The 72,089-nt window shown below is 44.5% G+C and overlaps 1 protein-coding gene across 2 annotated transcripts; it reads left to right on the forward strand.

Moving 5' to 3' along the window:
- Positions 1–2,254: 2,254 nt before the first annotated feature.
- On the forward strand, positions 2,255–15,245 carry dync2i2 (dynein 2 intermediate chain 2). Of its 2 annotated transcripts, XR_014570530.1 has the most exons (12): positions 2,255–2,378; positions 3,737–3,850; positions 4,300–4,452; positions 5,525–5,606; positions 5,832–5,859; positions 6,482–6,639; positions 6,847–6,956; positions 8,606–8,776; positions 11,845–12,098; positions 12,486–12,646; positions 14,731–15,053; positions 15,106–15,188. XR_014570530.1 is itself a non-coding variant. In XM_083786656.1 (11 exons), exons 1-11 carry the CDS (start codon positions 2,301–2,303, stop codon positions 14,967–14,969), a joined length of 1,548 nt encoding a protein of 515 aa, XP_083642782.1. In that variant the 5' UTR covers positions 2,255–2,300; the 3' UTR covers positions 14,970–15,245. The 2 variants fall into 2 exon arrangements, 1 of the variants encoding a protein (XP_083642782.1); XM_083786656.1 differs by having other exon boundaries at positions 14,731–15,245.
- Positions 15,246–72,089: the final 56,844 nt, after the last annotated feature.

Below are 72,089 nucleotides of genomic sequence, written 5' to 3' on the forward strand. Positions count from 1 at the left end.
TGGAGAGGTCAGGCGTTCAGGAACAGGCCCTGGTAACTCGCCGTGATCGTATAGTGGTTAGTACTCTGCGTTGTGGCCGCAGCAACCCCGGTTCGAATCCGGGTCACGGCATTGCGAATACAATGTCACGGCACAAGGGCTGTGTTTTGGCTTTGTGGGGAGGCCATAGCTGCATGGTGACAACTCAGCAAAGTATATTTAAACAATGAAAAAAGTTAAAAACAAAAGCACGTATATTCTGGAGAGGTCAGGCGTTCAGGAACAGGCCCTGGTAACTCGCCGTGATCGTATAGTGGTTAGTACTCTGCGTTGTGGCCGCAGCAACCCCGGTTCGAATCCGGGTCACGGCATTGCGAATACAATGTCACGGCACAAGGGCTGTGTTTTGGCTTTGTGGGGAGGCCATAGCTGCATGGTGACAACTCAGCAAAGTATATTTAAACAATGAACAAAGTTAAAAACAAAAGCACGTATATTCTGGAGAGGTCAGGCGTTCAGGAACAGGCCCTGGTAACTCGCCGTGATCGTATAGTGGTTAGTACTCTGCGTTGTGGCCGCAGCAACCCCGGTTCGAATCCGGGTCACGGCATTGCGAATACAATGTCACGGCACAAGGGCTGTGTTTTGGCTTTGTGGGGAGGCCATAGCTGCATGGTGACAACTCAGCAAAGTATATTTAAACAATGAAAAAAGTTAAAAACAAAAGCACGTATATTCTGGAGAGGTCAGGCGTTCAGGAACAGGCCCTGGTAACTCGCCGTGATCGTATAGTGGTTAGTACTCTGCGTTGTGGCCGCAGCAACCCTGGTTCGAATCCGGGTCACGGCATTGCTAATACAATGTCACGGCACAAGGGCTGTGTTTTGGCTTTGTGGGGAGGCCATAGCTGCATGGTGACAACTCAGCAAAGTATATTTAAACAATGAAAAAAGTTAAAAACAAAAGCACGTATATTCTGGAGAGGTCAGGCGTTCAGGAACAGGCCCTGGTAACTCGCTGTGATCGTATAGTGGTTAGTACTCTGCGTTGTGGCCGCAGCAACCCCGGTTTGAATCCGGGTCACGGCATTGCGAATACAATGTCACGGCACAAGGGCTGTGTTTTGGCTTTGTGGGGAGGCCATAGCTGCATGGTGACAACTCAGCAAAGTATATTTAAACAATGAAAAAAGTATATTGAACTTATTGGACATTCTGCATATTGAGTACTTTTACTTTTTGTTAGAGTTATTTTGCTTCCACAGATAAATAATTATGAAAATGGCAGATCTACAAATGCAAGGTGTTGTGAGCTTGAAGATTTTCACAATTTAGGTAACATTTGCGGGGTTTGCAAGCCCTATAAGGCAAAAATAAATAAATAAATGCATTTTAAATATTTGAATGAATTCCACTTATGGCTCTGGTTCCCATTTGATTTGGTTCCAAGTTCCCCCTGGTGGACCAGAGGTGTACAGGCAGGGTAAGGACTTTTAAGAACTTTACATTCGTCTACCAGACTGACTTCAATCAATCAATCTGCAAGCTCTATAAAACGCCCTGTGATTGGTCAGTGGGTTAAATCCCATATTGTTGTCGGCACTCGGCAGTTTCCCGTTTCAGCTGGAGCCTCTCGAGCGCTTGTCTGGCCTGAATATTACATCCTATAATTAAGTTTTCATCGGAATACTGCAGGTTCTACCTAACAAGGTAACGTGTTTTAATTCACTTCACACTTAACACAACGTGGCTATACTGTCACGCAAGACTACCATGCACTTAATTATTAGAGTCTAACTTTCGTATCATGCAAAATTCCGTAAGTGTTTAATACATGTTACTTTGATTGCTTTTAATGGTCAGATTGTTGGCGACGTCAATGGTATATCCAGGGCAGAGGTTAGTTATTGGCACGACTCGAGGAAACATATAATTTGATATTGAATATGAATAAACCTCACCTACCCCAAAATGTAGACTCTCGTAGATGTATTTATCGATTCTGACAGATGCATCTACGAGAGTAACATTTGGGCTAAAATCTAGTAGTATCTAGTAGTAGCAGAAAAGTAGCAGCAATTTATTCAAAATATAATTGCGCTTAATGGCTCGTTTTGAAATTCCGCACCGGAGCTGCACTTGCACAGTGGGCTCAGTGCTGTAGTGTACTAGGGGCGTCGTTGTCATGGCAACAACAACAAGACAAAGGGAAGTGACGTCATGCTAGGATCCTTAGCCTAGCAGACCACTAGCAGCAGCTCCTCCACACAGAGCCAGTAGATTCATGTATGATCATTCAAATAAATACATAAATAATTCATAATGTTTACAGATGAAGTCCTGGACGGCGTGGAGATCCAATCAGTGTGGAGGAAACGTAATCAACTAGCCACGGAAACGGTGCGTCTAGCCGTCTACTAACATTTATTTACATTTCATACAGCCTTGTAGCCCCATATGTGCTCTCTCCCTACGCTCATTCTGTAGCTCCGGGGCTACAGAATGAGCGTAGGGCACATATGGGGTAACGACCAGGGCTTGAGGGCTTACAGCGAGTCGCTGTAAACTCTGGACCAGGGCTACATATGGGGCTAACAGCCTTGCAGGAAAAAAGCACGGGCAAGTACAGTTCAAAAAATAAGTTCCCAAGAAAGCCGGTGGCTTGTTTCCATTGGGGTCCTTCATATTGAATTCATCAGATCAGAACATGTTTTATTATAGGGTCCATAACATCAGGTGGATCGAGTTCTAACTATGGACCATGCAATTTGCATTTATTTACTAGATTTTATTTTTAATATGTTTGAATCTATATTCTAGAGTTACAACACTGCATTGACAGCCCAATGAACCCATATACATCCAAACAGAAAAGTCCTACTCCTATCTGATTGTATGACATTAAACTCACGTATTTCATACAAATATTTCTTTATGAAACACTTTGCAGATAGATAGATAAATGTAATTAATGTTATTATGAACTGCATTAGATTGATTATTCATAGGCCTGTCACAATTGTTACATCATTGACTGATTATTTGAGATAATCACAATTATTGTCCAAAATCATCATAATAGTTTCTAGACCTAGAATGCCTGTGATCATTTAATTATACTTCGTAAATTTTCATGTATCTCAGGCATAGATCCCTTCTGGTAATGCTGGTAGAATTGGAATATGCGCGGCGTAAATGTGATAAATGCTCCGTCTGTACTCGCCCATTAAATAATTCCAAAGACGTGGAGAGAAAAATGGTCCTATAGTTTTATATCCATGTGAAAGTTCTGGCACAAAACGTGTATTTAGTCAATTATCTCCACTTTTTCAAGAGATGCACACGGACATCTTTCTCTCCGGGCGAGGGGACGTATTTGTAAACATGACTTATTTGTCAAATCAGTTCATCGATTTTTCCGGTCCCCCTCGCGAAGAGTGGTACATTGTACAGTTAAACTACTCTATGTTCCAGAGTGGTACATTGTACAGTTAAACTACTCCTCTATGTTCCAGAATGGTACATTGTACGATTAAACTACTCCTCTATGTTCCAGAGTGGTACATTCACTGTACAGTTAAACTACTTCTATGTTCCAGAGTGGTACATTGTACAATTAAACTACTCCCATGTTCCAGAGAGGTACATTGTACAATTAAACTACTCCTCTATGTTCCAGAGTGGTACATTGTACAGTTAAACTACTCCTCGTTCCAGAGTGGTACATTGTACAGTTAAACTATTCCTCTATGTTCCAGAGGGACAGCCAGACCAGAGCGGTACATTATGAGGAGTCGGGGGTTCAGACCAGAGGCTCCACCACATCACAGTCCAGCCAGACAGAAGAAGCAGCACACCATCCACATCAGCAGGCACGTGCACACATAGACGTCAAAGTAGACCTGTGCCCCTGCCCTTTACCCGTCTGTAAAACAACTGCCCTCTCCAGACCATGAATGTAGCATTTACTGCTATGGTGGAAGGAAAAAAATGCAAATGCCTCCTTTCCATGCCATTACCCAAAGGCAGCATTCAGGAGAATTGCTTCTTTTCGGAACTCTCCTGAACTTGAACGTAGCATTTTACGTTGAAATAATTTGTTTCGAAATCCATGTTGTACACCGCATCTCCGGTAGATAAAGAGTGTGGGATAGCGCCCCGAAAATAGCGTATCTACAAGCTCTCAACGCATCACAGTGCAGCGCGTTGTGAGCTTGTAGATCTGCTACTTTAGCTTATTTTTGTCCAAAAGTGTGCTTTTTAGGGAATTTCAGCCGCTGCCTCTCTAACACTCTCTCTGCACGTCCCTGCTGTGCATCAGGAGGATTTCCTAGGAGGCCACCAAGAGGTGCTGCAGGGGCTGAAGGACTTCCTGCATGGCGTGGAGGACATGGTCCTCAGAGCGCTGGCCGCCAACGCCAAGAGCCACGCCTTCGACGGCTTCCACGTCAACTGGGAGGAGCACAGTCAAATGGTGAGAGGGCCGACCAATCAACCGGGCCAATAGACCTTTAGCTAAGCCCCTCCCAAAACTGCTATGGTAGTTTTCCTATATGATAAAACATTGTTTAAAAAAAGAAATGTCACGCACATATTTTTCCAGTGCATATATGGCAGGTCTTGTTGACGGATTTGGAATAGATTTTGAAGGTCTGTTTCAAACCAGTATTTAATCTGTAAAGTCCATGATATTTACATTGGAATGAATGAGCCCGGCCCGGCCCTCTCTTTAGCTAAAGGTCTATTCACCTACAAAAACAATTAGATATTATTTATTTTCTATCAAATACTTGGTTAGTTCAATGATGTAATGATGAAGCCTTGACTTTATATATATATATAATTATATATATATTTATTATTATTATTTATTTCTTTATTACGGTTATTATTATTTATTTTTTTGTCACATTCCTGAGCCAGTAATTCGATGACCGTGTGGCTGGTCAGAAGGAGATCCTACGCAGGGCCAAATACATATTTTTTACACTCATTTACAATCTTTTTGTTCTTTTTTTTTGGCAAACTGTTAATCAATCAAAACAAAGAAATCTCCATCAATTCAAGGCTTCATGGGGTGTGTAATTGATAGAAAATGAGTTGTTTCTTGGGTGAACTACTGTAACTCCTTTCTGTTGTTTGTGGCAGTTCACCTGCCAGCCTTTTTTTCATTATCTGAGCAACATGAAATGTTACGTCCGCAGTTTAAAATGGAACTGCTCAGAAGGCAGTAATAGCAACTCTTTCACTCCAAAGTGTTGTAGTCGGGCAGAAACCCTGCATCTCCATATTTGTACTTTTTACGTTTTAATATAAATGAATGCGATAGTACTGTAGTTCATCATACGAGAGTATTGAAAGTAGTATTGAGAGTAGTGAAACGAGCAGATCTACAAGCTCGCGACATGTTGTGAGCTTGTAGATGGGCTATTTTCACTATTTCAAAATGTTAAAAAAAATAATGGAAAAAAGGAACTGCGGTATCAATCAAGCTCTGATCTGGTCTGATCGTATTTATGAATCTTCTCTGAATGTGATGTGTGCAGGTGTCATGTGTCCATCGCATGCGTCATCCCAGCGCTCAGGAGAAAGCTCTCCACGTAACCTGTGTATCCTGGAACAGCACAGGTGTGTGTGTGTGTGTTTCAAAACCACCCCTTTAGAGCGGTTTCAAAGCATTTTTTGTATGACTGTTGGTACGGCATTCCACATTTTGGTGGCATAGCAGGAGAACAAATTTAAACCCTTGTTTGAGACAAATCTGGGCTGAACGTGATTTGTGGAGATCCCTCTGGTGTTGTTTGCGTGCGCCAAATGAGGTTCTAATCCATTTGTTTTGTTCTTTCTCTTCAGGTTCTGTTATTGCTTGTGCTTACGGACGGTATGTTTGACTTGTACTTTCAATACTTTAAATGTTTTCATTTTTTTTTTTTGCTGCGTGGCTCTGTAGTAAGCTAGCCGTCTATAAGAGTCTGTATGTCAGACTATGTCTGTGTCCAGAGCTAATCTCACAAACCACGTCTGTAGACCACATCGGTGCACTGACAGTAGACAGTGTATGTATGTGTATATGTTATAATATTAACTCTAGTTTATATATGATAATGTTTGAAATACAATTTGTATCAGGCCCATTTTGTCATACAGTACATCATCGTCGTCATACGTCTTACTGGAAAGGAAAGGTACTATGTTTACCCAGGGTAACTGGACTAAGCTCAAGAACTTGTTTACAGCCAGGCCCTGCTCATAGAACATTTCATGGTAGGGGTTCAATGCCTTGTCCAAGGGCACTTCAGCAGTGGTCATTTTAACGTGCCCGTCCGGGGATACGAACTAGCGACCTTCCGATATCAAGACCGCTCCACAAACCGTTCGGCCACCGCTGCCCCCACTGTACCTTAGGCTGGCTCGGAGCACATTACATTATTGTTCACGCGTCTTACTTGTATAAAATATTATGCTCATGTGCGTGCATGTGCGCATCCTGTCCTGTCCTGCAGTATGGATGATGGTGACTGGACCAGTGAAAAGTCATACGTTTGCACATGGAATCTGGACCGTGGAGGCGTGAACGCGGAGCGAGCAGACCTGGTGATAGACGTTCACTCTGCAGTGACTGCTCTGTGCTTCCACCCTACATTACCCAACGTTATCACAGGTTATTATTATTATTATTATTAATATGAACTTGACTGTTGGCTCTGTACTTGGCCTGCTCTTTCCCCCACCAACTCTCCCGAAAACACATTCTTCTACTAATGTTCAGCATCACACAAAGATTTGGCGGACCCCCTTGTAGTTACTCTGAGGAGGCCCGGCACTGCTGCCCTTTGATTGCATGTGTTTGTCTCGCCTTGCCCTGTAGGTGGTCTGTACAGTGGCGAGGTGGTGGTCTGGGACACTAGTAGGACACAGGACCCCCTGGTGGCCCAAACTGGAATGTCAGCGCAAAGCCACCGGGAACCCGTCTATCAGGTCAGTTTGTTCATCATCTGTTGCTATAGCAGGTACATAGAACATGTTTACATTTAAAGGTATTTCTGTGTAAAATATCTCACTATTCTGATAGAAATCTACAGACTGGTCTGCTACAGACCAGGGGTGCCCAAAAGGTAGATTGCGACACATGACATGGCCCTAAGAATAAATAAATCAAATACTAAACAAGAATTGATGACATCAATTAATTACCAGCTGCTGCCTTATATCCCATGGCTGAGAGGTCGGCTAAAGGCAAATGGTGTGTGGTTGCCGAGAGACGAGGCAGCCAATGAGGACGATAGGTTGTCAGTACAGCCAATGAGAACAATAGGTCTCTTCTACAGCAAGTGGGCGTGAATCTATTTCCCATTCCTTAAATATGTAACCCAAGTGCCGCTATTCCAAAGCCCGTTAAGGTACATTTCTTTTAAAATATTTTCAGCAATGGGAAGATATATACCGTGTAATATATTTTTTGGTTGGTACAGTAGATCTAGTTGAGCTGATCATTTTTAAAAGTAATCAAAGTCAAAACAGTGTGGGCACCGCTGCTATAGACTATAGAGCAGAGCTGCCCACACCTTTTTTTATTTTTTACTTTCAGCTACTTTCAAAATGACCAGCTCAGCAAGATCTATACCCCCCAAAAATATCCCATTTCTGAAAATAGCTGAGGGGGCTTTGGAATAGCGGCCCTGGCGTTACATATAAGACAAACACACTTGAAATGGGAAATTAATTGGTAGGGTATTATTGCATTGTGGGTTTGAGCTGTCAGGCCCCTTTTGATGTCAATCAATCAAGTCACCTTAATTCAAGTGGGAGAGGCCAAAATCTAAACTATATATTTTTAGTTGCATGTGCATGTACCTGCACAGCCTTTGTGATATACCTTTTGGACACCCCTGCGTATAGTGTTTGTTCAGTAACCGTGTTAAATATTTCTATATTGTGATTGCGGATTATAGAGCTATATTAAAATAAAATCAAGTACCACATACGAAAACAATCTATTAAATAAGAGAAATCAACAGGAATACAGCATATTTAAAATTGAATCTGGTATTTTCTTTATTATTTTCAGAATGTACAGTATAGTATGGAAAGTTTAAGTTACCTTTTATAACAATAGTTTCATAACTAGAAGACAATGCAATAGGCTATCTGCACATACGCCATTTTGGACATAACTCTTCCTACCTCCAGACCTCTTCCGGCTTCCTTCATAGGTGTTACTGATGATACTAATTATTTTAAGTGTACAGTGGTTCTCAAACGTTTTAATTTCAAGTACCCCCCATAACTGAGAGTGTACAAATGGATTTCCATTTGGTTCCATTTGTATTTTGTACACTCTGAGTTACATCCCCGTACGGGGCCATTTGGAACCCACTCAAGGACACTTTGAGACCCACTGGTGTAGCAGAGTGTTTCCAGTGAGCCAACATGCACAATAGCAGCACCCTGACTCTCTTTGACCAGAATGGAACAGAGCCATAAATTATTATCACCGGTAACACCTGTGAAGGAAGTTAGAAGAGGCCCATAGAGCCTATTGATCTGTGGAATACAGCCCTCTTCATTGAACTGGACTTAGGTAGCTTAGATTGAGTGAGCACTGTCGGCTGCCACCTTGTGTCCAGGTTGTGTGGGTGCCATGTCAGGGCAGCAGGGACCTAGGGGTGCTCAGTGGAAGCTCTGGGGGCCGAGTGTTGCTGTGGACACTGGAGTCAGACCAGAGGAGGCTGCTTCTCTCTGAAGGATACGCATTCGTCAGGGAACAGGTTCCTCACAGCAGCTATGCACACACCAAGGTGAGTCGTTAGTTATGATGAAACAAATGCGTCACCATTGTCCAGAATGCACCCTGGACAACGCTACACATGTCCTAGACCTAGACTATTCTCCCTTACCTAAAACACCCTGGATCAACACTCTGCATGTCCCAGACTCTTCTCCCTTACCTAAATCACCCTGGACAATTTACAATTTACAATTTAGGCATTTAGCAGACGCTCTTAATCCAGAGCGGAGTGGTTAGTGAGTGGGCAAAGGCAGAGAGGAGTGAGTGAAAGTGTGAAAGGTCATCTGGTAGCTTTGTCTTGTGCCACTTTCTTTCGGCTGCCCTTAGAGGTGTTCGTTCAGATCTGAGAGTTTCAGATAGCCAGGGAGCCGGTGGACATGAGCGAGCTGGCCTGGATGAGAGCGGGTAAAGTTCTCAACGGGCCCAAAAATTATGGCCCGGCCCGACCCTACCCTAACTGGGTGGGCCCGAGGCCTACCCTAAAAATTGCCATAATGTTTAGCCCGAAGCCCGACAAAAGCCCGACAGGAAAAAAAGAGAGAGAAAAAAAAGCAGCACTAAATACCAGCGCATGCAGCGGCGCCATGTTTCAGTGTGAAAGTGAGAACGGAGATCAACGGATTTATCGAAATAAAGGATGTATGTAACTCACGTTAGAATAGGCTATTAATGTTCCATAACTTCCATTTCCAATCATTCTAATGGATTCCATACAGTGGTGGTGACTGGTGAGTAAACACGAATAGCAGCTGCAGCTCCCTCCCTTAGTTTCCTCTGAAGTGAAGTTGCTTTACGCGTAGCTAAGTTATATATCACTGGATCGTTTGGTGACGTTGATTAATAATTAGGTTTTATTCATCGCAGCCAGCTGGGTTAACGAGACTCGGTGCAACATGACGACCTGACGCTTCTTCAGCTGTGATAATCCGATTGATTTTATAAAATATTTAAGCATATGGCAACTTGGCAAGTTAACTGGTGGTTAGTAGCTCGTTTGGTGCGCAAACCAGAGGGAAACCGGTGCCGTGTCATTAGTCAGAAGGTTCATTGTTCCGAAATTACTATCCCTATCTCTAACCCTAACCTAAACCTAACCGCAAGCACGGGAGCAAACCTAAACCTAACCGCAAGCACGGGAGCAGTGCATGTTCGGACTAACGGGACTTCGGATCTATGGGCAGTTGCCGGGAAACCAGCGGTAGCAAGCAAGTCTCTCACCGTCCACTGTTCTCTACTGCCTGCGCGCGGGGCAGGCTGCAATGCTGCTCTGGCCTCGTACACACATGCTGGACTGACATGATCTGTTCTGTCTGTGTTTCATGGCCGCCTCATTCTCAATGCTTTTCCAATGGAAGTCACATGGTTTGACATGTGTGTACGAGGCCTCCGAGTCTGAAATGCCAGTGCGATGCGACCCCCGTCTCCAGTCCTCCTGTCACAAGTGAATCCCCTAGCGCAGCCCTCTTCATAATAAATACATACACGTATACACAATCACATTACACAAATAACAGAATTGCTATTTTTATTATAATAACACTTAAAAAAAAATAAAAAAAAAAAGAATAAAATTGCGGAAAATCACAGAGCCCGAGGCTCGGCCCGGCCCGACTAATTAGCATATTTTTTGGGCCCGGCCCGGCCCTAAAACGTCGGGTCGGGTCGGGATTGGTCGGGCCTGGTCGGGTTCGGGCAGAGTTTGAGAACTTTAAGAGCGGGCAGTGTTGGTCGAATGCAGATGAGATAGAGGAGAGGAAGGATGAGGTTGCAGTGTCAGGTGAGAGGGAGAGGAATGACTCCAGGGAGGGTAGAGGGTAGAGGGTAGAGAGGAGAGAATAGAGGATGAGAGGGAGGAGGGGTTTAGGGATTTGAGATTGCGTCGGGAGGTGACGTTCGGGGGGTTAGTAGGTTTAGGCGGGAGGGTGGAGAGAGAGAGGGAGAAGGTTATGAAGTGGTGGTCAGACCTAGACAACGCTCTGCATGTCCCAGACTCTTCTCCCTTACCTAAATCACCCTGGACAACGCTCCGCATGTCCCAGACTCTTCTCCCTTTCCTAAAACACCCTGGTCGATGCCTCAGAGTCCACACGTCCCAGACTCTTCTCCCTTCCCTAAAACAGGTACAGGCTTTAGTTCCGAGTCCGACATACTATCAGTCCAACTGTCATTAGACCAACAAGCTAACCCTAACCACAAGCATGGAGCATTGGAGCAACGCATGTCGGACCAACGCATGTCGGGAGTGACGGGTGATTTAGCTTCGTGCCACGTCGTGATTGGCTAATGTTTTCTAATTTATGGAATTTCTTAGATTTTTCTTTGATTTCTTAATGAAATTACTAGGGTGAATTTTTTTCTTTAGTTTTTTTTCATGAAAATGTTTGCTTTTTCGGTATCGCCCGAGTGTTACCCACGGTTTAGGAACCAGTGCCCTAAAACAGTGGTTCCCAAACCTTTCGTGTCAAGAACCCCAAAATTGACACTAATTACACCAACATTTGAAGAGATATGCCAGGGCGTTCTAGTGATTTTTACTAGTTGCCTAGTTTACTAGTCGACTAGTTGTTTAACTAGGCCTACCTACTATGTAAAAATAATAAATAATAATAACATTTCAAAACTGTGTACATTGGTGACTATAACTACAATCTACCTGATCTTGAGGACTACAAAAACGGGAGGAATTATTATAATTACTTTCCTTATCAACTAGTCAACTAGTACCAACCAGGTCAACTAGTGGATAAACCAGTCTACTAGTTGCTTAAAGCCCTAGAAGAAAGAAGATTAAAAAATTAAACCAGTTTAATTTCAATGACCCTCAGTTTGACATGCATTAGGGCAGCTACTGACCCCGCATTAAATGGCATTTCTATCTCTGGGACCCCAATTTATATTGTAAAATCAATGTTAATTTAACTCAGAGTTACAGATCTATGGGTCCATTTGGTTACTAACTAGCCATCATAGCTGGGGACCCCCTGGAAATCCCTCAATGACCCCTGGGGGTCCCCGGACCCCACTTTGGGAAGCAGTGCCCTAAAACACCTGTGTTTCTGCTGTCCTTGTCCTGTGCAGGCCCATGGCAGTGCCATGGTGGGGGTGACGTCGCTCGCCGTGTCCCCATGGCACTCTGACACCTTCGTGGTGGGATCCGAGGGCGGCCTGCTCCTCAAGTGCAGCTTCTCCTCTCAGACGCCCGCCGCAGTGCCCCGCTGCGACCACCAGCAGGACGTCGCCGGCTCCGTGACACTCAGAGCCCCCGCGGTGTTCTGCTTCAAAGCCACAAACCACAGCCCCGTCCACTCCATACACTGGTCTCCTTTCCACAGGTACAGCTAACTGGTCTCCTTTCCACAGGTACAGCTAACTGGTCTCCTTACCACAGGTACAACGAACCGGTCTCCTTTCCACAGGTACAACTAAATTGTCTACTTGTCACACAAATAATTGTGATTTTATTGTGTTTTTGCCATTGAACATGTGAATAAAAAATACATTTATGTTTGCCTGGTAATCAAATAAATGCACACGGCAGATATGACAAATAACTGACATTCATTATTTTTATACTTTAGAAAAGTAAAAAATAAGTGCGTGCCAAGCAACATCTCCAGGTGCTCCCCTGAGTTCATCTACTGTGTTCTGTTGTCTAGGAACTTGTTTCTAAGCACTGGGACAGACGGCCTGGTTCATCTCCACTGTGTTCTGTTGTCTAGGAACTTGTTTCTAAGCACTGGGACAGACGGCCTGGTTCATCTCCACTCCGTGCTCCAGGCCAACCCTCTGCTGTCGGTGAGGGTGTCCGACGACTCCTACGTGTTCCAGGTCCGCTGGTCCCCCACCAGGCCACTGGTCTTTGCTGCGGCGACTGGACAAGGTACAGTATATATATATACAGTGGAGGAAATAATCATTTGACCCCCTGCTGATTTTGTAAATTTGCCCTAATACAAAGAAATGAGCGGCCTATAATCTTTATGGTACTTTTATGTTAACAGATAGAGACAGATTATCAACAAAAAAGTCCAGATTTTTTTTTTATATAAAGGTTATAAATTAAATTCCATTTGATCAGGTGAAATAAGTATTTGATCCCCAAGCACATCATGACTTAGTACTTGGTGAGAAACCCTTGTTGGCAAGCACAGAAGTCAGACGTTTCTTGTAGTTGGTCACCAGGTTTGCACACCTCAGGAGGGATTTTCGTCCACTCCTTTTTACAGATCCTCTCCAAATCCTGAAGGTTTCGAGGCTGTCGCTTGGCAACTCGAAGCTTCAGCTCCCTCCACAGATTTTCTATGGGATTAAGGTCTGGAGACTGGCTAGGCCACTCCATGACCTTAATGTGCTTCTTCTTGAGCCACTCCTTTGTTGCCTTGGCCGTATGTTTTGGGTCGTTGTCATGCTGGAAGACCCATCCACGACCCATCTTCAGTGCTCTGGTTGAGGGAAGGAGGTTCTTGTCCAAAATCTTACCGTACATGGCCCCGTCCATCAACCCCACAATGCGGTGAAGTTGTCCTGTACCCATGGCAGAGAAACACCCCCAAAGCATAATATTCCCACCTCCATGCTTGACGGTGGGGATGAAAACCATTGGAAACACATTACGCCGTAATGGATTGAAATCCTGAAGTGCCCGCAAGGTCCCCCTGCTCAAGAAGACACATGTACAGGCCCGTCTGAAGTTTGCCAATGAACACCTAAATGATTCTGAGAAGGCTTGGGAGAAGGTGATGTGGTCAGGTGAGACCAAAATTGAACTCTTTGGCATCAACTCGACTCGTCGTGTTTGGAGGGAGAGGAATGCTGAATACAAACCCCAGAACACCATCCCCACCGTCAAGCATGGAGGTGGGAATATTATGCTTTGGGGGTGTTTCTCTGCTAAGGGTACAGGACAACTTCACCGCGTTGTGGTGTTGATGGACGGGGCCATGTACGGTAAGATTATGGACAAGAACGTCCTTCCCTCAACCAGAGCACTGAAGATGGGTCATGGATGGGTCTTCCAGAATGACAACGACCCAAAACATACGGCCAAGGCAACAAAGGAGTGGCTCAAGAAGAAGCACATTAAGGTCATGGAGTGGCCTAGCCAGTCTCCAGACCTTAATCCCATAGAAAATCTGTGGAGGAAGCTGAAGCTTCGAGTTGCCAAGCGACAGCCTCGAAACCTTCAGGATTAGGAGAGGATCTGTAAAAAGGAGTGGACGAAAATCCCTCCTGAGGTGTGTGCAAACCTGGTGACCAACTACAAGAAACGTCTGACTTCTGTGCTTGCCAACAAGGGTTTCTCACCAAGTACTAAGTCATGATGTGCTTGGGGATCAAATACTTATTTCACCTGATCAAATGGAATTTAATTTATAACCTTTATATAATGTTTTTTTCTGGACTTTTTTGTTGATATTCTGTCTCTATCTGTTAACATAAAAGTACCATAAAAATTATAGGCCTCTCATTTCTTTGTATTAGGGCAAATTTACAAAATCAGCAGGGGGTCAAATAATTATCTCCTCCACTGTATATATATATGACATCATGTCACATGTCTTGGTTGATTGATTGAATACTTTAGTAGGCAGAAATGCAAATGTCAACCACAGGGTACAGTCAAACACCACTAAAAGTATAGCACCCAACAAAAGGTTCTTGTTGGGTCCTTAGAATTCATAAATGAAAAATAACAGCAAGATTCAATATCATCATAAAATATTTAAAAAAAAACGATGTGGTCCTTGAGGAGTTGGTAACCAAATGGACTTAAACCGAGGTAAATTATTGTTAAACATCTGCATTACTTAATGTACACGAATTCTTTAAATCAATCCTTTGTGTCCTCATCCTAGGTGTTCATAAGTATTAAATCAATCCTTTATGAACTCCTTTGTGTCTCATCCCAGGTGTTCATGAGTATTAAATCAATCCTTTATGAACTCCTTGGTGTCCTGATCCCAGGTGCGGTGCAGGTGTTTGACCTGGGCAGGCGGTCCATCCGGCCGGTGGCCTCCATGGATGTGGGGGGTGTTGGGGGTGTGGCCACCTGTCTGGCCTTCAACCACAGAGCGCCTGGCCTGCTGGCGCTGGGCAGCACACATGGACACCTCCATGTCTGGACGCTGAGCGCCGAGCTGACGGAGCAGCAGCCCAACGAGATGCTCCGATTGGAGCAGCTCGCTGCCGAGGTTGCAGAATGAACCACTGAGAGACTTCGATTGGAGCAGCTCGCGCAGCAGAATGAACCGCTGAGACGCTTTGATTGTAGCAGCTCGTGCGCCGAGGTTGCAGAATGAACCAATGAGAGACTTCGATTGGAGCAGCTCGCGCAGCGAGGTTGCAGAATGAACCAATGGGACGCTTTGATTGGAGCAGCTATAGCCACTGAGGTTCCAGCATTAACCAATGCGGGAGCGCCCATCATTAACGTCAATGTCATTACCTCCGTAGTGGTTCATCAGACTAAAGAAATGTCATTACCTCTAAGTGGTTCATCAAAAAAACAAGGGTCCAGACCTCCCAAAACAAACTGGTCAGGCTCCTACTTGGCCTCACCCCCCGAACCCACCTCACCCCTGCCCACTTTGAGAGGCTGGGATGGCTTAGGGTCGACGACAGAGTACAGCATCTTGCAATGGGTCTGGTCCACAAGATTCGATACACCACCAAGATACCCATGTACCTGTCCATACCCACAACACCAGAGGGAGTGCAACAAACCATGTACAACCCAGATTCGGCACAAACAATGGACTAAATTATTTTCGCTCCCATGCCACCAAAATGTGGTACACCCTACCAACAGTCATTAAGACATGTGAATCCCTTGACTCCTTCAAAACCGCTCTCAAAGGGCACCTACGGACGGCTGCAATTCGAAACTGTATATGTATCTTCTGTATATGTATCTTTTCCCTTTATGATGAATTCCTGTTCTGTTCTTTAACTATAGAAGTGTCTATTTGTATGTCTCTAAATGTTTTGATGAATTGAACAAGGTGGACCCTGTTGTAAACAAGTGTAATGCTTAATTGGGTCGTCCACTCACAGTTAACAGTCTTTGTATTGAGTTTGTGCTTAAAATGTACTGTAATTCTGCAAACTGTTAATACATTTTTTTCAATCAATCAGCACTAGGGCCGTTGAGCTAAAGAATCCGCCAGAATGTTCCATTTGTACACCCTCAGAGTTAAATTAACCTTGATTTTACAATATAAATTGGGGGTCCCAGTCCTGTCACTGGCCCGCCTGGCCCTGTTTATTGAAATGCCCCAGTGTCCCAACACACACATGCACGCACTGTGCCTAGGGTGACCAGATGTCCCTCTTTGCGTGGGACAGTCCCTCATTTCCAAGACTTTTCAGGCGTCCCACAAATTGAGACCCTTTCCCACATTGTGACTGGCAGGCAATTGCATTAATGTTCAAATGCCCTAATAGTTAGTCCCATAATAGTTGGCCTTCTGCTCTCTCATTGTCTCTCCCTGCAAGTGTTTTAAGCATGTTAAAATAGCATAAAAATAAAGCATGATTTTTATGATAGCCAATATTGGGCCTATGGTCGAATATGACATCAAGGCTATTAATAGCAACTCATGTAATAAGTTGCTACTCCAGTATGGCTTGTGTGGGACGGGGTCGTCCAACTTATCCCACACATGTGATACTTCTGTCCCTCAAATGAACAGTTTGGATCTGGTCACCCTAACTGTGCCTACATTATGTGAAAGTGAAAGGACCACAACAAGCCACTGGCTTTATTGCGTTGTGTGATATAAGCATAATAAAAGTAGGATATATAAATTAGGCCGGCTATATTGTGCGCACCTCAAAAGCTAAAGTTAATTTATCTCTAGCTTTATCTTTATCTTTAGCTTTATCAATGAGGGTTTAGCATTTATTTATAAAGCTGTTTTACAAAAGCCCCTGGGGGGATCAAATAAATAAATGAATAAATAAGTCCAATTTGTACCAAATAAAACATTTTAGGTGAACTGTGTTCTGGCCGCATGATGACGTCAAGTTATTTCCGCTCCGACCGGAATCACCGGATCAGAAACCCTGAAATGGTATTTACTTTAGTGTCCGGAACTTTTCTACTGTAGTGTGTTGTTGTCAGGCGGACGGATTAGTGGTAACACGTCGTTCCCTGTGAAGAAGGAATGCACGAGTAAAAATATCTTATTGTGGCCCAGGCCGTAGCGTAACGGTCTGGGCACCGGACTGGTAATCCAGTCGCAGTGTGCCGCGGGTTCGACTCCCGGACCCGACACGGCCTTTACTGCATGTCATCCCCCCATCTCTCTCCCGTTTCCTGTCAGCCTACTGTCTGTCCCTTCAAAAATCAATAAAAAAAAAAATATATATATATCTTATTGTTAAAGTTGAAAACGTATAAAAGTGAAACTTACATTGTTTGACGGACTAATTCCATTGCTGTTTGTGTGCGGCTGTCCGTCTGTTGTGGAACACTTGGTTGGACTTTGGATTTGTAGGCAGAACAACGAGGTTTGTTTATTTTAGTTTTGTTTACGTTATGTTTGTGTCATATCATTACATGCGTGTTGTCGTGAGAGCTTGTTTATCGGACGTTGGATTTAGGCTGATATTAGAATGGTGTACTTCTGCGTGTTGCCAGGTGTTTGCACATGGACTGTTGTCTATGAGGTTGGTGGATTGAAATAGGGTAGTAGTAGCTTATAGTATACCAAACTATACTTGTGTAAATGAAATGACTGCACACAAACATTTCATTTCATATGCAGTACACACGAGATGCAATTTGGATCAATGGGATGTCAATGGAGGGTATTGCAACTCTAGATTCATACCATTTATTTAAAAAATCTAGTATTGCAAATTGCGGCTAGTATATAGCCTGTATTTTTCAGTGTAATATGAATGATGCTATGTACTATATTGTAGTGGTGTAGCATGTATTCTTTCTTCTATAGATGATAACATAATCAATAATAATAAAGTTGGGGTAAGCACATGTAACAGTAATCTAGTGAGTTCTCTCTCCACCTCAGCTCTGCCATGGCTGACGATAGCCCCTCTCGGAACCCTACATAAAGCTTTTCTGAAATTTTGATGAGTTTTATGTTGGGTCCCTGGTCATGACTATATTTTCGTATGGGAATTCCGGAACGCGGAAGTAAACATGCTCTCTAAGATTGAATCTCCGGCGTGTGACAGCATTTTTTTGTTTGAGTTATTCTGAATTCGGGAACTTTAAGTACCTATACATCCCGCTGCGAATATCTCCTGTGGCGCGGAAGCCGTTAAGTATTTTTAATCTTTGTTTGACCGATTTGGTCGCTTTATTTCTTCTTGTTTGTTTACCGTTTATTGTACCGCCTCCCGGTGTGCGGTTGGCTTGTGCGGCTACGTCCCTGCCTCTGATCTGCTCTGTCATAGCTATAGCGCCACTAGCTAGCCAGATAGGCGGTACAATGAGGTGTCAATAAACAAGGAAGGAAGAGAAGAATCAAAGCGACCAAATCGGTCAAACAAAGATTAAAAATACTTAACGGCTTCCGCGCCACAGGAGATATTCGCAGCGGCATGTATGGGTACTTATACTTCACATATTCAGAAACCCTCACACGAAAAAATGTCGTCAAAGAGCGCAGACAGGCCATAAACACGTTGTTTATGTTTTAGTATGGCTGCGTACCAGGTGGCAGGATACTGATGCAACAGGACCCAATGCACTGGGTCTAACAAATGTCAGAAACTTCAGTAGCATTGGGTTCTGCTTGGAGGGCTAGTGTTCTCTGTAACTTTACTTTGAAGACAGAAGAAGATAAAAGCGCCCGGAAATCTCACTCATTCAGGCTAAGGTATAGTGATGGTGCAGTTGGTAAAGAAAAGGACCTTGAAGTCAAATCACTTTCACTGAGAATTGCATTGCTATTTTATTTTTAAACGTTTGACCTAATTCTCATCTGTAAAACTTTACGTGGACAGGGTTCTTTCAAACATAACCCCCGACCGTTACATCTCAGGAAACAGGGGGAGAGAGCACCGTCTCCCGATGGTCCTTCCCAGCACCTTGACGTCATGACATGGGACTTGAACCGGCCAACTGTCTGTAGCAGAGGCAACGGGTCAAGCACTCCACACCATTGATCCAAGGCACCTTGGGGCTTTCAGGAGATTTCTCCTGGTGCTTTTGAGTTAAACAGAGCTAGAATGTTTAAACAGTACTGCTTCGGATCATGTTAAAAGCACCATGGTCCCCGAGGTGGATTCAAACCAACAACCTCTTGGTTTACAGCCAAGCGCACTAGTCCACAGCGCCACACAAGGCTGTTGGGTGTTGAAGCAAAAGTGTGTGTATTGAATATGGATTCGGAGTCCCAGGGGCTTTACTATCTGAAGGCTAACATACAAAAGATCGCTTCAACAGTACAAAGAGGCAGATGTTACTGAGTGATGGTGTAGTAGGGGTTATTCAGCACAGAGAGTTCATGTTCAAATCCCACTCTTCCTAAAGTTTAATGCTAGAGTTATTGAGCTTCATTTACTGCTATTCTAGCAGTGGCTCACAGCCTCAGCCTCAGCCTGACACCTCAAAAATCTAATTGTCGTAGTGGTTAAGATGTTGGCTTTCCACGTGGGAGACCAGGGTTCGATTCCCGGCTGTTACACTATCATACAAAAGAAGACCTCAACAGCGCTAAGAAACACCTGATTAATATGATGCTGTGTTATTTAAACTTTACGAACTGAAGGCTAACGAACAAAAGATCACTTCAAAATTACCAGGAGACTTTGCCTGAGAGTGTCTGACTGATGGTGCAGTGGTCTAATCATCAGGCTTTCAGTACAGACATTCCATGTTCAAGGCCTGTTCCTCCCACAGCTCAATGCTGCAGTAATTTGAACTTTTCAAGGCTTGACTAAAAAATAAAAACTCAAAAGCACCAGGAGAAATCTCCTGAATGCCCCAAGGTGCCTTGGCGCAATGGTGTGGAGCGCTTGACCCGTTGCCTCTGCTACAGACAGTTGGCCGGTTCAAGTCCCATGTCATGACGTCAAGGTGCTGGGAAGGACCATCGGGAGACGGTGCTCTCTCCCCCTGTTTCCTGAGATGTAACGGTTGGGGCTTATGTCTGAAAGAACCCTGTCCAGCTAACCTTTTACCATGAAAATGTCGATTAAAAAAAAGATGAAAATGATTAAACAAATATTACTATAGTGTGTAGTTTTTTCATTGTCAAAAGTCAAGAGAATGACATTGCCATTGTCCAGGATTATAATGGGGCTCCAGTATGCAAATACACAGACTATTCTGTCAGATGATGTGCCAAAATGCATTGCTATTTTATTTTTAAACGTTTGACCTAATTCTCATCTGTAAAACTTTACGTGGACAGGGTTCTTTCAAACATAACCCCCGACCGTTACATCTCAGGAAACAGGGGGAGAGAGCACCGTCTCCCGATGGTCCTTCCCAGCACCTTGACGTCATGACATGGGACTTGAACCGGCCAACTGTCTGTAGCAGAGGCAACGGGTCAAGCGCTCCACACCATTGAGCCAAGGCACCTTGGGGCATTCAGGAGATTTCTCCTGGTGCTTTTGAGTTAAACAGAGCTAGAATGTTTAAACAGTACTGCTTCGGATCATGTTAAAAGCACCATGGTCCCCGAGGTGGATTCAAACCAACAACCTCTTGGTTTACAGCCAAGCGCACTAGTCCACAGCGCCACACAAGGCTGTTGGGTGTTGAAGCAAAAGTGTGTGTATTGAATATGGATTCGGAGTCCCAGGGGCTTTACTATCTGAAGGCTAACATACAAAAGATCGCTTCAACAGTACAAAGAGGCAGATGTTACTGAGTGATGGTGTAGTAGGGGTTATTCAGCACAGAGAGTTCATGTTCAAATCCCACTCTTCCTAAAGTTTAATGCTAGAGTTATTGAGCTTCATTTACTGCTATTCTAGCAGTGGCTCACAGCCTCAGCCTCAGCCTCAGCCTGACAACCTCAAAACTCTAATTGTCGTAGTGGTTAAGATGTTGGCTTTCCACGTGGGAGACCAGGGTTCGATTCCCGGCTGTTACACTATCATACAAAAGAAGACCTCAACAGCGCTAAGAAACATCTGATTAATATGATGCTGTGTTATTTAAACTTTACGAACTGAAGGCTAACGAACAAAAGATCACTTCAAAATTACCAGGAGACTTTGCCTGAGAGTGACTGACTGATGGTGCAGTGGTCTAATCATCAGGCTTTCAGTACAGACATTCCATGTTCAAGGCCTGTTCCTCCCACAGCTCAATGCTGCAGTAATTTGAACTTTTCAAGGCTTGACTAAAAAATAAAAACTCAAAAGCACCAGGAGAAATCTCCTGAATGCCCCAAGGTGCCTTGGCTCAATGGTGTGGAGCGCTTGACCCGTTGCCTCTGTTACAGACAGTTGGCCGGTTCAAGTCCCATGTCATGACGTCAAGGTGCTGGGAAGGACCATCGGGAGACGGTGCTCTCTCCCCCTGTTTCCTGAGATGTAACGGTTGGGGCTTATGTCTGAAAGAACCCTGTCCAGCTAACCTTTTACCATGAAAATGTCGATTAAAAAAAAGATGAAAATGATTAAACAAATATTACTATAGTGTGTAGTTTTTTCATTGTCAAAAGTCAAGAGAATGACATTGCCATTGTCCAGGATTATAATGGGGCTCCAGTATGCAAATACACAGACTATTCTGTCAGATGATGTGCCAAAATGCATTGCTATTTTATTTTTAAACGTTTGACCTAATTCTCATCTGTAAAACTTTACGTGGACAGGGTTCTTTCAAACATAACCCCCGACCGTTACATCTCAGGAAACAGGGGGAGAGAGCACCGTCTCCCGATGGTCCTTCCCAGCACCTTGACGTCATGACATGGGACTTGAACCGGCCAACTGTCTGTAGCAGAGGCAACGGGTCAAGCGCTCCACACCATTGAGCCAAGGCACCTTGGGGCATTCAGGAGATTTCTCCTGGTGCTTTTGAGTTAAACAGAGCTAGAATGTTTAAACAGTACTGCTTCGGATCATGTTAAAAGCACCATGGTCCCCGAGGTGGATTCAAACCAACAACCTCTTGGTTTACAGCCAAGCGCACTAGTCCACAGCGCCACACAAGGCTGTTGGGTGTTGAAGCAAAAGTGTGTGTATTGAATATGGATTCGGAGTCCCAGGGGCTTTACTATCTGAAGGCTAACATACAAAAGATCGCTTCAACAGTACAAAGAGGCAGATGTTACTGAGTGATGGTGTAGTAGGGGTTATTCAGCACAGAGAGTTCATGTTCAAATCCCACTCTTCCTAAAGTTTAATGCTAGAGTTATTGAGCTTCATTTACTGCTATTCTAGCAGTGGCTCACAGCCTCAGCCTGACACCTCAAAAATCTAATTGTCGTAGTGGTTAAGATGTTGGCTTTCCACGTGGGAGACCAGGGTTCGATTCCCGGCTGTTACACTATCATACAAAAGAAGACCTCAACAGCGCTAAGAAACACCTGATTAATATGATGCTGTGTTATTTAAACTTTACGAACTGAAGGCTAACGAACAAAAGATCACTTCAAAATTACCAGGAGACTTTGCCTGAGAGTGTCTGACTGATGGTGCAGTGGTCTAATCATCAGGCTTTCAGTACAGACATTCCATGTTCAAGGCCTGTTCCTCCCACAGCTCAATGCTGCAGTAATTTGAACTTTTCAAGGCTTGACTAAAAAATAAAAACTCAAAAGCACCAGGAGAAATCTCCTGAATGCCCCAAGGTGCCTTGGCGCAATGGTGTGGAGCGCTTGACCCGTTGCCTCTGCTACAGACAGTTGGCCGGTTCAAGTCCCATGTCATGACGTCAAGGTGCTGGGAAGGACCATCGGGAGACGGTGCTCTCTCCCCCTGTTTCCTGAGATGTAACGGTTGGGGCTTATGTCTGAAAGAACCCTGTCCAGCTAACCTTTTACCATGAAAATGTCGATTAAAAAAAAGATGAAAATGATTAAACAAATATTACTATAGTGTGTAGTTTTTTCATTGTCAAAAGTCAAGAGAATGACATTGCCATTGTCCAGGATTATAATGGGGCTCCAGTATGCAAATACACAGACTATTCTGTCAGATGATGTGCCAAAATGCATTGCTATTTTATTTTTAAACGTTTGACCTAATTCTCATCTGTAAAACTTTACGTGGACAGGGTTCTTTCAAACATAACCCCCGACCGTTACATCTCAGGAAACAGGGGGAGAGAGCACCGTCTCCCGATGGTCCTTCCCAGCACCTTGACGTCATGACATGGGACTTGAACCGGCCAACTGTCTGTAGCAGAGGCAACGGGTCAAGCGCTCCACACCATTGAGCCAAGGCACCTTGGGGCATTCAGGAGATTTCTCCTGGTGCTTTTGAGTTAAACAGAGCTAGAATGTTTAAACAGTACTGCTTCGGATCATGTTAAAAGCACCATGGTCCCCGAGGTGGATTCAAACCAACAACCTCTTGGTTTACAGCCAAGCGCACTAGTCCACAGCGCCACACAAGGCTGTTGGGTGTTGAAGCAAAAGTGTGTGTATTGAATATGGATTCGGAGTCCCAGGGGCTTTACTATCTGAAGGCTAACATACAAAAGATCGCTTCAACAGTACAAAGAGGCAGATGTTACTGAGTGATGGTGTAGTAGGGGTTATTCAGCACAGAGAGTTCATGTTCAAATCCCACTCTTCCTAAAGTTTAATGCTAGAGTTATTGAGCTTCATTTACTGCTATTCTAGCAGTGGCTCACAGCCTCAGCCTGACACCTCAAAAATCTAATTGTCGTAGTGGTTAAGATGTTGGCTTTCCACGTGGGAGACCAGGGTTCGATTCCCGGCTGTTACACTATCATACAAAAGAAGACCTCAACAGCGCTAAGAAACACCTGATTAATATGATGCTGTGTTATTTAAACTTTACGAACTGAAGGCTAACGAACAAAAGATCACTTCAAAATTACCAGGAGACTTTGCCTGAGAGTGTCTGACTGATGGTGCAGTGGTCTAATCATCAGGCTTTCAGTACAGACATTCCATGTTCAAGGCCTGTTCCTCCCACAGCTCAATGCTGCAGTAATTTGAACTTTTCAAGGCTTGACTAAAAAATAAAAACTCAAAAGCACCAGGAGAAATCTCCTGAATGCCCCAAGGTGCCTTGGCGCAATGGTGTGGAGCGCTTGACCCGTTGCCTCTGCTACAGACAGTTGGCCGGTTCAAGTCCCATGTCATGACGTCAAGGTGCTGGGAAGGACCATCGGGAGACGGTGCTCTCTCCCCCTGTTTCCTGAGATGTAACGGTTGGGGCTTATGTCTGAAAGAACCCTGTCCAGCTAACCTTTTACCATGAAAATGTCGATTAAAAAAAAGATGAAAATGATTAAACAAATATTACTATAGTGTGTAGTTTTTTCATTGTCAAAAGTCAAGAGAATGACATTGCCATTGTCCAGGATTATAATGGGGCTCCAGTATGCAAATACACAGACTATTCTGTCAGATGATGTGCCAAAATGCATTGCTATTTTATTTTTAAACGTTTGACCTAATTCTCATCTGTAAAACTTTACGTGGACAGGGTTCTTTCAAACATAACCCCCGACCGTTACATCTCAGGAAACAGGGGGAGAGAGCACCGTCTCCCGATGGTCCTTCCCAGCACCTTGACGTCATGACATGGGACTTGAACCGGCCAACTGTCTGTAGCAGAGGCAACGGGTCAAGCGCTCCACACCATTGAGCCAAGGCACCTTGGGGCATTCAGGAGATTTCTCCTGGTGCTTTTGAGTTAAACAGAGCTAGAATGTTTAAACAGTACTGCTTCGGATCATGTTAAAAGCACCATGGTCCCCGAGGTGGATTCAAACCAACAACCTCTTGGTTTACAGCCAAGCGCACTAGTCCACAGCGCCACACAAGGCTGTTGGGTGTTGAAGCAAAAGTGTGTGTATTGAATATGGATTCGGAGTCCCAGGGGCTTTACTATCTGAAGGCTAACATACAAAAGATCGCTTCAACAGTACAAAGAGGCAGATGTTACTGAGTGATGGTGTAGTAGGGGTTATTCAGCACAGAGAGTTCATGTTCAAATCCCACTCTTCCTAAAGTTTAATGCTAGAGTTATTGAGCTTCATTTACTGCTATTCTAGCAGTGGCTCACAGCCTCAGCCTGACACCTCAAAAATCTAATTGTCGTAGTGGTTAAGATGTTGGCTTTCCACGTGGGAGACCAGGGTTCGATTCCCGGCTGTTACACTATCATACAAAAGAAGACCTCAACAGCGCTAAGAAACACCTGATTAATATGATGCTGTGTTATTTAAACTTTACGAACTGAAGGCTAACGAACAAAAGATCACTTCAAAATTACCAGGAGACTTTGCCTGAGAGTGTCTGACTGATGGTGCAGTGGTCTAATCATCAGGCTTTCAGTACAGACATTCCATGTTCAAGGCCTGTTCCTCCCACAGCTCAATGCTGCAGTAATTTGAACTTTTCAAGGCTTGACTAAAAAATAAAAACTCAAAAGCACCAGGAGAAATCTCCTGAATGCCCCAAGGTGCCTTGGCTCAATGGTGTGGAGCGCTTGACCCGTTGCCTCTGTTACAGACAGTTGGCCGGTTCAAGTCCCATGTCATGACGTCAAGGTGCTGGGAAGGACCATCGGGAGACGGTGCTCTCTCCCCCTGTTTCCTGAGATGTAACGGTTGGGGCTTATGTCTGAAAGAACCCTGTCCAGCTAACCTTTTACCATGAAAATGTCGATTAAAAAAAAGATGAAAATGATTAAACAAATATTACTATAGTGTGTAGTTTTTTCATTGTCAAAAGTCAAGAGAATGACATTGCCATTGTCCAGGATTATAATGGGGCTCCAGTATGCAAATACACAGACTATTCTGTCAGATGATGTGCCAAAATGCATTGCTATTTTATTTTTAAACGTTTGACCTAATTCTCATCTGTAAAACTTTACGTGGACAGGGTTCTTTCAAACATAACCCCCGACCGTTACATCTCAGGAAACAGGGGGAGAGAGCACCGTCTCCCGATGGTCCTTCCCAGCACCTTGACGTCATGACATGGGACTTGAACCGGCCAACTGTCTGTAGCAGAGGCAACGGGTCAAGCGCTCCACACCATTGAGCCAAGGCACCTTGGGGCATTCAGGAGATTTCTCCTGGTGCTTTTGAGTTAAACAGAGCTAGAATGATTAAACAGTACTGCTTCGGATCATGTTAAAAGCACCATGGTCCCCGAGGTGGATTCAAACCAACAACCTCTTGGTTTACAGCCAAGCGCACTAGTCCACAGCGCCACACAAGGCTGTTGGGTGTTGAAGCAAAAGTGTGTGTATTGAATATGGATTCGGAGTCCCAGGGGCTTTACTATCTGAAGGCTAACATACAAAAGATCGCTTCAACAGTACAAAGAGGCAGATGTTACTGAGTGATGGTGTAGTAGGGGTTATTCAGCACAGAGAATTCATGTTCAAATCCCACTCTTCCTAAAGTTTAATGCTAGAGTTATTGAGCTTCATTTACTGCTATTCTAGCAGTGGCTCACAGCCTCAGCCTGACACCTCAAAAATCTAATTGTCGTAGTGGTTAAGATGTTGGCTTTCCACGTGGGAGACCAGGGTTCGATTCCCGGCTGTTACACTATCATACAAAAGAAGACCTCAACAGCGCTAAGAAACACCTGATTAATATGATGCTGTGTTATTTAAACTTTACGAACTGAAGGCTAACGAACAAAAGATCACTTCAAAATTACCAGGAGACTTTGCCTGAGAGTGTCTGACTGATGGTGCAGTGGTCTAATCATCAGGCTTTCAGTACAGACATTCCATGTTCAAGGCCTGTTCCTCCCACAGCTCAATGCTGCAGTAATTTGAACTTTTCAAGGCTTGACTAAAAAATAAAAACTCAAAAGCACCAGGAGAAATCTCCTGAATGCCCCAAGGTGCCTTGGCTCAATGGTGTGGAGCGCTTGACCCGTTGCCTCTGTTACAGACAGTTGGCCGGTTCAAGTCCCATGTCATGACGTCAAGGTGCTGGGAAGGACCATCGGGAGACGGTGCTCTCTCCCCCTGTTTCCTGAGATGTAACGGTTGGGGCTTATGTCTGAAAGAACCCTGTCCAGCTAACCTTTTACCATGAAAATGTCGATTAAAAAAAAGATGAAAATGATTAAACAAATATTACTATAGTGTGTAGTTTTTTCATTGTCAAAAGTCAAGAGAATGACATTGCCATTGTCCAGGATTATAATGGGGCTCCAGTATGCAAATACACAGACTATTCTGTCAGATGATGTGCCAAAATGCATTGCTATTTTATTTTTAAACGTTTGACCTAATTCTCATCTGTAAAACTTTACGTGGACAGGGTTCTTTCAAACATAACCCCCGACCGTTACATCTCAGGAAACAGGGGGAGAGAGCACCGTCTCCCGATGGTCCTTCCCAGCACCTTGACGTCATGACATGGGACTTGAACCGGCCAACTGTCTGTAGCAGAGGCAACGGGTCAAGCGCTCCACACCATTGAGCCAAGGCACCTTGGGGCATTCAGGAGATTTCTCCTGGTGCTTTTGAGTTAAACAGAGCTAGAATGTTTAAACAGTACTGCTTCGGATCATGTTAAAAGCACCATGGTCCCCGAGGTGGATTCAAACCAACAACCTCTTGGTTTACAGCCAAGCGCACTAGTCCACAGCGCCACACAAGGCTGTTGGGTGTTGAAGCAAAAGTGTGTGTATTGAATATGGATTCGGAGTCCCAGGGGCTTTACTATCTGAAGGCTAACATACAAAAGATCGCTTCAACAGTACAAAGAGGCAGATGTTACTGAGTGATGGTGTAGTAGGGGTTATTCAGCACAGAGAGTTCATGTTCAAATCCCACTCTTCCTAAAGTTTAATGCTAGAGTTATTGAGCTTCATTTACTGCTATTCTAGCAGTGGCTCACAGCCTCAGCCTGACACCTCAAAAATCTAATTGTCGTAGTGGTTAAGATGTTGGCTTTCCACGTGGGAGACCAGGGTTCGATTCCCGGCTGTTACACTATCATACAAAAGAAGACCTCAACAGCGCTAAGAAACACCTGATTAATATGATGCTGTGTTATTTAAACTTTACGAACTGAAGGCTAACGAACAAAAGATCACTTCAAAATTACCAGGAGACTTTGCCTGAGAGTGTCTGACTGATGGTGCAGTGGTCTAATCATCAGGCTTTCAGTACAGACATTCCATGTTCAAGGCCTGTTCCTCCCACAGCTCAATGCTGCAGTAATTTGAACTTTTCAAGGCTTGACTAAAAAATAAAAACTCAAAAGCACCAGGAGAAATCTCCTGAATGCCCCAAGGTGCCTTGGCTCAATGGTGTGGAGCGCTTGACCCGTTGCCTCTGTTACAGACAGTTGGCCGGTTCAAGTCCCATGTCATGACGTCAAGGTGCTGGGAAGGACCATCGGGAGACGGTGCTCTCTCCCCCTGTTTCCTGAGATGTAACGGTTGGGGCTTATGTCTGAAAGAACCCTGTCCAGCTAACCTTTTACCATGAAAATGTCGATTAAAAAAAAGATGAAAATGATTAAACAAATATTACTATAGTGTGTAGTTTTTTCATTGTCAAAAGTCAAGAGAATGACATTGCCATTGTCCAGGATTATAATGGGGCTCCAGTATGCAAATACACAGACTATTCTGTCAGATGATGTGCCAAAATGCATTGCTATTTTATTTTTAAACGTTTGACCTAATTCTCATCTGTAAAACTTTACGTGGACAGGGTTCTTTCAAACATAACCCCCGACCGTTACATCTCAGGAAACAGGGGGAGAGAGCACCGTCTCCCGATGGTCCTTCCCAGCACCTTGACGTCATGACATGGGACTTGAACCGGCCAACTGTCTGTAGCAGAGGCAACGGGTCAAGCGCTCCACACCATTGAGCCAAGGCACCTTGGGGTATTCAGGAGATTTCTCCTGGTGCTTTTGAGTTAAACAGAGCTAGAATGTTTAAACAGTACTGCTTCGGATCATGTTAAAAGCACCATGGTCCCCGAGGTGGATTCAAACCAACAACCTCTTGGTTTACAGCCAAGCGCACTAGTCCACAGCGCCACACAAGGCTGTTGGGTGTTGAAGCAAAAGTGTGTGTATTGAATATGGATTCGGAGTCCCAGGGGCTTTACTATCTGAAGGCTAACATACAAAAGATCGCTTCAACAGTACAAAGAGGCAGATGTTACTGAGTGATGGTGTAGTAGGGGTTATTCAGCACAGAGAGTTCATGTTCAAATCCCACTCTTCCTAAAGTTTAATGCTAGAGTTATTGAGCTTCATTTACTGCTATTCTAGCAGTGGCTCACAGCCTCAGCCTGACACCTCAAAAATCTAATTGTCGTAGTGGTTAAGATGTTGGCTTTCCACGTGGGAGACCAGGGTTCGATTCCCGGCTGTTACACTATCATACAAAAGAAGACCTCAACAGCGCTAAGAAACACCTGATTAATATGATGCTGTGTTATTTAAACTTTACGAACTGAAGGCTAACGAACAAAAGATCACTTCAAAATTACCAGGAGACTTTGCCTGAGAGTGTCTGACTGATGGTGCAGTGGTCTAATCATCAGGCTTTCAGTACAGACATTCCATGTTCAAGGCCTGTTCCTCCCACAGCTCAATGCTGCAGTAATTTGAACTTTTCAAGGCTTGACTAAAAAATAAAAACTCAAAAGCACCAGGAGAAATCTCCTGAATGCCCCAAGGTGCCTTGGCTCAATGGTGTGGAGCGCTTGACCCGTTGCCTCTGTTACAGACAGTTGGCCGGTTCAAGTCCCATGTCATGACGTCAAGGTGCTGGGAAGGACCATCGGGAGACGGTGCTCTCTCCCCCTGTTTCCTGAGATGTAACGGTTGGGGCTTATGTCTGAAAGAACCCTGTCCAGCTAACCTTTTACCATGAAAATGTCGATTAAAAAAAAGATGAAAATGATTAAACAAATATTACTATAGTGTGTAGTTTTTTCATTGTCAAAAGTCAAGAGAATGACATTGCCATTGTCCAGGATTATAATGGGGCTCCAGTATGCAAATACACAGACTATTCTGTCAGATGATGTGCCAAAATGCATTGCTATTTTATTTTTAAACGTTTGACCTAATTCTCATCTGTAAAACTTTACGTGGACAGGGTTCTTTCAAACATAACCCCCGACCGTTACATCTCAGGAAACAGGGGGAGAGAGCACCGTCTCCCGATGGTCCTTCCCAGCACCTTGACGTCATGACATGGGACTTGAACCGGCCAACTGTCTGTAGCAGAGGCAACGGGTCAAGCGCTCCACACCATTGAGCCAAGGCACCTTGGGGCATTCAGGAGATTTCTCCTGGTGCTTTTGAGTTAAACAGAGCTAGAATGTTTAAACAGTACTGCTTCGGATCATGTTAAAAGCACCATGGTCCCCGAGGTGGATTCAAACCAACAACCTCTTGGTTTACAGCCAAGCGCACTAGTCCACAGCGCCACACAAGGCTGTTGGGTGTTGAAGCAAAAGTGTGTGTATTGAATATGGATTCGGAGTCCCAGGGGCTTTACTATCTGAAGGCTAACATACAAAAGATCGCTTCAACAGTACAAAGAGGCAGATGTTACTGAGTGATGGTGTAGTAGGGGTTATTCAGCACAGAGAGTTCATGTTCAAATCCCACTCTTCCTAAAGTTTAATGCTAGAGTTATTGAGCTTCATTTACTGCTATTCTAGCAGTGGCTCACAGCCTCAGCCTGATACCTCAAAAATCTAATTGTCGTAGTGGTTAAGATGTTGGCTTTCCACATGGGAGACCAGGGTTCGATTCCCGGCTGTTACACTATCATACAAAAGAAGACCTCAACAGCGCTAAGAAACACCTGATTAATATGATGCTGTGTTATTTAAACTTTACGAACTGAAGGCTAACGAACAAAAGATCACTTCAAAATTACCAGGAGACTTTGCCTGAGAGTGTCTGACTGATGGTGCAGTGGTCTAATCATCAGGCTTTCAGTACAGACATTCCATGTTCAAGGCCTGTTCCTCCCACAGCTCAATGCTGCAGTAATTTGAACTTTTCAAGGCTTGACTAAAAAATAAAAACTCAAAAGCACCAGGAGAAATCTCCTGAATGCCCCAAGGTGCCTTGGCGCAATGGTGTGGAGCGCTTGACCCGTTGCCTCTGCTACAGACAGTTGGCCGGTTCAAGTCCCATGTCATGACGTCAAGGTGCTGGGAAGGACCATCGGGAGACGGTGCTCTCTCCCCCTGTTTCCTGAGATGTAACGGTTGGGGCTTATGTCTGAAAGAACCCTGTCCAGCTAACCTTTTACCATGAAAATGTCGATTAAAAAAAAGATGAAAATGATTAAACAAATATTACTATAGTGTGTAGTTTTTTCATTGTCAAAAGTCAAGAGAATGACATTGCCATTGTCCAGGATTATAATGGAGCTCCAGTATGCAAATACACAGACTATTCTGTCAGATGATGTGCCAAAATGCATTGCTATTTTATTTTTAAACGTTTGACCTAATTCTCATCTGTAAAACTTTACGTGGACAGGGTTCTTTCAAACATAACCCCCGACCATTACATCTCAGGAAACAGGGGGAGAGAGCACCGTCTCCCGATGGTCCTTCCCAGCACCTTGACGTCATGACATGGGACTTGAACCGGCCAACTGTCTGTAGCAGAGGCAACGGGTCAAGCGCTCCACACCATTGAGCCAAGGCACCTTGGGGCATTCAGGAGATTTCTCCTGGTGCTTTTGAGTTAAACAGAGCTAGAATGTTTAAACAGTACTGCTTCGGATCATGTTAAAAGCACCATGGTCCCCGAGGTGGATTCAAACCAACAACCTCTTGGTTTACAGCCAAGCGCACTAGTCCACAGCGCCACACAAGGCTGTTGGGTGTTGAAGCAAAAGTGTGTGTATTGAATATGGATTCGGAGTCCCAGGGGCTTTACTATCTGAAGGCTAACATACAAAAGATCGCTTCAACAGTACAAAGAGGCAGATGTTACTGAGTGATGGTGTAGTAGGGGTTATTCAGCACAGAGAGTTCATGTTCAAATCCCACTCTTCCTAAAGTTTAATGCTAGAGTTATTGAGCTTCATTTACTGCTATTCTAGCAGTGGCTCACAGCCTCAGCCTCAGCCTGACAACCTCAAAACTCTAATTGTCGTAGTGGTTAAGATGTTGGCTTTCCACGTGGGAGACCAGGGTTCGATTCCCGGCTGTTACACTATCATACAAAAGAAGACCTCAACAGCGCTAAGAAACATCTGATTAATATGATGCTGTGTTATTTAAACTTTACGAACTGAAGGCTAACGAACAAAAGATCACTTCAAAATTACCAGGAGACTTTGCCTGAGAGTGACTGACTGATGGTGCAGTGGTCTAATCATCAGGCTTTCAGTACAGACATTCCATGTTCAAGGCCTGTTCCTCCCACAGCTCAATGCTGCAGTAATTTGAACTTTTCAAGGCTTGACTAAAAAATAAAAACTCAAAAGCACCAGGAGAAATCTCCTGAATGCCCCAAGGTGCCTTGGCTCAATGGTGTGGAGCGCTTGACCCGTTGCCTCTGTTACAGACAGTTGGCCGGTTCAAGTCCCATGTCATGACGTCAAGGTGCTGGGAAGGACCATCGGGAGACGGTGCTCTCTCCCCCTGTTTCATGAGATGTAACGGTTGGGGCTTATGTCTGAAAGAACCCTGTCCAGCTAACCTTTTACCATGAAAATGTCGATTAAAAAAAAGATGAAAATGATTAAACAAATATTACTATAGTGTGTAGTTTTTTCATTGTCAAAAGTCAAGAGAATGACATTGCCATTGTCCAGGATTATAATCGGGCTCCAGTATGCAAATACACAGACTATTCTGTCAGATGATGTGCCAAAATGCATTGCTATTTTATTTTTAAACGTTTGACCTAATTCTCATCTGTAAAACTTTACGTGGACAGGGTTCTTTCAAACATAACCCCCGACCGTTACATCTCAGGAAACAGGGGGAGAGAGCACCGTCTCCCGATGGTCCTTCCCAGCACCTTGACGTCATGACATGGGACTTGAACCGGCCAACTGTCTGTAGCAGAGGCAACGGGTCAAGCGCTCCACACCATTGAGCCAAGGCACCTTGGGGCATTCAGGAGATTTCTCCTGGTGCTTTTGAGTTAAACAGAGCTAGAATGTTTAAACAGTACTGCTTCGGATCATGTTAAAAGCACCATGGTCCCCGAGGTGGATTCAAACCAACAACCTCTTGGTTTACAGCCAAGCGCACTAGTCCACAGCGCCACACAAGGCTGTTGGGTGTTGAAGCAAAAGTGTGTGTATTGAATATGGATTCGGAGTCCCAGGGGCTTTACTATCTGAAGGCTAACATACAAAAGATCGCTTCAACAGTACAAAGAGGCAGATGTTACTGAGTGATGGTGTAGTAGGGGTTATTCAGCACAGAGAGTTCATGTTCAAATCCCACTCTTCCTAAAGTTTAATGCTAGAGTTATTGAGCTTCATTTACTGCTATTCTAGCAGTGGCTCACAGCCTCAGCCTCAGCCTGACAACCTCAAAACTCTAATTGTCGTAGTGGTTAAGATGTTGGCTTTCCACGTGGGAGACCAGGGTTCGATTCCCGGCTGTTACACTATCATACAAAAGAAGACCTCAACAGCGCTAAGAAACATCTGATTAATATGATGCTGTGTTATTTAAACTTTACGAACTGAAGGCTAACGAACAAAAGATCACTTCAAAATTACCAGGAGACTTTGCCTGAGAGTGACTGACTGATGGTGCAGTGGTCTAATCATCAGGCTTTCAGTACAGACATTCCATGTTCAAGGCCTGTTCCTCCCACAGCTCAATGCTGCAGTAATTTGAACTTTTCAAGGCTTGACTAAAAAATAAAAACTCAAAAGCACCAGGAGAAATCTCCTGAATGCCCCAAGGTGCCTTGGCTCAATGGTGTGGAGCGCTTGACCCGTTGCCTCTGTTACAGACAGTTGGCCGGTTCAAGTCCCATGTCATGACGTCAAGGTGCTGGGAAGGACCATCGGGAGACGGTGCTCTCTCCCCCTGTTTCATGAGATGTAACGGTTGGGGCTTATGTCTGAAAGAACCCTGTCCAGCTAACCTTTTACCATGAAAATGTCGATTAAAAAAAAGATGAAAATGATTAAACAAATATTACTATAGTGTGTAGTTTTTTCATTGTCAAAAGTCAAGAGAATGACATTGCCATTGTCCAGGATTATAATCGGGCTCCAGTATGCAAATACACAGACTATTCTGTCAGATGATGTGCCAAAATGCATTGCTATTTTATTTTTAAACGTTTGACCTAATTCTCATCTGTAAAACTTTACGTGGACAGGGTTCTTTCAAACATAACCCCCGACCGTTACATCTCAGGAAACAGGGGGAGAGAGCACCGTCTCCCGATGGTCCTTCCCAGCACCTTGACGTCATGACATGGGACTTGAACCGGCCAACTGTCTGTAGCAGAGGCAACGGGTCAAGCGCTCCACACCATTGAGCCAAGGCACCTTGGGGCATTCAGGAGATTTCTCCTGGTGCTTTTGAGTTAAACAGAGCTAGAATGTTTAAACAGTACTGCTTCGGATCATGTTAAAAGCACCATGGTCCCCGAGGTGGATTCAAACCAACAACCTCTTGGTTTACAGCCAAGCGCACTAGTCCACAGCGCCACACAAGGCTGTTGGGTGTTGAAGCAAAAGTGTGTGTATTGAATATGGATTCGGAGTCCCAGGGGCTTTACTATCTGAAGGCTAACATACAAAAGATCGCTTCAACAGTACAAAGAGGCAGATGTTACTGAGTGATGGTGTAGTAGGGGTTATTCAGCACAGAGAGTTCATGTTCAAATCCCACTCTTCCTAAAGTTTAATGCTAGAGTTATTGAGCTTCATTTACTGCTATTCTAGCAGTGGCTCACAGCCTCAGCCTCAGCCTGACAACCTCAAAACTCTAATTGTCGTAGTGGTTAAGATGTTGGCTTTCCACGTGGGAGACCAGGGTTCGATTCCCGGCTGTTACACTATCATACAAAAGAAGACCTCAACAGCGCTAAGAAACATCTGATTAATATGATGCTGTGTTATTTAAACTTTACGAACTGAAGGCTAACGAACAAAAGATCACTTCAAAATTACCAGGAGACTTTGCCTGAGAGTGACTGACTGATGGTGCAGTGGTCTAATCATCAGGCTTTCAGTACAGACATTCCATGTTCAAGGCCTGTTCCTCCCACAGCTCAATGCTGCAGTAATTTGAACTTTTCAAGGCTTGAATAAAAATAAAAACTCAAAAGCACCAGGAGAAATCTCCTGAATGCCCCAAGGTGCCTTGGCTCAATGGTGTGGAGCGCTTGACCCGTTGCCTCTGTTACAGACAGTTGGCCGGTTCAAGTCCCATGTCATGACGTCAAGGTGCTGGGAAGGACCATCGGGAGACGGTGCTCTCTCCCCCTGTTTCCTGAGATGTAACGGTTGGGGCTTATGTCTGAAAGAACCCTGTCCAGCTAACCTTTTACCATGAAAATGTCGATTAAAAAAAAGATGAAAATGATTAAACAAATATTACTATAGTGTGTAGTTTTTTCATTGTCAAAAGTCAAGAGAATGACATTGCCATTGTCCAGGATTATAATCGGGCTCCAGTATGCAAATACACAGACTATTCTGTCAGATGATGTGCCAAAATGCATTGCTATTTTATTTTTAAACGTTTGACCTAATTCTCATCTGTAAAACTTTACGTGGACAGGGTTCTTTCAAACATAACCCCCGACCGTTACATCTCAGGAAACAGGGGGAGAGAGCACCGTCTCCCGATGGTCCTTCCCAGCACCTTGACGTCATGACATGGGACTTGAACCGGCCAACTGTCTGTAGCAGAGGCAACGGGTCAAGCGCTCCACACCATTGAGCCAAGGCACCTTGGGGCATTCAGGAGATTTCTCCTGGTGCTTTTGAGTTAAACAGAGCTAGAATGTTTAAACAGTACTGCTTCGGATCATGTTAAAAGCACCATGGTCCCCGAGGTGGATTCAAACCAACAACCTCTTGGTTTACAGCCAAGCGCACTAGTCCACAGCGCCACACAAGGCTGTTGGGTGTTGAAGCAAAAGTGTGTGTATTGAATATGGATTCGGAGTCCCAGGGGCTTTACTATCTGAAGGCTAACATACAAAAGATCGCTTCAACAGTACAAAGAGGCAGATGTTACTGAGTGATGGTGTAGTAGGGGTTATTCAGCACAGAGAGTTCATGTTCAAATCCCACTCTTCCTAAAGTTTAATGCTAGAGTTATTGAGCTTCATTTACTGCTATTCTAGCAGTGGCTCACAGCCTCAGCCTGACACCTCAAAAATCTAATTGTCGTAGTGGTTAAGATGTTGGCTTTCCACGTGGGAGACCAGGGTTCGATTCCCGGCTGTTACACTATCATACAAAAGAAGACCTCAACAGCGCTAAGAAACACCTGATTAATATGATGCTGTGTTATTTAAACTTTACGAACTGAAGGCTAACGAACAAAAGATCACTTCAAAATTACCAGGAGACTTTGCCTGAGAGTGTCTGACTGATGGTGCAGTGGTCTAATCATCAGGCTTTCAGTACAGACATTCCATGTTCAAGGCCTGTTCCTCCCACAGCTCAATGCTGCAGTAATTTGAACTTTTCAAGGCTTGACTAAAAAATAAAAACTCAAAAGCACCAGGAGAAATCTCCTGAATGCCCCAAGGTGCCTTGGCGCAATGGTGTGGAGCGCTTGACCCGTTGCCTCTGCTACAGACAGTTGGCCGGTTCAAGTCCCATGTCATGACGTCAAGGTGCTGGGAAGGACCATCGGGAGACGGTGCTCTCTCCCCCTGTTTCCTGAGATGTAACGGTTGGGGCTTATGTCTGAAAGAACCCTGTCCAGCTAACCTTTTACCATGAAAATGTCGATTAAAAAAAAGATGAAAATGATTAAACAAATATTACTATAGTGTGTAGTTTTTTCATTGTCAAAAGTCAAGAGAATGACATTGCCATTGTCCAGGATTATAATGGGGCTCCAGTATGCAAATACACAGACTATTCTGTCAGATGATGTGCCAAAATGCATTGCTATTTTATTTTTAAACGTTTGACCTAATTCTCATCTGTAAAACTTTACGTGGACAGGGTTCTTTCAAACATAACCCCCGACCGTTACATCTCAGGAAACAGGGGGAGAGAGCACCGTCTCCCGATGGTCCTTCCCAGCACCTTGACGTCATGACATGGGACTTGAACCGGCCAACTGTCTGTAGCAGAGGCAACGGGTCAAGCGCTCCACACCATTGAGCCAAGGCACCTTGGGGCATTCAGGAGATTTCTCCTGGTGCTTTTGAGTTAAACAGAGCTAGAATGTTTAAACAGTACTGCTTCGGATCATGTTAAAAGCACCATGGTCCCCGAGGTGGATTCAAACCAACAACCTCTTGGTTTACAGCCAAGCGCACTAGTCCACAGCGCCACACAAGGCTGTTGGGTGTTGAAGCAAAAGTGTGTGTATTGAATATGGATTCGGAGTCCCAGGGGCTTTACTATCTGAAGGCTAACATACAAAAGATCGCTTCAACAGTACAAAGAGGCAGATGTTACTGAGTGATGGTGTAGTAGGGGTTATTCAGCACAGAGAGTTCATGTTCAAATCCCACTCTTCCTAAAGTTTAATGCTAGAGTTATTGAGCTTCATTTACTGCTATTCTAGCAGTGGCTCACAGCCTCAGCCTGACACCTCAAAAATCTAATTGTCGTAGTGGTTAAGATGTTGGCTTTCCACGTGGGAGACCAGGGTTCGATTCCCGGCTGTTACACTATCATACAAAAGAAGACCTCAACAGCGCTAAGAAACACCTGATTAATATGATGCTGTGTTATTTAAACTTTACGAACTGAAGGCTAACGAACAAAAGATCACTTCAAAATTACCAGGAGACTTTGCCTGAGAGTGTCTGACTGATGGTGCAGTGGTCTAATCATCAGGCTTTCAGTACAGACATTCCATGTTCAAGGCCTGTTCCTCCCACAGCTCAATGCTGCAGTAATTTGAACTTTTCAAGGCTTGACTAAAAAATAAAAACTCAAAAGCACCAGGAGAAATCTCCTGAATGCCCCAAGGTGCCTTGGCGCAATGGTGTGGAGCGCTTGACCCGTTGCCTCTGCTACAGACAGTTGGCCGGTTCAAGTCCCATGTCATGACGTCAAGGTGCTGGGAAGGACCATCGGGAGACGGTGCTCTCTCCCCCTGTTTCCTGAGATGTAACGGTTGGGGCTTATGTCTGAAAGAACCCTGTCCAGCTAACCTTTTACCATGAAAATGTCGATTAAAAAAAAGATGAAAATGATTAAACAAATATTACTATAGTGTGTAGTTTTTTCATTGTCAAAAGTCAAGAGAATGACATTGCCATTGTCCAGGATTATAATCGGGCTCCAGTATGCAAATACACAGACTATTCTGTCAGATGATGTGCCAAAATGCATTGCTATTTTATTTTTAAACGTTTGACCTAATTCTCATCTGTAAAACTTTACGTGGACAGGGTTCTTTCAAACATAACCCCCGACCGTTACATCTCAGGAAACAGGGGGAGAGAGCACCGTCTCCCGATGGTCCTTCCCAGCACCTTGACGTCATGACATGGGACTTGAACCGGCCAACTGTCTGTAGCAGAGGCAACGGGTCAAGCGCTCCACACCATTGAGCCAAGGCACCTTGGGGCATTCAGGAGATTTCTCCTGGTGCTTTTGAGTTAAACAGAGCTAGAATGTTTAAACAGTACTGCTTCGGATCATGTTAAAAGCACCATGGTCCCCGAGGTGGATTCAAACCAACAACCTCTTGGTTTACAGCCAAGCGCACTAGTCCACAGCGCCACACAAGGCTGTTGGGTGTTGAAGCAAAAGTGTGTGTATTGAATATGGATTCGGAGTCCCAGGGGCTTTACTATCTGAAGGCTAACATACAAAAGATCGCTTCAACAGTACAAAGAGGCAGATGTTACTGAGTGATGGTGTAGTAGGGGTTATTCAGCACAGAGAGTTCATGTTCAAATCCCACTCTTCCTAAAGTTTAATGCTAGAGTTATTGAGCTTCATTTACTGCTATTCTAGCAGTGGCTCACAGCCTCAGCCTGACACCTCAAAAATCTAATTGTCGTAGTGGTTAAGATGTTGGCCTTCCACGTGGGAGACCAGGGTTCGATTCCCGGCTGTTACACTATCATACAAAAGAAGACCTCAACAGCGCTAAGAAACACCTGATTAATATGATGCTGTGTTATTTAAACTTTACGAACTGAAGGCTAACGAACAAAAGATCACTTCAAAATTACCAGGAGACTTTGCCTGAGAGTGTCTGACTGATGGTGCAGTGGTCTAATCATCAGGCTTTCAGTACAGACATTCCATGTTCAAGGCCTGTTCCTCCCACAGCTCAATGCTGCAGTAATTTGAACTTTTCAAGGCTTGACTAAAAAATAAAAACTCAAAAGCACCAGGAGAAATCTCCTGAATGCCCCAAGGTGCCTTGGCGCAATGGTGTGGAGCGCTTGACCCGTTGCCTCTGCTACAGACAGTTGGCCGGTTCAAGTCCCATGTCATGACGTCAAGGTGCTGGGAAGGACCATCGGGAGACGGTGCTCTCTCCCCCTGTTTCCTGAGATGTAACGGTTGGGGCTTATGTCTGAAAGAACCCTGTCCAGCTAACCTTTTACCATGAAAATGTCGATTAAAAAAAAGATGAAAATGATTAAACAAATATTACTATAGTGTGTAGTTTTTTCATTGTCAAAAGTCAAGAGAATGACATTGCCATTGTCCAGGATTATAATGGGGCTCCAGTATGCAAATACACAGACTATTCTGTCAGATGATGTGCCAAAATGCATTGCTATTTTATTTTTAAACGTTTGACCTAATTCTCATCTGTAAAACTTTACGTGGACAGGGTTCTTTCAAACATAACCCCCGACCGTTACATCTCAGGAAACAGGGGGAGAGAGCACCGTCTCCCGATGGTCCTTCCCAGCACCTTGACGTCATGACATGGGACTTGAACCGGCCAACTGTCTGTAGCAGAGGCAACGGGTCAAGCGCTCCACACCATTGAGCCAAGGCACCTTGGGGCATTCAGGAGATTTCTCCTGGTGCTTTTGAGTTAAACAGAGCTAGAATGTTTAAACAGTACTGCTTCGGATCATGTTAAAAGCACCATGGTCCCCGAGGTGGATTCAAACCAACAACCTCTTGGTTTACAGCCAAGCGCACTAGTCCACAGCGCCACACAAGGCTGTTGGGTGTTGAAGCAAAAGTGTGTGTATTGAATATGGATTCGGAGTCCCAGGGGCTTTACTATCTGAAGGCTAACATACAAAAGATCGCTTCAACAGTACAAAGAGGCAGATGTTACTGAGTGATGGTGTAGTAGGGGTTATTCAGCACAGAGAGTTCATGTTCAAATCCCACTCTTCCTAAAGTTTAATGCTAGAGTTATTGAGCTTCATTTACTGCTATTCTAGCAGTGGCTCACAGCCTCAGCCTCAGCCTCAGCCTGACAACCTCAAAACTCTAATTGTCGTAGTGGTTAAGATGTTGGCTTTCCACGTGGGAGACCAGGGTTCGATTCCCGGCTGTTACACTATCATACAAAAGAAGACCTCAACAGCGCTAAGAAACATCTGATTAATATGATGCTGTGTTATTTAAACTTTACGAACTGAAGGCTAACGAACAAAAGATCACTTCAAAATTACCAGGAGACTTTGCCTGAGAGTGACTGACTGATGGTGCAGTGGTCTAATCATCAGGCTTTCAGTACAGACATTCCATGTTCAAGGCCTGTTCCTCCCACAGCTCAATGCTGCAGTAATTTGAACTTTTCAAGGCTTGACTAAAAAATAAAAACTCAAAAGCACCAGGAGAAATCTCCTGAATGCCCCAAGGTGCCTTGGCTCAATGGTGTGGAGCGCTTGACCCGTTGCCTCTGTTACAGACAGTTGGCCGGTTCAAGTCCCATGTCATGACGTCAAGGTGCTGGGAAGGACCATCGGGAGACGGTGCTCTCTCCCCCTGTTTCCTGAGATGTAACGGTTGGGGCTTATGTCTGAAAGAACCCTGTCCAGCTAACCTTTTACCATGAAAATGTCGATTAAAAAAAAGATGAAAATGATTAAACAAATATTACTATAGTGTGTAGTTTTTTCATTGTCAAAAGTCAAGAGAATGACATTGCCATTGTCCAGGATTATAATGGGGCTCCAGTATGCAAATACACAGACTATTCTGTCAGATGATGTGCCAAAATGCATTGCTATTTTATTTTTAAACGTTTGACCTAATTCTCATCTGTAAAACTTTACGTGGACAGGGTTCTTTCAAACATAACCCCCGACCGTTACATCTCAGGAAACAGGGGGAGAGAGCACCGTCTCCCGATGGTCCTTCCCAGCACCTTGACGTCATGACATGGGACTTGAACCGGCCAACTGTCTGTAGCAGAGGCAACGGGTCAAGCGCTCCACACCATTGAGCCAAGGCACCTTGGGGCATTCAGGAGATTTCTCCTGGTGCTTTTGAGTTAAACAGAGCTAGAATGTTTAAACAGTACTGCTTCGGATCATGTTAAAAGCACCATGGTCCCCGAGGTGGATTCAAACCAACAACCTCTTGGTTTACAGCCAAGCGCACTAGTCCACAGCGCCACACAAGGCTGTTGGGTGTTGAAGCAAAAGTGTGTGTATTGAATATGGATTCGGAGTCCCAGGGGCTTTACTATCTGAAGGCTAACATACAAAAGATCGCTTCAACAGTACAAAGAGGCAGATGTTACTGAGTGATGGTGTAGTAGGGGTTATTCAGCACAGAGAGTTCATGTTCAAATCCCACTCTTCCTAAAGTTTAATGCTAGAGTTATTGAGCTTCATTTACTGCTATTCTAGCAGTGGCTCACAGCCTCAGCCTGACACCTCAAAAATCTAATTGTCGTAGTGGTTAAGATGTTGGCTTTCCACGTGGGAGACCAGGGTTCGATTCCCGGCTGTTACACTATCATACAAAAGAAGACCTCAACAGCGCTAAGAAACACCTGATTAATATGATGCTGTGTTATTTAAACTTTACGAACTGAAGGCTAACGAACAAAAGATCACTTCAAAATTACCAGGAGACTTTGCCTGAGAGTGTCTGACTGATGGTGCAGTGGTCTAATCATCAGGCTTTCAGTACAGACATTCCATGTTCAAGGCCTGTTCCTCCCACAGCTCAATGCTGCAGTAATTTGAACTTTTCAAGGCTTGACTAAAAAATAAAAACTCAAAAGCACCAGGAGAAATCTCCTGAATGCCCCAAGGTGCCTTGGCGCAATGGTGTGGAGCGCTTGACCCGTTGCCTCTGCTACAGACAGTTGGCCGGTTCAAGTCCCATGTCATGACGTCAAGGTGCTGGGAAGGACCATCGGGAGACGGTGCTCTCTCCCCCTGTTTCCTGAGATGTAACGGTTGGGGCTTATGTCTGAAAGAACCCTGTCCAGCTAACCTTTTACCATGAAAATGTCGATTAAAAAAAAGATGAAAATGATTAAACAAATATTACTATAGTGTGTAGTTTTTTCATTGTCAAAAGTCAAGAGAATGACATTGCCATTGTCCAGGATTATAATGGGGCTCCAGTATGCAAATACACAGACTATTCTGTCAGATGATGTGCCAAAATGCATTGCTATTTTATTTTTAAACGTTTGACCTAATTCTCATCTGTAAAACTTTACGTGGACAGGGTTCTTTCAAACATAACCCCCGACCGTTACATCTCAGGAAACAGGGGGAGAGAGCACCGTCTCCCGATGGTCCTTCCCAGCACCTTGACGTCATGACATGGGACTTGAACCGGCCAACTGTCTGTAGCAGAGGCAACGGGTCAAGCGCTCCACACCATTGAGCCAAGGCACCTTGGGGCATTCAGGAGATTTCTCCTGGTGCTTTTGAGTTAAACAGAGCTAGAATGTTTAAACAGTACTGCTTCGGATCATGTTAAAAGCACCATGGTCCCCGAGGTGGATTCAAACCAACAACCTCTTGGTTTACAGCCAAGCGCACTAGTCCACAGCGCCACACAAGGCTGTTGGGTGTTGAAGCAAAAGTGTGTGTATTGAATATGGATTCGGAGTCCCAGGGGCTTTACTATCTGAAGGCTAACATACAAAAGATCGCTTCAACAGTACAAAGAGGCAGATGTTACTGAGTGATGGTGTAGTAGGGGTTATTCAGCACAGAGAGTTCATGTTCAAATCCCACTCTTCCTAAAGTTTAATGCTAGAGTTATTGAGCTTCATTTACTGCTATTCTAGCAGTGGCTCACAGCCTCAGCCTGACACCTCAAAAATCTAATTGTCGTAGTGGTTAAGATGTTGGCTTTCCACGTGGGAGACCAGGGTTCGATTCCCGGCTGTTACACTATCATACAAAAGAATACCTCAACAGCGCTAAGAAACATCTGATTAATATGATGCTGTGTTATTTAAACTTTACGAACTGAAGGCTAACGAACAAAAGATCACTTCAAAATTACCAGGAGACTTTGCCTGAGAGTGACTGACTGATGGTGCAGTGGTCTAATCATCAGGCTTTCAGTACAGACATTCCATGTTCAAGGCCTGTTCCTCCCACAGCTCAATGCTGCAGTAATTTGAACTTTTCAAGGCTTGACTAAAAAATAAAAACTCAAAAGCACCAGGAGAAATCTCCTGAATGCCCCAAGGTGCCTTGGCTCAATGGTGTGGAGCGCTTGACCCGTTGCCTCTGTTACAGACAGTTGGCCGGTTCAAGTCCCATGTCATGACGTCAAGGTGCTGGGAAGGACCATCGGGAGACGGTGCTCTCTCCCCCTGTTTCCTGAGATGTAACGGTTGGGGTTTATGTCTGAAAGAACCCTGTCCAGCTAACCTTTTACCATGAAAATGTCGATTAAAAAAAAGATGAAAATGATTAAACAAATATTACTATAGTGTGTAGTTTTTTCATTGTCAAAAGTCAAGAGAATGACATTGCCATTGTCCAGGATTATAATCGGGCTCCAGTATGCAAATACACAGACTATTCTGTCAGATGATGTGCCAAAATGCATTGCTATTTTATTTTTAAACGTTTGACCTAATTCTCATCTGTAAAACTTTACGTGGACAGGGTTCTTTCAAACATAACCCCCGACCGTTACATCTCAGGAAACAGGGGGAGAGAGCACCGTCTCCCGATGGTCCTTCCCAGCACCTTGACGTCATGACATGGGACTTGAACCGGCCAACTGTCTGTAGCAGAGGCAACGGGTCAAGCGCTCCACACCATTGAGCCAAGGCACCTTGGGGCATTCAGGAGATTTCTCCTGGTGCTTTTGAGTTAAACAGAGCTAGAATGTTTAAACAGTACTGCTTCGGATCATGTTAAAAGCACCATGGTCCCCGAGGTGGATTCAAACCAACAACCTCTTGGTTTACAGCCAAGCGCACTAGTCCACAGCGCCACACAAGGCTGTTGGGTGTTGAAGCAAAAGTGTGTGTATTGAATATGGATTCGGAGTCCCAGGGGCTTTACTATCTGAAGGCTAACATACAAAAGATCGCTTCAACAGTACAAAGAGGCAGATGTTACTGAGTGATGGTGTAGTAGGGGTTATTCAGCACAGAGAGTTCATGTTCAAATCCCACTCTTCCTAAAGTTTAATGCTAGAGTTATTGAGCTTCATTTACTGCTATTCTAGCAGTGGCTCACAGCCTCAGCCTGACACCTCAAAAATCTAATTGTCGTAGTGGTTAAGATGTTGGCTTTCCACGTGGGAGACCAGGGTTCGATTCCCGGCTGTTACACTATCATACAAAAGAAGACCTCAACAGCGCTAAGAAACACCTGATTAATATGATGCTGTGTTATTTAAACTTTACGAACTGAAGGCTAACGAACAAAAGATCACTTCAAAATTACCAGGAGACTTTGCCTGAGAGTGTCTGACTGATGGTGCAGTGGTCTAATCATCAGGCTTTCAGTACAGACATTCCATGTTCAAGGCCTGTTCCTCCCACAGCTCAATGCTGCAGTAATTTGAACTTTTCAAGGCTTGACTAAAAAATAAAAACTCAAAAGCACCAGGAGAAATCTCCTGAATGCCCCAAGGTGCCTTGGCGCAATGGTGTGGAGCGCTTGACCCGTTGCCTCTGCTACAGACAGTTGGCCGGTTCAAGTCCCATGTCATGACGTCAAGGTGCTGGGAAGGACCATCGGGAGACGGTGCTCTCTCCCCCTGTTTCCTGAGATGTAACGGTTGGGGCTTATGTCTGAAAGAACCCTGTCCAGCTAACCTTTTACCATGAAAATGTCGATTAAAAAAAAGATGAAAATGATTAAACAAATATTACTATAGTGTGTAGTTTTTTCATTGTCAAAAGTCAAGAGAATGACATTGCCATTGTCCAGGATTATAATGGGGCTCCAGTATGCAAATACACAGACTATTCTGTCAGATGATGTGCCAAAATGCATTGCTATTTTATTTTTAAACGTTTGACCTAATTCTCATCTGTAAAACTTTACGTGGACAGGGTTCTTTCAAACATAACCCCCGACCGTTACATCTCAGGAAACAGGGGGAGAGAGCACCGTCTCCCGATGGTCCTTCCCAGCACCTTGACGTCATGACATGGGACTTGAACCGGCCAACTGTCTGTAGCAGAGGCAACGGGTCAAGCGCTCCACACCATTGAGCCAAGGCACCTTGGGGCATTCAGGAGATTTCTCCTGGTGCTTTTGAGTTAAACAGAGCTAGAATGTTTAAACAGTACTGCTTCGGATCATGTTAAAAGCACCATGGTCCCCGAGGTGGATTCAAACCAACAACCTCTTGGTTTACAGCCAAGCGCACTAGTCCACAGCGCCACACAAGGCTGTTGGGTGTTGAAGCAAAAGTGTGTGTATTGAATATGGATTCGGAGTCCCAGGGGCTTTACTATCTGAAGGCTAACATACAAAAGATCGCTTCAACAGTACAAAGAGGCAGATGTTACTGAGTGATGGTGTAGTAGGGGTTATTCAGCACAGAGAGTTCATGTTCAAATCCCACTCTTCCTAAAGTTTAATGCTAGAGTTATTGAGCTTCATTTACTGCTATTCTAGCAGTGGCTCACAGCCTCAGCCTCAGCCTGACAACCTCAAAACTCTAATTGTCGTAGTGGTTAAGATGTTGGCTTTCCACGTGGGAGACCAGGGTTCGATTCCCGGCTGTTACACTATCATACAAAAGAAGACCTCAACAGCGCTAAGAAACATCTGATTAATATGATGCTGTGTTATTTAAACTTTACGAACTGAAGGCTAACGAACAAAAGATCACTTCAAAATTACCAGGAGACTTTGCCTGAGAGTGACTGACTGATGGTGCAGTGGTCTAATCATCAGGCTTTCAGTACAGACATTCCATGTTCAAGGCCTGTTCCTCCCACAGCTCAATGCTGCAGTAATTTGAACTTTTCAAGGCTTGACTAAAAAATAAAAACTCAAAAGCACCAGGAGAAATCTCCTGAATGCCCCAAGGTGCCTTGGCTCAATGGTGTGGAGCGCTTGACCCGTTGCCTCTGTTACAGACAGTTGGCCGGTTCAAGTCCCATGTCATGACGTCAAGGTGCTGGGAAGGACCATCGGGAGACGGTGCTCTCTCCCCCTGTTTCATGAGATGTAACGGTTGGGGCTTATGTCTGAAAGAACCCTGTCCAGCTAACCTTTTACCATGAAAATGTCGATTAAAAAAAAGATGAAAATGATTAAACAAATATTACTATAGTGTGTAGTTTTTTCATTGTCAAAAGTCAAGAGAATGACATTGCCATTGTCCAGGATTATAATCGGGCTCCAGTATGCAAATACACAGACTATTCTGTCAGATGATGTGCCAAAATGCATTGCTATTTTATTTTTAAACGTTTGACCTAATTCTCATCTGTAAAACTTTACGTGGACAGGGTTCTTTCAAACATAACCCCCGACCGTTACATCTCAGGAAACAGGGGGAGAGAGCACCGTCTCCCGATGGTCCTTCCCAGCACCTTGACGTCATGACATGGGACTTGAACCGGCCAACTGTCTGTAGCAGAGGCAACGGGTCAAGCGCTCCACACCATTGAGCCAAGGCACCTTGGGGCATTCAGGAGATTTCTCCTGGTGCTTTTGAGTTAAACAGAGCTAGAATGTTTAAACAGTACTGCTTCGGATCATGTTAAAAGCACCATGGTCCCCGAGGTGGATTCAAACCAACAACCTCTTGGTTTACAGCCAAGCGCACTAGTCCACAGCGCCACACAAGGCTGTTGGGTGTTGAAGCAAAAGTGTGTGTATTGAATATGGATTCGGAGTCCCAGGGGCTTTACTATCTGAAGGCTAACATACAAAAGATCGCTTCAACAGTACAAAGAGGCAGATGTTACTGAGTGATGGTGTAGTAGGGGTTATTCAGCACAGAGAGTTCATGTTCAAATCCCACTCTTCCTAAAGTTTAATGCTAGAGTTATTGAGCTTCATTTACTGCTATTCTAGCAGAGGCTCACAGCCTCAGCCTCAGCCTGACTACCTCAAAACTCTAATTGTCGTAGTGGTTAAGATGTTGGCTTTCCACGTGGGAGACCACGGTTCGATTCCCGGCTGTTGCACTATCATACAAAAGAAGACCTCAACAGCGCTAAGAAACATCTGATTAATATGATGCTGTGTTATTTAAACTTTACGAACTGAAGGCTAACGAACAAAATATCACTTCAAAATTACCAGGAGACTTTGCCTGAGAGTGTCTGACTGATGGTGCAGTGGTCTAATCATCAGGCTTTCAGTACAGACATTCCATGTTCAAGGCCTGTTCCTCCCACAGCTCAATGCTGCAGTAATTTGAACTTTTCAAGGCTTGAATAAAAATAAAAACTCAAAAGCACCAGGAGAAATCTCCTGAATGCCCCAAGGTGCCTTGGCTCAATGGTGTGGAGCGCTTGACCCGTTGCCTCTGCTACAGACAGTTGGCAGGTTCAAGTCCCATGTCATGACGTCAAGGTGCTGGGAAGGACCATCGGGAGACGGTGCTCTCTCCCCCTGTTTCCTGAGATGTAACGGTTGGGGCTTATGTCTGAAAGAACCCTGTCCAGCTAACCTTTTACCATGAAAATGTCGATTAAAAAAAAGATGAAAATGTTTAAACAAATATACTATAGTGTGTAGTTTTTTCATTGTCAAAAGTCAAGAAAATGACATTGCCATTGTCCAGGATTATAATCGGGCTCCAGTATGCAAATACACAGACTATTCTGTCAGATGATGTGCCAAAATGCATTGCTATTTTATTTTTAAACGTTTGACCTAATTCTCATCTGTAAAACTTTACGTGGACAGGGTTCTTTCAAACATAACCCCTGACCGTTACATCTCAGGAAACAGGGGGAGAGAGCACCGTCTCCCGATGGTCCTTCCCAGCACCTTGACGTCATGACATCTCAGGAAACAGGGGGAGAGAGCACCGTCTCCCGATGGTCCTTCCCAGCACCTTGACGTCATGACATGGGACTTGAACCGGCCAACTGTCTGTAGCAGAGGCAACGGGTCAAGCGCTCCACACCATTGAGCCAAGGCACCTTGGGGCATTCAGGAGATTTCTCCTGGTGCTTTTGAGTTAAACAGAGCTAGAATGTTTAAACAGTACTGCTTCGGATCATGTTAAAAGCACCATGGTCCCCGAGGTGGATTCAAACCAACAACCTCTTTGTTTACAGCCAAGCGCACTAGTCCACAGCGCCACACAAGGCTGTTGGGTGTTGAAGCAAAAGTGTGTGTATTGAATATGGATTCGGAGTCCCAGGGGCTTTACTATCTGAAGGCTAACATACAAAAGATCGCTTCAACAGTACAAAGAGGCAGATGTTACTGAGTGATGGTGTAGTAGGGGTTATTCAGCACAGAGAGTTCATGTTCAAATCCCACTCTTCCTAAAGTTTAATGCTAGAGTTATTGAGCTTCATTTACTGCTATTCTAGCAGAGGCTCACAGCCTCAGCCTCAGCCTGACTACCTCAAAACTCTAATTGTCGTAGTGGTTAAGATGTTGGCTTTCCACGTGGGAGACCACGGTTCGATTCCCGGCTGTTGCACTATCATACAAAAGAAGACCTCAACAGCGCTAAGAAACATCTGATTAATATGATGCTGTGTTATTTAAACTTTACGAACTGAAGGCTAACGAACAAAATATCACTTCAAAATTACCAGGAGACTTTGCCTGAGAGTGTCTGACTGATGGTGCAGTGGTCTAATCATCAGGCTTTCAGTACAGACATTCCATGTTCAAGGCCTGTTCCTCCCACAGCTCAATGCTGCAGTAATTTGAACTTTTCAAGGCTTGAATAAAAATAAAAACTCAAAAGCACCAGGAGAAATCTCCTGAATGCCCCAAGGTGCCTTGGCTCAATGGTGTGGAGCGCTTGACCCGTTGCCTCTGCTACAGACAGTTGGCAGGTTCAAGTCCCATGTCATGACGTCAAGGTGCTGGGAAGGACCATCGGGAGACGGTGCTCTCTCCCCCTGTTTCCTGAGATGTAACGGTTGGGGCTTATGTCTGAAAGAACCCTGTCCAGCTAACCTTTTACCATGAAAATGTCGATTAAAAAAAAGATGAAAATGTTTAAACAAATATACTATAGTGTGTAGTTTTTTCATTGTCAAAAGTCAAGAAAATGACATTGCCATTGTCCAGGATTATAATCGGGCTCCAGTATGCAAATACACAGACTATTCTGTCAGATGATGTGCCAAAATGCATTGCTATTTTATTTTTAAACGTTTGACCTAATTCTCATCTGTAAAACTTTACGTGGACAGGGTTCTTTCAAACATAACCCCCGACCGTTACATCTCAGGAAACAGGGGGAGAGAGCACCGTCTCCCGATGGTCCTTCCCAGCACCTTGCTGTCATGACATGGGACTTGAACCTGCCAACTGTCTGTAGCAGAGGCAACGGGTCAAGCGCTCCACACCATTGAGCCAAGGCACCTTGGGGCATTCAGGAGATTTCTCCTGGTGCTTTTGAGTTAAACAGAGCTAGAATGTTTAAACAGCACTGCTTCGGATCATGTAAAAAGCACCATCGTCCCCGAGGTGGATTCGAACCAACAACCTCTTGGTTTACAGCCAAGCGCTCTAGTCCACAGCGCCACACAAGGCTGTTGAGTGTTGAAGCAAAAGTGTGTGTATTGAATATGGATTCGGAGTCCCAGGGGCTTTACTATCTGAAGGCTAACATACAAAAGATCGCTTCAACAGTACAAAGAGGCAGATGTTACTGAGTGATGGTGTAGTAGGGGTTATTCAGCACAGAGAGTTCATGTTCAAATCCTACTCTTCCTAAAGTTTAATGCTAGAGTTATTGAGCTTCATTTACTGCTATTCTAGCAGTGGCTCACAGCCTCAGCCTCAGCCTGACTACCTCAAAACTCTAATTGTCGTAGTGGTTAAGATGTTGGCTTTCCACGTGGGAGACCACGGTTCGATTCCCGGCTGTTGCACTATCATACAAAAGAAGACCTCAACAGCGCTAAGAAACATCTGATTAATATGATGCTGTGTTATTTAAACTTTACGAACTGAAGGCTAACGAACAAAATATCACTTCAAAATTACCAGGAGACTTTGCCTGAGAGTGTCTGACTGATGGTGCAGTGGTCTAATCATCAGGCTTTCAGTACAGACATTCCATGTTCAAGGCCTGTTCCTCCCACAGCTCAATGCTGCAGTAATTTGAACTTTTCAAGGCTTGAATAAAAATAAAAACTCAAAAGCACCAGGAGAAATCTCCTGAATGCCCCAAGGTGCCTTGGCTCAATGGTGTGGAGCGCTTGACCCGTTGCCTCTGCTACAGACAGTTGGCAGGTTCAAGTCCCATGTCATGACGTCAAGGTGCTGGGAAGGACCATCGGGAGACGGTGCTCTCTCCCCCTGTTTCCTGAGATGTAACGGTTGGGGCTTATGTCTGAAAGAACCCTGTCCAGCTAACCTTTTACCATGAAAATGTCGATTAAAAAAAAGATGAAAATGTTTAAACAAATATACTATAGTGTGTAGTTTTTTCATTGTCAAAAGTCAAGAAAATGACATTGCCATTGTCCACGATTATAATCGGGCTCCAGTATGCAAATACACAGACTATTCTGTCAGATGATGTGCCAAAATGCATTGCTATTTTATTTTTAAACGTTTGACCTAATTCTCATCTGTAAAACTTTACGTGGACAGGGTTCTTTCAAACATAACCCCCGACCGTTACATCTCAGGAAACAGGGGGAGAGAGCACCGTCTCCCGATGGTCCTTCCCAGCACCTTGCTGTCATGACATGGGACTTGAACCTGCCAACTGTCTGTAGCAGAGGCAACGGGTCAAGCGCTCCACACCATTGAGCCAAGGCACCTTGGGGCATTCAGGAGATTTCTCCTGGTGCTTTTGAGTTAAACAGAGCTAGAATGTTTAAACAGCACTGCTTCGGATCATGTTAAAAGCACCATCGTCCCCGAGGTGGATTCGAACCAACAACCTCTTGGTTTACAGCCAAGCGCTTTAGACCACAGCGCCACACAAGGCTGTTGAGTGTTGAAGCAAAAGTGTGTGTATTGAATATGGATTCGGAGTCCCAGGGGCTTTACTATCTGAAGGCTAACATACAAAAGATCGCTTCAACAGTACAAAGAGGCAGATGTTACTGAGTGATGGTGTAGTAGGGGTTATTCAGCACAGAGAGTTCATGTTCAAATCCCACTCTTCCTAAAGTTTAATGCTAGAGTTATTGAGCTTCATTTACTGCTATTCTAGCAGAGGCTCACAGCCTCAGCCTCAGCCTGACTACCTCAAAACTCTAATTGTCGTAGTGGTTAAGATGTTGGCTTTCCACGTGGGAGACCACGGTTCGATTCCCGGCTGTTGCACTATCATACAAAAGAAGACCTCAACAGCGCTAAGAAACATCTGATTAATATGATGCTGTGTTATTTAAACTTTACGAACTGAAGGCTAACGAACAAAATATCACTTCAAAATTACCAGGAGACTTTGCCTGAGAGTGTCTGACTGATGGTGCAGTGGTCTAATCATCAGGCTTTCAGTACAGACATTCCATGTTCAAGGCCTGTTCCTCCCACAGCTCAATGCTGCAGTAATTTGAACTTTTCAAGGCTTGAATAAAAATAAAAACTCAAAAGCACCAGGAGAAATCTCCTGAATGCCCCAAGGTGCCTTGGCTCAATGGTGTGGAGCGCTTGACCCGTTGCCTCTGCTACAGACAGTTGGCAGGTTCAAGTCCCATGTCATGACGTCAAGGTGCTGGGAAGGACCATCGGGAGACGGTGCTCTCTCCCCCTGTTTCCTGAGATGTAACGGTTGGGGCTTATGTCTGAAAGAACCCTGTCCAGCTAACCTTTTACCATGAAAATGTCGATTAAAAAAAAGATGAAAATGTTTAAACAAATATACTATAGTGTGTAGTTTTTTCATTGTCAAAAGTCAAGAAAATGACATTGCCATTGTCCAGGATTATAATCGGGCTCCAGTATGCAAATACACAGACTATTCTGTCAGATGATGTGCCAAAATGCATTGCTATTTTATTTTTAAACGTTTGCCCTAATTCTCATCTGTAAAACTTTACGTGGACAGGGTTCTTTCAAACATAACCCCCGACCGTTACATCTCAGGAAACAGGGGGAGAGAGCACCGTCTCCCGATGGTCCTTCCCAGCACCTTGCTGTCATGACATGGGACTTGAACCTGCCAACTGTCTGTAGCAGAGGCAACGGGTCAAGCGCTCCACACCATTGAGCCAAGGCACCTTGGGGCATTCAGGAGATTTCTCCTGGTGCTTTTGAGTTAAACAGAGCTAGAATGTTTAAACAGCACTGCTTCGGATCATGTAAAAAGCACCATCGTCCCCGAGGTGGATTCGAACCAACAACCTCTTGGTTTACAGCCAAGCGCTCTAGTCCACAGCGCCACACAAGGCTGTTGAGTGTTGAAGCAAAAGTGTGTGTATTGAATATGGATTCGGAGTCCCAGGGGCTTTACTATCTGAAGGCTAACATACAAAAGATCGCTTCAACAGTACAAAGAGGCAGATGTTACTGAGTGATGGTGTAGTAGGGGTTATTCAGCACAGAGAGTTCATGTTCAAATCCCACTCTTCCTAAAGTTTAATGCTAGAGTTATTGAGCTTCATTTACTGCTATTCTAGCAGTGGCTCACAGCCTCAGCCTCAGCCTGACTACCTCAAAACTCTAATTGTCGTAGTGGTTAAGATGTTGGCTTTCCACGTGGGAGACCACGGTTCGATTCCCGGCTGTTGCACTATCATACAAAAGAAGACCTCAACAGCGCTAAGAAACATCTGATTAATATGATGCTGTGTTATTTAAACTTTACGAACTGAAGGCTAACGAACAAAATATCACTTCAAAATTACCAGGAGACTTTGCCTGAGAGTGTCTGACTGATGGTGCAGTGGGCTAATCATCAGGCTTTCAGTACAGACATTCCATGTTCAAGGCCTGTTCCTCCCACAGCTCAATGCTGCAGTAATTTGAACTTTTCAAGGCTTGAATAAAAATAAAAACTCAAAAGCACCAGGAGAAATCTCCTGAATGCCCCAAGGTGCCTTGGCTCAATGGTGTGGAGCGCTTGACCCGTTGCCTCTGCTACAGACAGTTGGCAGGTTCAAGTCCCATGTCATGACGTCAAGGTGCTGGGAAGGACCATCGGGAGACGGTGCTCTCTCCCCCTGTTTCCTGAGATGTAACGGTTGGGGCTTATGTCTGAGAGAACCCTGTCCAGCTAACCTTTTACCATGAAAATGTCGATTAATAAAAAGATGAAAATGTTTAAACAAATATACTATAGTGTGTAGTTTTTTCATTGTCAAAAGTCAAGAAAATGACATTGCCATTGTCCAGGATTATAATCGGGCTCCAGTATGCAAATACACAGACTATTCTGTCAGATGATGTGCCAAAATGCATTGCTATTTTATTTTTAAACGTTTGACCTAATTCTCATCTGTAAAACTTTACGTGGACAGGGTTCTTTCAAACATAACCCCCGACCGTTACATCTCAGGAAACAGGGGGAGAGAGCACCGTCTCCCGATGGTCCTTCCCAGCACCTTGCTGTCATGACATGGGACTTGAACCTGCCAACTGTCTGTAGCAGAGGCAACGGGTCAAGCGCTCCACACCATTGAGCCAAGGCACCTTGGGGCATTCAGGAGATTTCTCCTGGTGCTTTTGAGTTAAACAGAGCTAGAATGTTTAAACAGAACTGCTTCGGATCATGTTAAAAGCACCATCGTCCCCGAGGTGGATTCGAACCAACAACCTCTTGGTTTACAGCCAAGCGCTTTAGTCCACAGCGCCACACAAGGCTGTTTAGTGTTGAAGCAAAAGTGTGTGTATTGAATATGGATTCGGAGTCCCAGGGGCTTTACTATCTGAAGGCTAACATACAAAAGATCGCTTCAACAGTACAAAGAGGCAGATGTTACTGAGTGATGGTGTAGTAGGGGTTATTCAGCACAGAGAGTTCATGTTCAAATCCCACTCTTCCTAAAGTTTAATGCTAGAGTTATTGAGCTTCATTTACTGCTATTCTAGCAGAGGCTCACAGCCTCAGCCTCAGCCTGACTACCTCAAAACTCTAATTGTCGTAGTGGTTAAGATGTTGGCTTTCCACGTGGGAGACCACGGTTCGATTCCCGGCTGTTGCACTATCATACAAAAGAAGACCTCAACAGCGCTAAGAAACATCTGATTAATATGATGCTGTGTTATTTAAACTTTACGAACTGAAGGCTAACGAACAAAATATCACTTCAAAATTACCAGGAGACTTTGCCTGAGAGTGTCTGACTGATGGTGCAGTGGTCTAATCATCAGGCTTTCAGTACAGACATTCCATGTTCAAGGCCTGTTCCTCCCACAGCTCAATGCTGCAGTAATTTGAACTTTTCAAGGCTTGAATAAAAATAAAAACTCAAAAGCACCAGGAGAAATCTCCTGAATGCCCCAAGGTGCCTTGGCTCAATGGTGTGGAGCGCTTGACCCGTTGCCTCTGCTACAGACAGTTGGCAGGTTCAAGTCCCATGTCATGACGTCAAGGTGCTGGGAAGGACCATCGGGAGACGGTGCTCTCTCCCCCTGTTTCCTGAGATGTAACGGTTGGGGCTTATGTCTGAAAGAACCCTGTCCAGCTAACCTTTTACCATGAAAATGTCGATTAAAAAAAAGATGAAAATGTTTAAACAAATATACTATAGTGTGTAGTTTTTTCATTGTCAAAAGTCAAGAAAATGACATTGCCATTGTCCAGGATTATAATCGGGCTCCAGTATGCAAATACACAGACTATTCTGTCAGATGATGTGCCAAAATGCATTGCTATTTTATTTTTAAACGTTTGACCTAATTCTCATCTGTAAAACTTTACGTGGACAGGGTTCTTTCAAACATAACCCCCGACCGTTACATCTCAGGAAACAGGGGGAGAGAGCACCGTCTCCCGATGGTCCTTCCCAGCACCTTGCTGTCATGACATGGGACTTGAACCTGCCAACTGTCTGTAGCAGAGGCAACGGGTCAAGCGCTCCACACCATTGAGCCAAGGCACCTTGGGGCATTCAGGAGATTTCTCCTGGTGCTTTTGAGTTAAACAGAGCTAGAATGTTTAAACAGCACTGCTTCGGATCATGTAAAAAGCACCATCGTCCCCGAGGTGGATTCGAACCAACAACCTCTTGGTTTACAGCCAAGCGCTCTAGTCCACAGCGCCACACAAGGCTGTTGAGTGTTGAAGCAAAAGTGTGTGTATTGAATATGGATTCGGAGTCCCAGGGGCTTTACTATCTGAAGGCTAACATACAAAAGATCGCTTCAACAGTACAAAGAGGCAGATGTTACTGAGTGATGGTGTAGTAGGGGTTATTCAGCACAGAGAGTTCATGTTCAAATCCCACTCTTCCTAAAGTTTAATGCTAGAGTTATTGAGCTTCATTTACTGCTATTCTAGCAGTGGCTCACAGCCTCAGCCTCAGCCTGACTACCTCAAAACTCTAATTGTCGTAGTGGTTAAGATGTTGGCTTTCCACGTGGGAGACCACGGTTCGATTCCCGGCTGTTGCACTATCATACAAAAGAAGACCTCAACAGCGCTAAGAAACATCTGATTAATATGATGCTGTGTTATTTAAACTTTACGAACTGAAGGCTAACGAACAAAATATCACTTCAAAATTACCAGGAGACTTTGCCTGAGAGTGTCTGACTGATGGTGCAGTGGGCTAATCATCAGGCTTTCAGTACAGACATTCCATGTTCAAGGCCTGTTCCTCCCACAGCTCAATGCTGCAGTAATTTGAACTTTTCAAGGCTTGAATAAAAATAAAAACTCAAAAGCACCAGGAGAAATCTCCTGAATGCCCCAAGGTGCCTTGGCTCAATGGTGTGGAGCGCTTGACCCGTTGCCTCTGCTACAGACAGTTGGCAGGTTCAAGTCCCATGTCATGACGTCAAGGTGCTGGGAAGGACCATCGGGAGACGGTGCTCTCTCCCCCTGTTTCCTGAGATGTAACGGTTGGGGCTTATGTCTGAGAGAACCCTGTCCAGCTAACCTTTTACCATGAAAATGTCGATTAATAAAAAGATGAAAATGTTTAAACAAATATACTATAGTGTGTAGTTTTTTCATTGTCAAAAGTCAAGAAAATGACATTGCCATTGTCCAGGATTATAATCGGGCTCCAGTATGCAAATACACAGACTATTCTGTCAGATGATGTGCCAAAATGCATTGCTATTTTATTTTTAAACGTTTGACCTAATTCTCATCTGTAAAACTTTACGTGGACAGGGTTCTTTCAAACATAACCCCCGACCGTTACATCTCAGGAAACAGGGGGAGAGAGCACCGTCTCCCGATGGTCCTTCCCAGCACCTTGCTGTCATGACATGGGACTTGAACCTGCCAACTGTCTGTAGCAGAGGCAACGGGTCAAGCGCTCCACACCATTGAGCCAAGGCACCTTGGGGCATTCAGGAGATTTCTCCTGGTGCTTTTGAGTTAAACAGAGCTAGAATGTTTAAACAGAACTGCTTCGGATCATGTTAAAAGCACCATCGTCCCCGAGGTGGATTCGAACCAACAACCTCTTGGTTTACAGCCAAGCGCTTTAGTCCACAGCGCCACACAAGGCTGTTGAGTGTTGAAGCAAAAGTGTGTGTATTGAATATGGATTCGGAGTCCCAGGGGCTTTACTATCTGAAGGCTAACATACAAAAGATCGCTTCAACAGTACAAAGAGGCAGATGTTACTGAGTGATGGTGTAGTAGGGGTTATTCAGCACAGAGAGTTCATGTTCAAATCCCACTCTTCCTAAAGTTTAATGCTAGAGTTATTGAGCTTCATTTACTGCTATTCTAGCAGAGGCTCACAGCCTCAGCCTCAGCCTGACTACCTCAAAACTCTAATTGTCGTAGTGGTTAAGATGTTGGCTTTCCACGTGGGAGACCACGGTTCGATTCCCGGCTGTTGCACTATCATACAAAAGAAGACCTCAACAGCGCTAAGAAACATCTGATTAATATGATGCTGTGTTATTTAAACTTTACGAACTGAAGGCTAACGAACAAAATATCACTTCAAAATTACCAGGAGACTTTGCCTGAGAGTGTCTGACTGATGGTGCAGTGGTCTAATCATCAGGCTTTCAGTACAGACATTCCATGTTCAAGGCCTGTTCCTCCCACAGCTCAATGCTGCAGTATTTTGAACTTTTCAAGGCTTGAATAAAAATAAAAACTCAAAAGCACCAGGAGAAATCTCCTGAATGCCCCAAGGTGCCTTGGCTCAATGGTGTGGAGCGCTTGACCCGTTGCCTCTGCTACAGACAGTTGGCAGGTTCAAGTCCCATGTCATGACGTCAAGGTGCTGGGAAGGACCATCGGGAGACGGTGCTCTCTCCCCCTGTTTCCTGAGATGTAACGGTTGGGGCTTATGTCTGAAAGAACCCTGTCCAGCTAACCTTTTACCATGAAAATGTCGATTAAAAAAAAGATGAAAATGTTTAAACAAATATACTATAGTGTGTAGTTTTTTCATTGTCAAAAGTCAAGAAAATGACATTGCCATTGTCCAGGATTATAATCGGGCTCCAGTATGCAAATACACAGACTATTCTGTCAGATGATGTGCCAAAATGCATTGCTATTTTATTTTTAAACGTTTGACCTAATTCTCATCTGTAAAACTTTACGTGGACAGGGTTCTTTCAAACATAACCCCCGACCGTTACATCTCAGGAAACAGGGGGAGAGAGCACCGTCTCCCGATGGTCCTTCCCAGCACCTTGCTGTCATGACATGGGACTTGAACCTGCCAACTGTCTGTAGCAGAGGCAACGGGTCAAGCGCTCCACACCATTGAGCCAAGGCACCTTGGGGCATTCAGGAGATTTCTCCTGGTGCTTTTGAGTTAAACAGAGCTAGAATGTTTAAACAGCACTGCTTCGGATCATGTAAAAAGCACCATCGTCCCCGAGGTGGATTCGAACCAACAACCTCTTGGTTTACAGCCAAGCGCTCTAGTCCACAGCGCCACACAAGGCTGTTGAGTGTTGAAGCAAAAGTGTGTGTATTGAATATGGATTCGGAGTCCCAGGGGCTTTACTATCTGAAGGCTAACATACAAAAGATCGCTTCAACAGTACAAAGAGGCAGATGTTACTGAGTGATGGTGTAGTAGGGGTTATTCAGCACAGAGAGTTCATGTTCAAATCCCACTCTTCCTAAAGTTTAATGCTAGAGTTATTGAGCTTCATTTACTGCTATTCTAGCAGTGGCTCACAGCCTCAGCCTCAGCCTGACTACCTCAAAACTCTAATTGTCGTAGTGGTTAAGATGTTGGCTTTCCACGTGGGAGACCACGGTTCGATTCCCGGCTGTTGCACTATCATACAAAAGAAGACCTCAACAGCGCTAAGAAACATCTGATTAATATGATGCTGTGTTATTTAAACTTTACGAACTGAAGGCTAACGAACAAAATATCACTTCAAAATTACCAGGAGACTTTGCCTGAGAGTGTCTGACTGATGGTGCAGTGGGCTAATCATCAGGCTTTCAGTACAGACATTCCATGTTCAAGGCCTGTTCCTCCCACAGCTCAATGCTGCAGTAATTTGAACTTTTCAAGGCTTGAATAAAAATAAAAACTCAAAAGCACCAGGAGAAATCTCCTGAATGCCCCAAGGTGCCTTGGCTCAATGGTGTGGAGCGCTTGACCCGTTGCCTCTGCTACAGACAGTTGGCAGGTTCAAGTCCCATGTCATGACGTCAAGGTGCTGGGAAGGACCATCGGGAGACGGTGCTCTCTCCCCCTGTTTCCTGAGATGTAACGGTTGGGGCTTATGTCTGAGAGAACCCTGTCCAGCTAACCTTTTACCATGAAAATGTCGATTAATAAAAAGATGAAAATGTTTAAACAAATATACTATAGTGTGTAGTTTTTTCATTGTCAAAAGTCAAGAAAATGACATTGCCATTGTCCAGGATTATAATCGGGCTCCAGTATGCAAATACACAGACTATTCTGTCAGATGATGTGCCAAAATGCATTGCTATTTTATTTTTAAACGTTTGACCTAATTCTCATCTGTAAAACTTTACGTGGACAGGGTTCTTTCAAACATAACCCCCGACCGTTACATCTCAGGAAACAGGGGGAGAGAGCACCGTCTCCCGATGGTCCTTCCCAGCACCTTGCTGTCATGACATGGGACTTGAACCTGCCAACTGTCTGTAGCAGAGGCAACGGGTCAAGCGCTCCACACCATTGAGCCAAGGCACCTTGGGGCATTCAGGAGATTTCTCCTGGTGCTTTTGAGTTAAACAGAGCTAGAATGTTTAAACAGAACTGCTTCGGATCATGTTAAAAGCACCATCGTCCCCGAGGTGGATTCGAACCAACAACCTCTTGGTTTACAGCCAAGCGCTTTAGTCCACAGCGCCACACAAGGCTGTTGAGTGTTGAAGCAAAAGTGTGTGTATTGAATATGGATTCGGAGTCCCAGGGGCTTTACTATCTGAAGGCTAACATACAAAAGATCGCTTCAACAGTACAAAGAGGCAGATGTTACTGAGTGATGGTGTAGTAGGGGTTATTCAGCACAGAGAGTTCATGTTCAAATCCCACTCTTCCTAAAGTTTAATGCTAGAGTTATTGAGCTTCATTTACTGCTATTCTAGCAGAGGCTCACAGCCTCAGCCTCAGCCTGACTACCTCAAAACTCTAATTGTCGTAGTGGTTAAGATGTTGGCTTTCCACGTGGGAGACCACGGTTCGATTCCCGGCTGTTGCACTATCATACAAAAGAAGACCTCAACAGCGCTAAGAAACATCTGATTAATATGATGCTGTGTTATTTAAACTTTACGAACTGAAGGCTAACGAACAAAATATCACTTCAAAATTACCAGGAGACTTTGCCTGAGAGTGTCTGACTGATGGTGCAGTGGTCTAATCATCAGGCTTTCAGTACAGACATTCCATGTTCAAGGCCTGTTCCTCCCACAGCTCAATGCTGCAGTAATTTGAACTTTTCAAGGCTTGAATAAAAATAAAAACTCAAAAGCACCAGGAGAAATCTCCTGAATGCCCCAAGGTGCCTTGGCTCAATGGTGTGGAGCGCTTGACCCGTTGCCTCTGCTACAGACAGTTGGCAGGTTCAAGTCCCATGTCATGACGTCAAGGTGCTGGGAAGGACCATCGGGAGACGGTGCTCTCTCCCCCTGTTTCCTGAGATGTAACGGTTGGGGCTTATGTCTGAAAGAACCCTGTCCAGCTAACCTTTTACCATGAAAATGTCGATTAAAAAAAAGATGAAAATGTTTAAACAAATATACTATAGTGTGTAGTTTTTTCATTGTCAAAAGTCAAGAAAATGACATTGCCATTGTCCAGGATTATAATCGGGCTCCAGTATGCAAATACACAGACTATTCTGTCAGATGATGTGCCAAAATGCATTGCTATTTTATTTTTAAACGTTTGACCTAATTCTCATCTGTAAAACTTTACGTGGACAGGGTTCTTTCAAACATAACCCCCGACCGTTACATCTCAGGAAACAGGGGGAGAGAGCACCGTCTCCCGATGGTCCTTCCCAGCACCTTGCTGTCATGACATGGGACTTGAACCTGCCAACTGTCTGTAGCAGAGGCAACGGGTCAAGCGCTCCACACCATTGAGCCAAGGCACCTTGGGGCATTCAGGAGATTTCTCCTGGTGCTTTTGAGTTAAACAGAGCTAGAATGTTTGAACAGCACTGCTTCGGATCATGTTAAAAGCACCATCGTCCCCGAGGTGGATTCGAACCAACAACCTCTTGGTTTACAGCCAAGCGCTTTAGTCCACAGCGCCACACAAGGCTGTTGAGTGTTGAAGCAAAAGTGTGTGTATTGAATATGGATTCGGAGTCCCAGGGGCTTTACTATCTGAAGGCTAACATACAAAAGATCGCTTCAACAGTACAAAGAGGCAGATGTTACTGAGTGATGGTGTAGTAGGGGTTATTCAGCACAGAGAGTTCATGTTCAAATCCCACTCTTCCTAAAGTTTAATGCTAGAGTTATTGAGCTTCATTTACTGCTATTCTAGCAGAGGCTCACAGCGGCCGTGTCCACACCACAGCGGAATTTTTTGTCGGCAGCCGACACTTTCGGTTGCCGAGAGCCGACACTTTGACTTCTTCCGGGGCTTTGGGCGGTCCCCTACACGGAAGCCTATTTATGGCCTGTAGTCCTCTATTTCGAAGTGGGCGTGAGAGTGAAAAGTGAGTGACAAGCAGTTGACACAGACAAAGGCGCATTCAAGTGTAGGATACATGTGGCTGGCTTGCTACTTGGCTATAGAGTCAAGACTGTGTAGTCGACTGGTTAACGTACGTGCCTTTGGAACAGAGGGCCCGGGTTCACTTCCCGGCCGAGGCTACAATAATTTAGTTTTCGACGACTGGCGCGACGGCCAGCTTACATCTGACGCTCTCCTCCGCGGCAGATGTAAGCTGCCGACAAGCATAAAAATGAAGTGTGTCACCCGGCGGTGAGAAGGAGAAGGAGATTTTTTATTGATTGATTTAAATATTTATTAACAGTTTGCATAATTACAATACATTTCAAGCACAAACTCAATACAAAGACTGTTAACTGTGAGTGGACAACCCAATTAAGCATTACACTTGTTTACAACAGGGTCCACATTATTCAATTCATCAAAACATTTAGAGACGTACAAATAGACACTTCTATATAGTTAAACAACAGAACAGGAATTCATCATAAAAAAGTGTTCCCTGACCGGGAATCGAACCCGGGCCGCGGGGGTGAAAGCGCCAATCCTTAACCACTAGACTACCATGGAGAAGGCTGTGGAGGCTGAAGAGAACGCGCTATTTTATAAGAGAACGGGCTATTTTATAAAGTTATTTTCAATGTTATCAAGGATCAGGGTTACAGTAAATGACAATGTAATTCAGCCAGGGGTGCCATGGATGAAAAGATTACAGGGGTGATCTGAAGCAAACATGAGAACCAATGCTTTACTTTATTTCTTCAGACGATTTTGGACAGACAATGTTACTTTGAGGTGCCCAGATATCTCCCTGCACCCTCGACATTCACAAGTCCCTCCCAGGGGTGTTTGGGTCTGTGAAAGAAGAAAACTCCAATTGAAACTCCGCCCGTAGATGGCCTGCAGGCTGCATCTGTTCCATTGGCTAGTGCATATCACTGCCGGGTGAAACACTGCTTGTCGGCAGCTTACATCTGCCGCAGAGGAGAGCGTCAGCTGTAGGCTGGCCGACGCGGCAGTCGTCTGCGGAAGTGGAGCATTTTCTCCATCCACCAGCTGTCTAAAAACCCGGTTTTTCGGCTCTCGGCAACCGAAAGTGTCGGCTGCCGACAAAAAATTCCGCTGCGGTGTGGACATACCCAGCCTCAGCCTCAGCCTGACTACCTCAAAACTCTAATTGTCGTAGTGGTTAAGATGTTGGCTTTCCACGTGGGAGACCACGGTTCGATTCCCGGCTGTTGCACTATCATACAAAAGAAGACCTCAACAGCGCTAAGAAACATCTGATTAATATGATGCTGTGTTATTTAAACTTTACGAACTGAAGGCTAACGAACAAAATATCACTTCAAAATTACCAGGAGACTTTGCCTGAGAGTGTCTGACTGATGGTGCAGTGGTCTAATCATCAGGCTTTCAGTACAGACATTCCATGTTCAAGGCCTGTTCCTCCCACAGCTCAATGCTGCAGTAATTTGAACTTTTCAAGGCTTGAATAAAAATAAAAACTCAAAAGCACCAGGAGAAATCTCCTGAATGCCCCAAGGTGCCTTGGCTCAATGGTGTGGAGCGCTTGACCCGTTGCCTCTGCTACAGACAGTTGGCAGGTTCAAGTCCCATGTCATGACGTCAAGGTGCTGGGAAGGACCATCGGGAGACGGTGCTCTCTCCCCCTGTTTCCTGAGATGTAACGGTTGGGGCTTATGTCTGAAAGAACCCTGTCCAGCTAACCTTTTACCATGAAAATGTCGATTAAAAAAAAGATGAAAATGTTTAAACAAATATACTATAGTGTGTAGTTTTTTCATTGTCAAAAGTCAAGAAAATGACATTGCCATTGTCCAGGATTATAATCGGGCTCCAGTATGCAAATACACAGACTATTCTGTCAGATGATGTGCCAAAATGCATTGCTATTTTATTTTTAAACGTTTGACCTAATTCTCATCTGTAAAACTTTACGTGGACAGGGTTCTTTCAAACATAACCCCCGACCGTTACATCTCAGGAAACAGGGGGAGAGAGCACCGTCTCCCGATGGTCCTTCCCAGCACCTTGCTGTCATGACATGGGACTTGAACCTGCCAACTGTCTGTAGCAGAGGCAACGGGTCAAGCGCTCCACACCATTGAGCCAAGGCACCTTGGGGCATTCAGGAGATTTCTCCTGGTGCTTTTGAGTTAAACAGAGCTAGAATGTTTAAACAGCACTGCTTCGGATCATGTAAAAAGCACCATCGTCCCCGAGGTGGATTCGAACCAACAACCTCTTGGTTTACAGCCAAGCGCTCTAGTCCACAGCGCCACACAAGGCTGTTGAGTGTTGAAGCAAAAGTGTGTGTATTGAATATGGATTCGGAGTCCCAGGGGCTTTACTATCTGAAGGCTAACATACAAAAGATCGCTTCAACAGTACAAAGAGGCAGATGTTACTGAGTGATGGTGTAGTAGGGGTTATTCAGCACAGAGAGTTCATGTTCAAATCCCACTCTTCCTAAAGTTTAATGCTAGAGTTATTGAGCTTCATTTACTGCTATTCTAGCAGTGGCTCACAGCCTCAGCCTCAGCCTGACTACCTCAAAACTCTAATTGTCGTAGTGGTTAAGATGTTGGCTTTCCACGTGGGAGACCACGGTTCGATTCCCGGCTGTTGCACTATCATACAAAAGAAGACCTCAACAGCGCTAAGAAACATCTGATTAATATGATGCTGTGTTATTTAAACTTTACGAACTGAAGGCTAACGAACAAAATATCACTTCAAAATTACCAGGAGACTTTGCCTGAGAGTGTCTGACTGATGGTGCAGTGGTCTAATCATCAGGCTTTCAGTACAGACATTCCATGTTCAAGGCCTGTTCCTCCCACAGCTCAATGCTGCAGTAATTTGAACTTTTCAAGGCTTGAATAAAAATAAAAACTCAAAAGCACCAGGAGAAATCTCCTGAATGCCCCAAGGTGCCTTGGCTCAATGGTGTGGAGCGCTTGACCCGTTGCCTCTGCTACAGACAGTTGGCAGGTTCAAGTCCCATGTCATGACGTCAAGGTGCTGGGAAGGACCATCGGGAGACGGTGCTCTCTCCCCCTGTTTCCTGAGATGTAACGGTTGGGGCTTATGTCTGAAAGAACCCTGTCCAGCTAACCTTTTACCATGAAAATGTCGATTAAAAAAAAGATGAAAATGTTTAAACAAATATACTATAGTGTGTAGTTTTTTCATTGTCAAAAGTCAAGAAAATGACATTGCCATTGTCCAGGATTATAATCGGGCTCCAGTATGCAAATACACAGACTATTCTGTCAGATGATGTGCCAAAATGCATTGCTATTTTATTTTTAAACGTTTGACCTAATTCTCATCTGTAAAACTTTACGTGGACAGGGTTCTTTCAAACATAACCCCCGACCGTTACATCTCAGGAAACAGGGGGAGAGAGCACCGTCTCCCGATGGTCCTTCCCAGCACCTTGCTGTCATGACATGGGACTTGAACCTGCCAACTGTCTGTAGCAGAGGCAACGGGTCAAGCGCTCCACACCATTGAGCCAAGGCACCTTGGGGCATTCAGGAGATTTCTCCTGGTGCTTTTGAGTTAAACAGAGCTAGAATGTTTAAACAGCACTGCTTCGGATCATGTTAAAAGCACCATCGTCCCCGAGGTGGATTCGAACCAACAACCTCTTGGTTTACAGCCAAGCGCTCTAGTCCACAGCGCCACACAAGGCTGTTGAGTGTTGAAGCAAAAGTGTGTGTATTGAATATGGATTCGGAGTCCCAGGGGCTTTACTATCTGAAGGCTAACATACAAAAGATCGCTTCAACAGTACAAAGAGGCAGATGTTACTGAGTGATGGTGTAGTAGGGGTTATTCAGCACAGAGAGTTCATGTTCAAATCCCACTCTTCCTAAAGTTTAATGCTAGAGTTATTGAGCTTCATTTACTGCTATTCTAGCAGTGGCTCACAGCCTCAGCCTCAGCCTGACTACCTCAAAACTCTAATTGTCGTAGTGGTTAAGATGTTGGCTTTCCACGTGGGAGACCACGGTTCGATTCCCGGCTGTTGCACTATCATACAAAAGAAGACCTCAACAGCGCTAAGAAACATCTGATTAATATGATGCTGTGTTATTTAAACTTTACGAACTGAAGGCTAACGAACAAAATATCACTTCAAAATTACCAGGAGACTTTGCCTGAGAGTGTCTGACTGATGGTGCAGTGGTCTAATCATCAGGCTTTCAGTACAGACATTCCATGTTCAAGGCCTGTTCCTCCCACAGCTCAATGCTGCAGTAATTTGAACTTTTCAAGGCTTGAATAAAAATAAAAACTCAAAAGCACCAGGAGAAATCTCCTGAATGCCCCAAGGTGCCTTGGCTCAATGGTGTGGAGCGCTTGACCCGTTGCCTCTGCTACAGACAGTTGGCAGGTTCAAGTCCCATGTCATGACGTCAAGGTGCTGGGAAGGACCATCGGGAGACGGTGCTCTCTCCCCCTGTTTCCTGAGATGTAACGGTTGGGGCTTATGTCTGAAAGAACCCTGTCCAGCTAACCTTTTACCATGAAAATGTCGATTAAAAAAAAGATGAAAATGTTTAAACAAATATACTATAGTGTGTAGTTTTTTCATTGTCAAAAGTCAAGAAAATGACATTGCCATTGTCCAGGATTATAATCGGGCTCCAGTATGCAAATACACAGACTATTCTGTCAGATGATGTGCCAAAATGCATTGCTATTTTATTTTTAAACGTTTGACCTAATTCTCATCTGTAAAACTTTACGTGGACAGGGTTCTTTCAAACATAACCCCCGACCGTTACATCTCAGGAAACAGGGGGAGAGAGCACCGTCTCCCGATGGTCCTTCCCAACACCTTGCTGTCATGACATGGGACTTGAACCTGCCAACTGTCTGTAGCAGAGGCAACGGGTCAAGCGCTCCACACCATTGAGCCAAGGCACCTTGGGGCATTCAGGAGATTTCTCCTGGTGCTTTTGAGTTAAACAGAGCTAGAATGTTTAAACAGCACTGCTTCGGTTCATGTTAAAAGCACCATCGTCCCCGAGGTGGATTCGAACCAACAACCTCTTGGTTTACAGCCAAGCGCTTTAGTCCACAGCGCCACACAAGGCTGTTGAGTGTTGAAGCAAAAGTGTGTGTATTGAATATGGATTCGGAGTCCCAGGGGCTTTACTATCTGAAAGCTAACATACAAAAGATCGCTTCAACAGTACAAAGAGGCAGATGTTACTGAGTGATGGTGTAGTAGGGGTTATTCAGCACAGAGAGTTCATGTTCAAATCCCACTATTCCTAAAGTTTAATGCTAGAGTTATTGAGCTTCATTTACTGCTATTCTAGCAGAGGCTCACAGCCTCAGCCTCAGCCTGACTACCTCAAAACTCTAATTGTCGTAGTGGTTAAGATGTTGGCTTTCCACGTGGGAGACCACGGTTCGATTCCCGGCTGTTGCACTATCATACAAAAGAAGACCTCAACAGCGCTAAGAAACATCTGATTAATATGATGCTGTGTTATTTAAACTTTACGAACTGAAGGCTAACGAACAAAATATCACTTCAAAATTACCAGGAGACTTTGCCTGAGAGTGTCTGACTGATGGTGCAGTGGTCTAATCATCAGGCTTTCAGTACAGACATTCCATGTTCAAGGCCTGTTCCTCCCACAGCTCAATGCTGCAGTAATTTGAACTTTTCAAGGCTTGAATAAAAATAAAAACTCAAAAGCACCAGGAGAAATCTCCTGAATGCCCCAAGGTGCCTTGGCTCAATGGTGTGGAGCGCTTGACCCGTTGCCTCTGCTACAGACAGTTGGCAGGTTCAAGTCCCATGTCATGACGTCAAGGTGCTGGGAAGGACCATCGGGAGACGGTGCTCTCTCCCCCTGTTTCCTGAGATGTAACGGTTGGGGCTTATGTCTGAAAGAACCCTGTCCAGCTAACCTTTTACCATGAAAATGTCGATTAAAAAAAAGATGAAAATGTTTAAACAAATATACTATAGTGTGTAGTTTTTTCATTGTCAAAAGTCAAGAAAATGACATTGCCATTGTCCAGGATTATAATCGGGCTCCAGTATGCAAATACACAGACTATTCTGTCAGATGATGTGCCAAAATGCATTGCTATTTTATTTTTAAACGTTTGACCTAATTCTCATCTGTAAAACTTTACGTGGACAGGGTTCTTTCAAACATAACCCCCGACCGTTACATCTCAGGAAACAGGGGGAGAGAGCACCGTCTCCCGATGGTCCTTCCCAGCACCTTGCTGTCATGACATGGGACTTGAACCTGCCAACTGTCTGTAGCAGAGGCAACGGGTCAAGCGCTCCACACCATTGAGCCAAGGCACCTTGGGGCATTCAGGAGATTTCTCCTGGTGCTTTTGAGTTAAACAGAGCTAGAATGTTTAAACAGCACTGCTTCGGATCATGTAAAAAGCACCATCGTCCCCGAGGTGGATTCGAACCAACAACCTCTTGGTTTACAGCCAAGCGCTCTAGTCCACAGCGCCACACAAGGCTGTTGAGTGTTGAAGCAAAAGTGTGTGTATTGAATATGGATTCGGAGTCCCAGGGGCTTTACTATCTGAAGGCTAACATACAAAAGATCGCTTCAACAGTACAAAGAGGCAGATGTTACTGAGTGATGGTGTAGTAGGGGTTATTCAGCACAGAGAGTTCATGTTCAAATCCCACTCTTCCTAAAGTTTAATGCTAGAGTTATTGAGCTTCATTTACTGCTATTCTAGCAGTGGCTCACAGCCTCAGCCTCAGCCTGACTACCTCAAAACTCTAATTGTCGTAGTGGTTAAGATGTTGGCTTTCCACGTGGGAGACCACGGTTCGATTCCCGGCTGTTGCACTATCATACAAAAGAAGACCTCAACAGCGCTAAGAAACATCTGATTAATATGATGCTGTGTTATTTAAACTTTACGAACTGAAGGCTAACGAACAAAATATCACTTCAAAATTACCAGGAGACTTTGCCTGAGAGTGTCTGACTGATGGTGCAGTGGTCTAATCATCAGGCTTTCAGTACAGACATTCCATGTTCAAGGCCTGTTCCTCCCACAGCTCAATGCTGCAGTAATTTGAACTTTTCAAGGCTTGAATAAAAATAAAAACTCAAAAGCACCAGGAGAAATCTCCTGAATGCCCCAAGGTGCCTTGGCTCAATGGTGTGGAGCGCTTGACCCGTTGCCTCTGCTACAGACAGTTGGCAGGTTCAAGTCCCATGTCATGACGTCAAGGTGCTGGGAAGGACCATCGGGAGACGGTGCTCTCTCCCCCTGTTTCCTGAGATGTAACGGTTGGGGCTTATGTCTGAAAGAACCCTGTCCAGCTAACCTTTTACCATGAAAATGTCGATTAAAAAAAAGATGAAAATGTTTAAACAAATATACTATAGTGTGTAGTTTTTTCATTGTCAAAAGTCAAGAAAATGACATTGCCATTGTCCAGGATTATAATCGGGCTCCAGTATGCAAATACACAGACTATTCTGTCAGATGATGTGCCAAAATGCATTGCTATTTTATTTTTAAACGTTTGACCTAATTCTCATCTGTAAAACTTTACGTGGACAGGGTTCTTTCAAACATAACCCCCGACCGTTACATCTCAGGAAACAGGGGGAGAGAGCACCGTCTCCCGATGGTCCTTCCCAGCACCTTGCTGTCATGACATGGGACTTGAACCTGCCAACTGTCTGTAGCAGAGGCAACGGGTCAAGCGCTCCACACCATTGAGCCAAGGCACCTTGGGGCATTCAGGAGATTTCTCCTGGTGCTTTTGAGTTAAACAGAGCTAGAATGTTTAAACAGCACTGCTTCGGATCATGTTAAAAGCACCATCGTCCCCGAGGTGGATTCGAACCAACAACCTCTTGGTTTACAGCCAAGCGCTCTAGTCCACAGCGCCACACAAGGCTGTTGAGTGTTGAAGCAAAAGTGTGTGTATTGAATATGGATTCGGAGTCCCAGGGGCTTTACTATCTGAAGGCTAACATACAAAAGATCGCTTCAACAGTACAAAGAGGCAGATGTTACTGAGTGATGGTGTAGTAGGGGTTATTCAGCACAGAGAGTTCATGTTCAAATCCCACTCTTCCTAAAGTTTAATGCTAGAGTTATTGAGCTTCATTTACTGCTATTCTAGCAGTGGCTCACAGCCTCAGCCTCAGCCTGACTACCTCAAAACTCTAATTGTCGTAGTGGTTAAGATGTTGGCTTTCCACGTGGGAGACCACGGTTCGATTCCCGGCTGTTGCACTATCATACAAAAGAAGACCTCAACAGCGCTAAGAAACATCTGATTAATATGATGCTGTGTTATTTAAACTTTACGAACTGAAGGCTAACGAACAAAATATCACTTCAAAATTACCAGGAGACTTTGCCTGAGAGTGTCTGACTGATGGTGCAGTGGTCTAATCATCAGGCTTTCAGTACAGACATTCCATGTTCAAGGCCTGTTCCTCCCACAGCTCAATGCTGCAGTAATTTGAACTTTTCAAGGCTTGAATAAAAATAAAAACTCAAAAGCACCAGGAGAAATCTCCTGAATGCCCCAAGGTGCCTTGGCTCAATGGTGTGGAGCGCTTGACCCGTTGCCTCTGCTACAGACAGTTGGCAGGTTCAAGTCCCATGTCATGACGTCAAGGTGCTGGGAAGGACCATCGGGAGACGGTGCTCTCTCCCCCTGTTTCCTGAGATGTAACGGTTGGGGCTTATGTCTGAAAGAACCCTGTCCAGCTAACCTTTTACCATGAAAATGTCGATTAAAAAAAAGATGAAAATGTTTAAACAAATATACTATAGTGTGTAGTTTTTTCATTGTCAAAAGTCAAGAAAATGACATTGCCATTGTCCAGGATTATAATCGGGCTCCAGTATGCAAATACACAGACTATTCTGTCAGATGATGTGCCAAAATGCATTGCTATTTTATTTTTAAACGTTTGACCTAATTCTCATCTGTAAAACTTTACGTGGACAGGGTTCTTTCAAACATAACCCCCGACCGTTACATCTCAGGAAACAGGGGGAGAGAGCACCGTCTCCCGATGGTCCTTCCCAACACCTTGCTGTCATGACATGGGACTTGAACCTGCCAACTGTCTGTAGCAGAGGCAACGGGTCAAGCGCTCCACACCATTGAGCCAAGGCACCTTGGGGCATTCAGGAGATTTCTCCTGGTGCTTTTGAGTTAAACAGAGCTAGAATGTTTAAACAGCACTGCTTCGGTTCATGTTAAAAGCACCATCGTCCCCGAGGTGGATTCGAACCAACAACCTCTTGGTTTACAGCCAAGCGCTTTAGTCCACAGCGCCACACAAGGCTGTTGAGTGTTGAAGCAAAAGTGTGTGTATTGAATATGGATTCGGAGTCCCAGGGGCTTTACTATCTGAAGGCTAACATACAAAAGATCGCTTCAACAGTACAAAGAGGCAGATGTTACTGAGTGATGGTGTAGTAGGGGTTATTCAGCACAGAGAGTTCATGTTCAAATCCCACTATTCCTAAAGTTTAATGCTAGAGTTATTGAGCTTCATTTACTGCTATTCTAGCAGAGGCTCACAGCCTCAGCCTCAGCCTGACTACCTCAAAACTCTAATTGTCGTAGTGGTTAAGATGTTGGCTTTCCACGTGGGAGACCACGGTTCGATTCCCGGCTGTTGCACTATCATACAAAAGAAGACCTCAACAGCGCTAAGAAACATCTGATTAATATGATGCTGTGTTATTTAAACTTTACGAACTGAAGGCTAACGAACAAAATATCACTTCAAAATTACCAGGAGACTTTGCCTGAGAGTGTCTGACTGATGGTGCAGTGGTCTAATCATCAGGCTTTCAGTACAGACATTCCATGTTCAAGGCCTGTTCCTCCCACAGCTCAATGCTGCAGTAATTTGAACTTTTCAAGGCTTGAATAAAAATAAAAACTCAAAAGCACCAGGAGAAATCTCCTGAATGCCCCAAGGTGCCTTGGCTCAATGGTGTGGAGCGCTTGACCCGTTGCCTCTGCTACAGACAGTTGGCAGGTTCAAGTCCCATGTCATGACGTCAAGGTGCTGGGAAGGACCATCGGGAGACGGTGCTCTCTCCCCCTGTTTCCTGAGATGTAACGGTTGGGGCTTATGTCTGAAAGAACCCTGTCCAGCTAACCTTTTACCATGAAAATGTCGATTAAAAAAAAG

This window comes from Protomyctophum parallelum, assembly GCF_964188405.1.
Source record: "Protomyctophum parallelum genome assembly, chromosome: 17".
Lineage (NCBI taxonomy): Eukaryota > Metazoa > Chordata > Actinopteri > Myctophiformes > Myctophidae > Protomyctophum > Protomyctophum parallelum.

What these genes read in the sequence shown, in the direction of transcription:
- dync2i2 (XM_083786656.1), top strand. Translation starts at nt 2,301, where the DNA reads ATGTTTACAGATGAAGTCCTGGACGGCGTGGAGATCCAATCAGTGTGG. An exon ending in ATTACCCAACGTTATCACAG is followed by an intron (nt 6,640 to 6,846) that starts GTTATTATTATT and finishes CTTGCCCTGTAG; the next exon opens with GTGGTCTGTACAGTGGCGAG. An exon ending in GCAGCTATGCACACACCAAG is followed by an intron (nt 8,777 to 11,844) that starts GTGAGTCGTTAG and finishes TGTCCTGTGCAG; the next exon opens with GCCCATGGCAGTGCCATGGT.